At 43.3% G+C, this 69,340-nt stretch overlaps 2 long non-coding RNA genes across 7 annotated transcripts; one reads left to right on the plus strand and one right to left on the minus strand.

The window, feature by feature from the left end:
- The first annotated feature begins 32,164 nt into the window (after nt 1–32,164).
- LOC123754235 (uncharacterized) lies at nt 32,165–55,136 on the plus strand. Of its 6 annotated transcripts, none has more exons than XR_011226277.1 (7): nt 32,333–32,353; nt 32,954–33,108; nt 33,402–33,717; nt 36,638–36,800; nt 38,297–38,460; nt 39,707–39,805; nt 55,038–55,136. It is a non-coding gene; the product is annotated as an uncharacterized lncRNA (long non-coding RNA). The 6 variants fall into 6 exon arrangements; XR_011226278.1 differs by having other exon boundaries at nt 32,339–32,353; nt 32,954–33,070; XR_011226276.1 differs by having other exon boundaries at nt 32,165–33,070.
- Nucleotides 54,962–59,345, minus strand: LOC138360308 (uncharacterized). The gene is made up of 5 exons (XR_011226280.1): nt 59,274–59,345; nt 57,592–57,812; nt 56,372–56,415; nt 55,658–55,729; nt 54,962–55,105 (listed from the first exon to the last, which is right to left on the minus strand). It is a non-coding gene; the product is annotated as an uncharacterized lncRNA (long non-coding RNA).
- Between the last annotated feature and the right edge of the window lie 9,995 nt (nt 59,346–69,340).

Consider the following 69,340-nt stretch of genomic DNA (forward strand, 5'->3'; position numbering starts at 1 on the left):
GTGTCCTGTTACACCACTGTGTCCTGTTACACCACTGTGATCTGTTACACCACTGTGATCTGTTACACCACTGTGATCTGTTACACCACTGTGATCTGTTACACCACTGTGATCTGTTACACCACTGTGATCTGTTACACCACTGTGTCCTGTTACACCACTGTGTCCTGTTACACCACTGTGATCTGTTACACCACTGTGACCTGTTACACCATTGTGTCCTTTTACACCACTGTGTCCTGTTACACCACTGTGACCTGTTACACCACTGTGTCCTGTTACACCACTGTGTCCTGTTACACCACTGTGTCCTGTTACACCACTGTGACCTGTTACACCACTGTGACCTGTTACACCACTGTGTCCTGTTTCACCACTGTGTCCTCTTACACCACTGTGTCCTGTTACACCACTGTGACCTGTTACACCACTGTGTCCTGTTACACCACTGTGTCCTGTTACACCACTGTGACCTGTTACACCACTGTGACCTGTTACACCACTGTGTCCTGTTACACCACTGTGTCCTGTTACACCACTGTGACCTGTTACACCACTGTGTCCTGTTACACCACTGTGTCCTGTTACACCACTGTGTCCTGTTACACCACTGTGACCTGTTACACCACTGTGTCCTGTTACACCACTGTGTCCTGTTACACCACTGTGACCTGTTACACCACTGTGACCTGTTACACCACTGTGTCCTGTTACACCACTGTGTCCTGTTACACCACTGTGACCTGTTACACCACTGTGTCCTGTTACACCACTGTGTCCTGTTACACCACTGTGACCTGTTACACCACTGTGACCTGTTACACCACTGTGTCCTGTTACACCACTGTGTCCTGTTACACCACTGTGATCTGTTACACCACTGTGATCTGTTACACCACTGTGATCTGTTACACCACTGTGATCTGTTACACCACTGTGATCTGTTACACCACTGTGATCTGTTACACCACTGTGTCCTGTTACACCACTGTGTCCTGTTACACCACTGTGATCTGTTACACCACTGTGACCTGTTACACCACTGTGACCTGTTACACCACTGTGATCTGTTACACCACTGTGTCCTGTTACACCACTGTGACCTGTTACACCACTGTGTCCTGTTACACCACTGTGTCCTGTTACACCACTGTGTCCTGTTACACCACTGTGTCCTGTTACACCACTGTGTCCTGTTACACCACTGTGTCCTGTTACACCACTGTGACCTGTTACACCACTGTAACCTGTTACACCACTGTGACCTGTTACACCACTGTGATCTGTTACACCACTGTAACCTATTACACCACTGTAACCTGTTACACCACTGTGATCTGTTACACCGCTGTAACCTGTTACACCACTGTGATCTGTTACACCGCTGTAACCTGGTTTAATCCCGTTACATTTGGCATGTTGATACTGTCCTTAATTGTGGTCGTCAGTTTAATATAATTTTCGTGTATTGGAACTGTATCAACGCCCTGGTGACTGTCCAGCAACATGTAATCCACCTATCTTCCTATATTGTTTCATCTAGATCACTACCATTATATTAGGCTCTATCTCTGTCTCTCACTCTTTCTCGTTTTCTATGTTTTTTCCCTCTTTCTCTCCCTCTGATTTTCTCTCTCTCCTCCCCTCACACACACACACACACACACACACACACACACACACACACACACACACACACACACACACACACACACACACACACACACACACACACACACACACATCCAACAAATGGCTGTTGAAGTTCAACCCGAGTAAATGCAAAGTAATGAAACTAGGTAGTGGAAATAGGAGGCCAGACACAGGATACAGAATAGGAGATGAAGTACTTAATAAAACGGGCAGAGATAAAGATCTAGGAGTTTATATCACACCAAACCTGTCTCCTGAAGCCCACATAAAAAGAATAACGTCTGCGGCATATGTGAGGCTGGCTAACATCAGAACAGCGTTCAGGAACCTGTGTAAGGAATCATTCAGAATCTTGTACACCACATATGTAAGACCAATCCTGGAGTATGCGGCCCCAGCATTGAGCCCGTACATTGTCAAGCACAAGACGAAGCTGGAAAAAGTCCAAAGGTATGCCACTAGACTAGTCCCAGAACTAAGGGGCATGAGTTACGAGGAAAGGCTGCGGGAAATGCACCTTACGACACTGGAAGACAGAAGAGTAAGGGGAGACATGATCACAACCTACAAAATCCTCAGAGGAATCGACCGGGTAAACAAGGATGAACTATTCAACGCTGGTGGGACGCGAACAAGGGGACACAGGTGGAAACTGAGTACCCACATGAGCCACAGAGACGTTAGAAGGAACTTTTTCAGTGTCAGAGTAGTTAACAGATAGAATGCATTAGGCAGTGATGTGGTGGAGGCTGACTCCATACACAGTTTTAAATGTAGATATGATAGAGCCCAGTAGGCTCAGGAATCTGTACACCAGTTGATTGACAGTTGAGAGGCGGGACCAAAGAGCCAAAGCTCAACCCCCGCAAGCACAAATAGGTGAGTACAAATAGGTGAGTACACACACTCACACACACACACACACACACACACACACACACACACACACACACACACACACACACACACACACACACACACACACACACACACACACACTGGGGCATATACTGAAAGTGACAAGGAAATCTGCGAGGCACTGAATGCCAGTTTCCATGGAGTGTTCACTACCGAGCCTGAGCAGCTCCCATTGTTGGAAGGGGTTACCCTAGATGAAAGACTATCAGATATAGAGGTGACAGCAGAGGAGGTAATGAAACAGTTGACAACTCTAGATGCAACTAAAGCAGTTGGACCAGACAAAGTATCACCGTGGATACTAAAAGAAGCAGCACAGGCCCTCAGCGTGCCTCTGGCAATGATCTTTAATGAGTCACTTATGTCAGGAGAATTGCCCAGTTGCTAGAAGAAGGCAAATGTCGTGCCGATCTTCAAGAAAGGTGATAGGGAGGAGGCACTTAACTATAGACCTGTATCACTGACAAGCATCCCCTGTAAAATACTGGAAAGAATAATTAGGCTACGACTGGTTGCACACCTGGAGAACATTAGGTTTGTGAACAAACATCAACATGGGTTCTGGACAGGGAAATCGTGCCTAACAATCCTTCTGGAATTCTATGATAAAATAACGAGGATAAGACAGGACAGAGATGGTTGGGCAGACTGCATATTTCTGGACTGTCAAAAAGCCTTTGATACAGTACCGCACATGAGACTGCTGTTCAAGCTCGAGAGGCAGGCGGGGGTGGGGGGAAAGGTTCTAGCATGGATAAGGAACTACCTAACAGGAAGGAGCCAAAGAGTTACGGTAAGGGGCGAGAAGTCGGACTGGCGAACAGTAACAAGTGGAGTACCACAAGGATCGGTGCTGGGACCAATTCTATTTCTTGTATATGTTAACGACATGTTTACAGGCGTAGAGTCCTACATGTCGATGTTTGCGGATGACGCAAAGTTGATGAGAAGAGTTGTGACAGGTGAGGATTGCAGGGTCCTCCAAGAGGACCTGAACAGTTTGCAGAGATGGTCAGAGAAATGGCTACTGGAATTCAACACGAGCAAATGTAAAGTTATGGAAATGGGACTAGGAGATAGGAGACCAAAGGGACAGTACACAATGAAGGGGAACAGCCTACCTGTAACGACGCGTGAAAGAGACCTGGGGGTGGACGTAACACCTAATCTATCTCCTGAGGCACATATAAATAGGATAACGACAGCAGCGTACTCTACACTGGCAAAAGTTAGAACATCATTCAGAAACCTAAGTAAGGAGGCATTTAGGGCGCTTTACACTGCCTACGTAAGGCCAGTCTTAGAGTATGCCGCCTCATCATGGAGTCCCCATCTGAAGAAGCATATAATGAAACTGGAAAAGGTTCAGAGGTTTGCAACGAGACTCGTCCCAGAGCTACGAGGGATGGGGTATGAGGAGCGCCTGAGGGAACTGTGCCTTACGACACTAGAAAGAAGAAGGGAGAGGGGGGACATGATAGGAACGTATAAGATACTCAGAGGGATTGACAGAGTGGACATAGACGAAATGTTCACACGGAATAGTAACAGAACGAGGGGACATGGATGGAAGCTTGAAACTCAGATGAGTCACAGAGATGTTAGGAAGTTTTCTTTTAGCGTGAGAGTAGTGGGAAAATGGAATGCACTTCAGGAACAGGTTGTGGAAGCAAATACTATTCATAATTTTAAAACCAGGTATGATAGGGAAATGGGACAGGAGTCATTGCTGTAAACAACCGATGCTCGAAAGGCGGGATCCAAGAGTCAATGCTCGATCCTGCAGACACAACTAGGTGAGTACAACTAGGTGAGTACACACACACACACACACACACACACACACACACACACACACACACACACACACACACACACACACACACACACACATAAAGACAGGCTATTTAACACAAGGGGCACACGCACTAGGGGACACAGGTGGAAACTGAGTGCCCAAATGAGCCACAGAGATATTAGAAAGAACTTGTTTAGTGTCAGAGTGGTTGACAAATGGAATGCATTAGGAAGTAATGTGGTGGAGGCTGATTCCATTCACAGTTTCAAGTGTAGATATGATAGAGCCCAATAGGCTCAGGAACCTGTACACCTGTTGATTGACGGTTGAGAGGCGGGACCAAAGAGCCAGAGCTCAACCCCCGCAAGCACAACTAGGTGAGTACACACACACACACACCTGGAGTTCCTGGAGTGAAGGAACTTTGTAACACAGCATCAACATGGGTTCAGGGATGGCAGGTCCTGCCTCACAGGGTTACTTGAATTCTACGACCAGGCAACAAAAATAAGGCAAGAAAGAGAAGGGTGGGCAGACTGCATATTTTTGGATTGTCAGAAAGCCTTTGATACAGTGCCACACAAGAGGCTAGTGAAAAAGCTGGAGATGCTGGCTGGAGTGAAAGGGAAGGTACTCCATTGGATAAAGGAGTACCTAAGCAACAGGAGACAACGAGTCTGTGTGAGGGGTGAGGTCTCGGACTGGCGAGACGTCACAAGTGGAGTCCCGCAGGGGTCAGTCCTTGGTTCTATACTGTTTCTGGTATATGTAAATGATCTCCCAGAGGGTATAGATTCGTTCTTCTCAATGTTTGCCGATGATGCAAAAATTATGAGGAGGATTGAAACTGAGGATGATAGAAGGAGGCTACAAGATGACCTAGACAGACTGAGTGAATGGTCCAACAAATGGTTGTTGAAATTCAACCCCAGTAAATGCAAAGTAATGAAACTAGGCAGTGGAAACAGGAGGCCAGGCACAGGATACAGAATAGGAGATGAAGTACTTAATGAAACAGACAGAGAGAAAGATCTAGGAGTTGATATCACACCAAACCTGTCTCCTGAAGCCCACATAAAAAGAATAACGTCTGCGGCATATGTGAGGCTGGCTAACATCAGAACAGCGTTCAGGAACCTGTGTAAGGAATCATTCAGAATCTTGTACACCACATATGTAAGACCAATCCTGGAGTATGCGGCCCCAGCATGGAGCCCGTACCTTGTCAAGCACAAGACGAAGCTGGAAAAAGTCCAAAGGTATGCTACTAGACTAGTCCCAGAACTAAGGGGCATGAGTTACGAGGAAAGGCTGCGGGAAATGCACCTTACGACACTGGAAGACAGAAGAGTAAGGGGGGACATGATCACAACCTACAAAATCCTCAGGGGAATCGACCGGGTAAACAAGGATAAACTATATTCAACACTGGTGGGACGCGAACAAGGGGACACAGGTGGAAACTGAGTACCCACATGAGCCACAGGGACGTAAGAAGGAACTTTTTCAGTGTCAGAGTAGTTAACAGATGGAATGCATTAGGCAGTGATGTGGTGGAGGCTGACTCCATACACAGTTTTAAATGTAGATATGATAGAGCCCAGTAGGCTCAGGAACCTGTACACCAGTTGATTGACAGTTGAGAGGCGGGACCAAAGAGCCAAAGCTCAACCCCCACAAGCACAAATAGGTGAGTACACACACACACACACACAAACACACACACACACACACACACACACACACACACACACACACACACACACACACACACACACACACACACACACACACACACACACACACACACACACACACACACACTGTGACGGAGTTCCCCCCCTTATATTTCTCCCACGCCAGCTGTAAGTGTCATATCTACTTTACCCGAACGTTCTCTGCCTTCCAGAGAACAATTTGACATATCTGGGAGCATGAGGTGTTCTCGCATAGGAGAGAAATTAACTAAAGAAGAGTGTTTTGGCCAGTGGCTTAGGCCCTTTTGGACGCCAAGATGGCGCCGACTCCTACGTTTCCACGCCAAAATGTTATGACGTCAGTGGCACCAGATTGGCCAAGAACGGTGACGTGGTACAGGGAGCCAATGAGAAACGCCCCTGGCAAGTGTGAAGTCACGGGTGGAGGTAGGTCCGGGCCGTGCGCCCCCGTGGCGCCAGGAGTTATGTACGACACGTCAAGGGCGGACGTGCGATAAGGGGGTTCTGTCAGTCTGACAGTATTCGCCCCTCTCCGGTGAATATATGCATCACCAGTGGTCTGCGAGCATCCTGTGAGGTCTTCCTGAACTCCGTGAGGCGGACAGAAGAAGGAATTGACGGGAAACGAGCAACAAGTCCTCCAGTGACAGGTGCTTAGCAAGAGTGAAGCCTGGGCAGCGACGTCAGGGACGACTGTACAGTTTCACCAGTCGGGTGATGACGTAGCGGCTGGGCCAGTTCACCGTGAGGAAGAAGAAGAACAAACTAGCTGGGAATACGAACGACTACAGCCAGGAGTAAGGACTGCAGACGTAGTTGTGAGAAGGAGGCGACGGCCAGGAGACTGACTCCAACCCTTCAAGAGGTTGTGGAGGAGCACGGAGCCTGCAGAGAGAAGCAGTACGGAGAAGACGCGCTTTTTGGGTGTTGGTTGAGGTCCTGGGAAGAGCATCAGTGTGTGTGTGGGGGCGTTCCCTACGGCAAGTCGTGAGCCGGGACTAGGAGCTTCAATTCAACCCTCAACAGAGGACGAGTCCACATCATTTATGGTGGAAGTAGGTAATTCAGTTTCCCTCCCATTCCCCTTTAGTTAGCGATTAGCCAGAGTATCTTCTATGTCGTGAGCAGGGCTAACCAATGTCTATGTTTCTAGTAAGACACAGTTGCGAAGGGAGATGCTATAGAGCTCTCACGAGATATATATATATATATATATATATATATATATATATATATATATATATGGTGTGTGATTGCACCTGTGGGTTGATAAAGAGATTACTGTGACGAGGACATTTATATTTACATGTCATTTGTATTATAAGTTCGTGCCAGAGGTTATATATATAACTATACAATTTAATAGTGTAAGGCTGTGTGCCTAGAGTTACCTCGTTATTATAAATATTGATAAAGTGAGCTATATATACTGGAGTTATTAAATAATATATTCATATGTCTAGTGGTTAACTGTGATTATGCCAGTGTTGTGATATACTGTGAATACGAGGGAATAATAGGCGCCTCACGCCAATAGTGTGAGTATAGTGAGGAAGTGAGCAGTGTGAGGAACAGTGAAACATCGAAAAGACTTACTACATCCTATTTGGAAGCAAATCATCAAATGCAATTCAGCTACAGATAGACAACATTAACATCAATAATAAAAATGATGGAAAGTTTCTTGGCCTATTCCTAGACAAGAGACTCAACTTCAGCACCCACATTCAACACATAACTAAGAAAGTCTCTAAGACAGTTGGTATACTCTCCAAAATCAGATATTATGTTCCTAACTCTGCTCTCCTCTCACTATATTATGCACTAATCTACCCCTATCCTAATTATGATATCTGTGCATGGGGGTCTACCACTGCAAACCACCTTAAGCCCATCATCATACAGCAAAAATCTGCTATCAGAATAATAACTAACTCTGCTTTCAGACAACACTCAGCTCCCTTGTTTAAATCCCTAAATTTGCTAAATATTAACTCCCTCCACACATTCTCTTGTGTCAACTACATTTACAAAACCCTGTTCTTAAATGCAAACCATGCTCTGAAACTCTCCCTGGACAGATGTAATAGGACCCATTATCACCACACCAGAAATAAATATCTCTTTGATATCCCCTGGGTCAAACTTAATCTGTGTAAACACTCTATGCAAATTAAGGGACCTAGTCTATGGAACTCACTCCCTAGTGAATTGAAAAACTGTAAAACTTTTGCCTTATTTAAAAGCAAAACCAAAAAGTACCTAACTTCATCTTCTTAGTTTCCTACACTGAGCTTTAAATTTGCTCTGTACCTAGTGTTACCCAATCTCCTAATTTTTATGTAGTATCAAACAACCTTATCATTGTGTTCATTGCTGTCTTCTTTTATGTGCTAGCCATATGCTGTATTATGCCTACCAATTTTTGTCAACTACCATTCAAGCTGTCATTGCAACCAATCTTATATTGTTTCTGCTGTATTATGCCTACCAATTTTTGTCAACTACCATTCAAGCTGTCATTGCAATCAATATTAGCTACCTATGTGCTTTAATATACTGTACCTACAATTTCATCTCATCTTTTTTTCATTCCACGTAACTGTTATCATTTTTTTGTCTATAAATTTTGCAAGTATTTACCTCCTTAAAATTTTCTTAGATTAAGGACCTGCCCGAAACGCTGCGCGTACTAGTGGCTTTACAAGACTGTAATTACCATATTTGTATCCTCACATTCCTTATGTACATTCTTGTATATGCATAAATAAATAGTGAGGAGTGTGAGTGGGCGTGGCATCTCGCGAGTTGCCAAACGTTCGATAACACTGCATGTGGAGCGTGGGAACACACGTCAACTGGGAGTGTTGCCATTCCCGGAGTGTTCTAGAATTGTGAAGAGGCGGAGAGAAGGCTGCTCATTTATTCCTTTGCCATGTTGTTGATGCAGAGTTATGATTCTTTGATCTTTTAAGTAAACCACAAAACCACCACCGTGTTTGTGTCAACCCTCCATTACCTTGTTGCTATTGTGACTATCTAAGAGTGAGTGATTTAAACATATACTTACCTGTTACCAAATTACCCTGGGGCCACTACTATATTACTACTATTCCACTGAGGTGTTACTGGACACGGTAAACACCAGTTGGAGACCTATAGTGAGCGGTAGAGCCCTCTGTCGGGGCGGGCACATGATCAAGTGAAGTGATCGTGTTCTCACTCGTCTTTAGGCTACGAGGCCAGCCGGAGATAGACTGAGAGACTCTCCTGGTGAACAGTGGCACCGTGAGGATCGAGTGCAGACCCGTGGGGGCTACAGTAACGTTTATCACTACTAATACTTGGTGGTGACTGGCTAGAGAGACAGACACCCCGACATTGGCGACCTCGCCAGGATTACGATTATGATTGTGGTGCTTGATAGTGGCCAAAGTATTAGGTACAGGTAACAGGTATTCACTCATAGCACAAGTATGGAGGACGAGAAGGTAGCAAGGGTTATTGACACCAGGGATAAACAGGTGCTGGAGGATTGCACCAAGGCGCAGCTGCAGTTAATAGCTGACCACTTTGGAATCCAGTTGAGATCCTCCAAAGTGGGAGAAAGGAGGCTTGAGATTGTGGCACAGCTCAAGGCCCGAGATGAGGCTTCAAGGGAGAAATGGCCACAGACACCTGCCAGTGCAAGGGAGAATTTAAGCATTGGTGGAAGCAGTAGGGGATCCAGCGGCAGCCAGTGTAGCATCAAGCTGGAGATGATGAAGCTGCAGCTGGAGGCACAGCTGCACAGCGAAGAGCGTGAGCACGAAGCACGGCTGAAGCGTGAAGAACGAGAAGCACAGCTGAGGAGAGAAGAAGCACAGCTGAAGCGTGAAGAACGAGAAGCACAGCTGAAGCATGAAGAACGAGAAGCACAGCTGAGACAGGAGGAGCGCGAGCTGGAAGCCAAGCTGAAGCGGCAAGAGATTGAAGCCAACAGAGAGGTTGAGCTGAAGCAGGCTGAACTAGGGCTAGCCCCACCCGCGCCCCCACAGCAGGAGGACCGCCGGGTACGAGAGCGCGATTTACCGGTCTTAATTTGTGCCTAATGAAGTTGAGGGCTTCTTTGACCATTTCGAGAGGGCAGCTACCTTGAAGAAGTGGCCAAGAGCAGAGTGGGCAGAGCTGGTCCAGGGTAGGCTCACAGGTGAAGCTCGCGAGGCTTTCAACATGCTTGACCTCGAGGAATGCACCAATTATGATGCAGTGAAGAGCGCAGTGCTTCACTCGTTTAAGCTGACTCCAGAGTGTTACAGGAAAAGGTTCCGAGAATGTACCCGTTCGCCAGGTAAATCTTATGCAGAGACGGTGAGGGACATGGAAAGAAGATTTCTGAAGAGGTTGAAAGCTGAAGGAGCTAAGTCAGCTGAAGACATTAAACAGCTAATGGTCATGGAAAAATTTATGTCCGTGCCCTCTCCTGAGATCAGGATTAGAGTCAAGGAGGCAGACATAAAAGACCTGAGGGCTGCTGCTGACAGAGCCGACATGTTGGAGGAAGCCTTGCGACCACGCCGAGAGGGACCGCACAGGCCGCCGGTGTACTCTGGGTATGGGAGTGGTTTTAGGAAGACGGACGGATGGAGAACAGGAACGAGTTCCCACCTCTCCCAAGTACCACCTCTCGAGTGGAGACGGTAGGGGACTGAAAACTTCTGTGGAACCAGTCAAGAAGCCCCTAGCTGAGAGTGCCGGATCTGTTGTTGTGCCGAGGGACGCTACGAGGGAGACGACGGAAGGCGCGAGGAAGACCCACGGAGCGTCGGTCTCTGAAGGCGTTGCCAGGGCAAGTGGTGGTGGAAGGTCACCGCCAAGAAGGGTCCGCTGCTACAACTGTGGAGGATATGGACATTTCGCGTGGGATTGCAAACGCCCTAAGCAGCGTGGGAACGTTGCTTTCGTTAGGTTGGAGGACCAAGTGGCCGAGAACGTGCGGGGTGAGTCTGTACCAAGTGTGGAGAAGAAAATTCACCCGTTCGTGTGTGAGGGGATAGTAAGGATGGAGGAGGCAGACCCTGTTCCTGTGAAGATATTGAGGGACACCGGGGCTGATTTTACCCTGGTGAGTAGAACCCTGTTCCCCGAGGGTTATGAGAATACCAGTGTGGGGGTGGCTGTTGTGACCCCTGTGGGAGGCCCAGTGAGGATGCCCCTGCATAAGGTAACATTGGATTCTGATTATGGCTGTCAGACCCTAGTGGTAGGGGTCTGCGCCTCAATGCCCAAGATGGAGGCGCAAGTCATCCTTGGGAATGACGCCTGTGGAGGATGTGTCCTCCCTAACCTCGTGAAGGGCGAGGAGTGCTTGGAGCACTACAGAGAGAAAGGCGGAGTATTAGACGCCTGTGGGAACGGGAAGGGAATCACCGAGGTGGCGTTCCCTGTATGCGCTGTGATCCCAAGGCGGTGCAACGAGCACGGAGTGAGTAGATCTGATGGGGCTGAAGAAGAGACGTCTGACAGCCAGGGGGTCGATCACCTCTTCGTGGAACTCGGAGAACAGGTGGAGGGCGAAGGCAACCCGGATGGTGAGCTACGGGTGACCCTCGCCAGTTCTCTTGGGGTGGACCGCGCTCGTCTGGGGGAGTTACAGCAGGTGGAGTTCCCAGAGTTGATACGGGAGGCCAAAGGAGGACGTGCTGGTCCTGAGAGTGCCACACATTTTTATCTGCAAGATGGGATGCTGATGAGACAATGGAGGCCTGTGAGAATGGAGGCCAGAGAGGAATCACTAGGAATGAGGCAACAGGTAGTGTTGTCGGCCCAGTGCAGAGCGGCAGCGCTGGATCTGTCGCACTCTGTGGATTCTGCAGGTCACCTGGGAGTGACCAAGACTCTATGCAAGATCAGGGACCATTTCTATTGGCCGGGTATGGACGCCGATGTGAGGCGTCACTTCAAGACTTCCTTACCTTGCCAGAGAGCAGGAAAGAGAGTACCAGCGATACCAAAGGCCCCGTTAGTCCCTGTTCCTGCATTTGGGCCAGCGTTTGAACGTCTATTGGTCGACGGGGTAGGACCGTTGCCACGGACAAGAAAGGGAAACACCTACCTGATGACCATCATGTGTGTGGCGACAAGGTTCCCGGAAGCAGTCCCGATGCGATGCTTGACGTCAAAAGGTGTAGCCGGGCAGTTGCAGCGTTTTTTCTCTTGGGTGGGAATGCCCAAGGAAATCCAGACGAACTGTGGGAGTGTATTCCAGTCCAAGTGGTTTAGACAGACCGTGTCGAATTGGGGAGTAACTCAAATTCGGTCGTCGCCCTACCGACCGCAGTCGCAAAGGGCGATCGAAAGGTTTCACTCCACACTGAAAACCATTCTGAGAGTGTTCTGTGTGGAACAAGGAGCCGAGTGGGATGAGGCAGTGTACCCTGCATTGTTTGCTATATGGAACGCTGTAGTGGAGTCACTGGGTTTCTCACCGTTCCAACTGGTATATGGACATGAGGTACGGAGTCCTCTATCCATGCTGAGAGAGCAATGGGCGCCAGGAGTGACCGTGGGAACGGTCAGCGATTATGTGCAGAAATTTAAGGAACGTCTCGCATTGGCGAAAGAGCTAGCAGGAAAGCATTTGAAGGAGGTGCAGTGAAAGATGTCAGAGTTGTACGACAAGAAAGCTACGCCAAGAAAGTTCCAGGTTGGGTCCCAGGTTATGGTGTTACTGCCAGGGAAGAGCCATGTGACCGAGTCACGATTTGAGGGAGTGTATAAGGTGCTAAGACGATTGGGTCCAGTAAGCTGTGAAGTCAGCAAGCCGGACAGACCCCGCAAGACACAGGTGTGTCATATTGACCGTCTGAAGCCTTTCTTCCCTGAAGAAGGAGGAGCGGCCGTGCTGGACGGAACAATGCCACGAGAACTACAGCAGAAAGTGGTCTTATGCGTGCAGGTGAATCAAGAGATTCCAGCAGAAGGAAAATGGTCCAGGGCGGACGGCACCCATCTCTCCAATGCGGAGAGTTTGGAGAATATTGGAGTCAAGCTTCAACACCTGGAAGGAAGACAGAGAGCGGATCTGATGGACCTGTTGAGAGAGAATGCATCTCTTTTTACCGACGTGCCCCGACGCCACAAGAGGGGTAGAGGTGAGGGACGCCAGGCCCATTAAACAGAGTGCTTATAGGGTCAGCCCTGAGAAACGAGAATTGATGAGGAAGGAGGTAGAGTACGTTCTTGAGAATGACCTTACCGAGCCTAGCAACAGCGAGTGGAGTTCCCCGTGTTTGCTGGTTAAGAAAAGCGACGGTACATACCGCTTTTGCACGGACTACAGGAAGGTGAATTCCATCATTGTGGCAGATTCCCACCCCATGCCCAGGGTAAGTGATTGCATCGATCAGGTGGGTAGTGCCAGATATGTGTCCAAGGTCAACCTGCTCAAGGGGTATTACCAAATCTCGTTAACTCCCGAGGCTAGGAAGATATCAGCTTTTGTGACACCAGATGGACTGTATCAGTATAAAGTGTTGCCCTTCGGGATGAACAGCGGGAGTTGTTTTCAACATATGATGAACGAGTTGCTGAGAGGAGCCGAAAACTGCACTGTATACATTGACGATATAGTAGTGTACTCCGACGATTGGGAGGCACACCTAGAGCGACTCAGGGAGCTGTTCAGGAGGTTGGAAGATGCTAACCTGACCGTGAACCTAGCCAGGAGAGAGTTTGGGAAGGCCCATCTAGAATACCTGGGCTTCGTCATCGGTCAAGGAGAGGTTACCCCTGTGGACCACAAGGTATTAGCTACTAGAGAGTACCCAATACCCAGGACACGGAAGGAATTGCTGAGGTATCTTGGGATGATTGGATACTATCGTGTTTTCTGTAAGAACTTTTCCACGATAGCGCATCCTCTGACAGAATTACTCTCTAAGAATACACGATGGAAGTAGGGAGAGGCCTGCCAGGAATCTTTCAAGAAGACGAAGAAGCTGTTGACAGAGGCCCCAGTGTTGATATCCCCAGATTTTACAGCCAGGTTCATTCTGTATGTAGATGCCAGTGATGTAGGGATAGGAGCCATGTTGGCCCAGGAAAGGAGTGAGGTACATAGGCCTGTCGCATTTTACTCCAAGAAATTCGTGAAGTACCAGCATGTCTATAGTACCGTTGAAAAGGAGGCTTTGGCTTTAGTAATGGCCCTAAAGGACTTCGACGTGTACGTGGGAGGAGGGGCGAGGCCTGTTCTCGTTTTTACAGATCACAACCCTCTGACTTTCTTGTACAAGATGAGAAACTCCAACCAGAGGCTGACAAGGTGGGCATTACTACTACAAGAATACTGGTTAGAAATTAAGCACATCAGAGGGAAGGACAACGTGGTAGCGGATGCCCTTTCCCGAGTACACTAAACCGATATGACTCTTATTTTAAGGGGAGGAGTATGTGACGGAGTTCCCCCCCTTATATTTCTCCCACGCCAGCTGTAAGAGTCATATCTACTTTACCCGAACGTTCTCTGCCTTCCAGAGAACAATTTGACATATCTGGGAGCATGAGGTGTTCTCGCATAGGAGAGAAATTAACTAAAGAAGAGTGTTTTGGCCAGTGGCTTAGGCCCTTTTGGACGCCAAGATGGCGCCGACTCCTACGTTTCCACGCCAAAATGTTATGACGTCAGTGGCACCAGATTGGCCAAGAACGGTGACGTGGTACAGGGAGCCAATGAGAAACGCCCCTGGCAAGTGTGAAGTCACGGGTGGAGGTAGGTCCGGGCCGTGCGCCCCCGTGGCGCCAGGAGTTAGGTACGACACGTCGTCAAGGGCGGACGTGCGATAAGGGGGTTCTGTCAGTCTGACAGTATTCGCCCCTCTCCGGTGAATATATGCATCACCAGTGGTCTGCGAGCATCCTGTGAGGTCACTTTTACTAATGTAAAATGTAATAGCCCCATTGTTAGACTTATTCTCTGGAAGTTACACATTATTACATTTACCCTTGTTACACTTACTAAGTTTAATATACAAGGTTATTCTCAGGATGTTAACCTTCAAGCCATGTTAATCAAACCAGTACAGTGCATTGATAACTTACAGCGTTAATGTAAATAAGTTATTTTACGCATGATAAAAGTTTTACCAATGGTTATTACCTTATAGGAATGTATGTACTTTATATGGGAAAGTGATCACTAATTAGCCATTGTAATACCAATCTTTGGACAGCGTTGACTAACTGGCCTTCATTTATTACAGCCAAATCTTCCATCCATAAGGCGGATGGTGTTAGATGGGTTAATATAAAATAGTCATAACTTGTAATTATAGTTATGTAATTATAGTTAATGTTGCAGATGTCATAAGATAAACAAGTAAGAAACTTTCATGCAGTGAGAACTTACATACAATATGTAAACTTTCTATATTTAAATTTTAATTTATAATGAAGAAAATGGAGTTAAATGTAATGAAATAATTAAACAGAGTACGACAATGTTATTTATTAATAAAAAATTAAGGAAAATGAAATAAACTTGTGCTCTAAATATATAATTTTTAACAAATCAAATAAATTGAATATGCAATCTCTGTACCTACTAATTAATATGTATGTCAGCGACCACAGACCTTTCGCATATAAACTGTATGGCTGTGACATGAACCCTCACATTTATATCTCGAGTGTATAGATGTTACTAGTTTCATTTAACATCTAAGTGAACAAAAGGTAAAAAATAGATAATAATCGACAGTTTTAAAAATCCGAAAATATGGTGTTGGATACAATGAGGAACTTAAAAAAAGATTTAACTTTTTTTTTTTTTTTTTTTGCAGGGATAAAGGCCAGCCAGAGGCTTAGGGTCCTGCGCGGGCCCTAAGCCTCTGGCTGGCCCACTAAGTGTTGCTTGTTTCTGTTTTACTTGGGCGGAGTATGAGTATTTATGACTCGTATGGTCGCTTCAGTAAGATTTTGCCATATGTGTTTAACAACTTCTTGTGCTCTGTTGAATCTAAGTTGAAATCTTAATGGGTTTGTAACTGTGCACTGTGTTAGATAATGTTCCAGTGGTCTGTCGGGCATTTCTCCACAGTGTTGACATTTCCTCTCATCTTCCGGAACCTGTAAGCCTATTTCCCATGCACATGGGTATCCAAGCCTGATGCGATGTAAGTGCACTTCTGTTGTTCTACTGCTCCCTTTCATCAAACTAAGTGGTTCGTAGTTGGTTGAATTCTTGTACCAACCCGCAGATCCTGATGTAGCAACTGCTGTGTTGTGGTCACTGTACATCTTTTGCATTGCTCTGTTTCGAATTACTTTCTTCATCTGGGATAGACTCTGTGGTATGTAAATGTCTACATTTCTCCTCTTAGTAGCAAGTTTTGCAGCTTCGTCTGCAATGTCATTTCCTATTATTCCCACATGACTTGGCACCCAGTTGATAAGTACCCGTCGGCCTTGTCGTTTGAGTGTGTGCATGAATGATAAGACATTTGTGATCAGATGGATGTTATCACATATGTGTTCCTGTTGCAAGGTTTCAATGGCGGTTCTCGAATCTGTATGTATGATAACATGTTGTCGGTGTTCAGCAAGAGCATGCTCCAAAGCCTTTTGAATGGCTAGCATCTCTGTTTGTAAAGTCGAACACTCATTTGAGAGCCTCCAACTATTTACAGAGTTTCCTGCTTTAACTGCAGCTCCGGTTTCTTGTCCCTGCTGGTGAAAGATTTAACTAATAATAGTAATATTGAAAGAACTAGAACAAATAGAAGAACAAACAACTGACAGTTAATATTATTGAATATAAATAAACAAGGTCACCATATGTATAATACAATTAAGAATAAAGATAAATGAAATTTTTCTCATCTACATTATCTTTCTCATCTATATTAATGACCTTCCAAATGCCTCCCAACACCTCAAACCAATTCTATTTGCTGACGACACAACCTTCATTTACTCCAGTCCTGATCCCCTTGCTCTAAATGCCACAGTAAATACTGAGCTAAATAAAGTCCATCTGTGGCTAACTGCCAACAAACTCACCCTTAACATTTACAAAACTTTCTATATTCTGTTTGGCAATAAATCCTCTAATCAAATAAATCTCAAAATAAACAATACCCAAATTTGTAACACATTAGATGGCAAATTCCTTGGCATTCTCATTGACCACAAGCTGAATTTCTAGGGACACATTCTAAACATATCAAAAAAAGTTTCAAAAACTGTGGGCATTCTTTCTAAGATCAGATATTATGTACCACGCCCTGCCCTGGAGACTCTCTATTACTCCCTTATCTATCCATATCTCAACTATGGTATTTGTGCTTGGGGCTCTACTACCCAAAATCACTTACGTCCTCTAATTACTCAACACAAAGCTGCTATTAGGACAATATCCAATTCTGGCCCCAGACATCACTCGGTACCCCTACTCAAATCTCTGAATATGTTAGACATTAAGTCACTGCACATTCTCTCATGTGTATTATACATATATAAAACGCTAAACTATAATGCCAATCCTGATCTCAAAAGCTTCATAGAAGGTTGTATCAGAACCCATGAGCACCACACCAGAAATAAATACAGTTTTGATATTCCAAGAGTACGACTTAATCAAACCAGAAATGCTCTACAAATCAAGGGGCCCAGAATGTGGAATGACCTTCCCAACCATGTTAAAGACTGTACCTCTCTCAACCAGTTTAAGTTAAAAACGAAGCTATACCTAATAAATTCCCTGTAACCTACCTTACCCCTCTGTTGTCAACCCATGTATGTTTTTTTTTTGTTTTTTTTTGTTTTTTCAAATCAACGCTGTTTGAATGTAATTTTCTGTAATAATTTGTAATTGTATTTGTGCTGCTTTTTCAACAATGTTCCCCCCTCTTTTACCTCTATTTTTATTTGTACTCAACACATTTTATTCTTTTTACCCATTAGTTTTAAGCTTTAGTCATTAGTGTTTTTTCCTGCCCGAAACGCTTTGCGTAATAGTGGCTTTAGGCATTGTATGTACTAGCTCTATCTATAAAGCCAACAAACTTTGTAAAATCTCTTTATGTATGTACCTTTACCTAAATAAAAAAAATTATTATTATTATAAATTAGATTCAAATAATTAATTAACTAGGATACATATAAATAATAAATTTGCAAACCCAATAACTTCTTATATGAAGATTGTAATACGCTAATAGGATAAAGATAAGCAAAATAAACACACAATGGCCTGGTGGCATTTCCCAAACACTTATACTACTCTACTTTATACTGCCCTCTCACTTCGTGGACGCTTACGCTCATGTGGTTTTCTTGCTATTGCAGAAGTTTTGGGAATTGAAAATCTGTTGCCTTTGGCAAATATTTTTCTGTCCTCAATATATGGTTTTCTTGATATAAAGCACCATAAGCACTTTATCTTTTCGTCTTTAGTTTTTTTATCCCAAACTTCCTTAGGAATAAGGTACCCTTTTAAATTGGATGAAAGTACATAATTACCTTCTCCATGTAACGCCCTCCTCAGATCTAACATTTGGAGTGTTGAAACAGTGCAGATTCTTTCAATCAAATCTGGCAATTTTTGAGGTTTCCAGTCAATAGTTAGTTTAAGAATGTGGTTCAGTGACTCGCAATTGTTGTTAGTCCAAAACTTATCCATTTTAGCCTTTGTGTGAGGAACACACACATAATTCCACAGAGAAGATTTTAAACGGCAATCAAAATATTCTTTGAACTTTGGGTATTTGGAAAAGTACCAAATGAGATTGTTGATACCTGTTTCAAACTTTTCCTCACAGTCACTTCTAACTAGTCGATTTGTACCAAAAATTTTCTTTAGGATAATAATCCTTTCGGTGGTCGTACAACCAATAATATCAGTCAAATAGCGTCTAACATTTTCCTTTAGGTGGTTGCTGCATGTTACGACCCTGGGTTCTCCAGTGGAAACCAGAGGTCAAAATTGAGCTATTAAACTTTCTGGTAGTACAGTGGTGCATCGCGAATAGCAATTGTTTGTATCTTCCCTGCCAGACGTAAGACTATTATTGTTTCTCAAAGAGCATTTAAAGACTGAGCTGGGGGTTGATTATTAAATAATAACATAGGCACCAACTTTGCTTACTAATACTTTCTAATCATTCATAAAGTAACAATACGTTGCATAGGGGAAGATCTTTAATGTGCTTAGCTGCACGATCAATTAGGCTCCTTCCGGCACCACGGCATGAGGGAGGCAGCTGGTCGCTAGCTCTCGGTCTTCTCTGGCTGGTGTCGTGCGGATAAGACCTACTCTGTGGCTGTATCCCTACTCTTCTCCCTTCTCCTCTTACTTATTTCCCTTACCTGAAGTTCCTGTATCCTTACGCTAAGTACGGGGCATTAGTAAGTGTACCTACTCTGGTAGTAACTATTGGTGAGATCTGGGGTTAGTATTTGCCAGTGTTTTGTTTACCCTAAGTGTTGTGTTTTGTATTAGGGTACCACATGGTCTCACTACCCTAAGCTGCATCCAGCTTCAGTGCTTATCCAGTAGTACTTTACCCTAGCTTGTTATTAGTGTAAACCTTGTATCCTGTCTATGTGGACCAAGGCTTTTAACGTAAGATAGTGTGGTAAAGTTATTATTATTATTGTTATTGGTGTGAGTGTATATGGGGGGTTGTTAAGGGGTTAATAAATAAGTACATGAATTACAGAGTATCTCTTCTTCCAAGGTGGGAGCGCAGTGATCAACCCTTAGACTAACATATATGGTCTTGTAGCAAGTTATTACTACTGTGGATAGTTTATTTTGGGGGCCGGGCCTTTTAGCTCTCCCATATTTGATACTCTTGTCTTCTAACTACCTTTACCCCTTAATAGTACCAGTACCCCATAGAAGCCCCACTCATATCAGTTGTAACAAGTGGGGGCCTGTCCGGGATGTAACAAGTGGTTGGCCAGTCCGGGAGGAACATTATAAGTGTAAAAAATTAGATTCTTGAGTGCCAAAATTAAAATTTTTTGTTTCCGCAGAACGGTTGTGTGCTAGCCTAGGGTCCAGCTCATCTAGCAAAGGACATTCTTGCACTGACTGGACACCCAGCTGGATCCCTTCACGATTAAGGTTAGTGTGGCCTTGTGTTAGGGGCCGTGCAAATTTTTGTTTTTTTCCAATTTTTATTTTTTAATTTTTTCTTTGGCTGGGAGCTAAAATTATTAGTGATGTCTTCTGAAATGCAGAACCTGGCAAGGGAGCCTTCAGTGGTAGAGATAAAGAAACTTAAAAAGTCTAATTTAGTATTGTTAGGCCAGGAATTTGGCCTAGAATTAAATGTCGCAGATAAAAAGTGGACTTTGGTGAATGAAATATTACAACATTGTATTGATGAACAACTATTGGCAAGTGATACACCTTTATGCCAGCCTAGCCAAGCAGAAAGTGCAACTCATAGGGAAAGTGAATTAGCTTTAGAGTTAGCAAAAATAAAATTAGAGGAGCAAAGACTCAAAACCGAGGAGGCTAAAATTAGAGCGAATGCCACTGGAACTCCACCTGCCGGGGATTCAAACCCCAGGCATTATGAGAAAAAGCATAATTTGCCTGAATTTTCCGAGTCTGACCCTGAAAGGTTTTTCAACCATTTTCAGAGAGTGGCCACGTCCATGAACTGGCCAAAGGAAGAGTGGGTGAAAATCCTACAGGGAAGACTTAGGGGTAAAGCACAAGATATTTTTATAAACATGCCTGACAACGAGTGTTTCGAATATGATAAAGTCAGGGAATGTATTTTGCGGGCATATGAAATTACTCCTGAAGCTCACCGACAAGTTTATCGTAACCTTAGGCCTACTCACAACCAACCGCTCACTGAATTTGTGAATGATCATATTCGATTATTTGATAGATGGATTCGCTCGGCGAAAGCCGAAACATACGAGGCTCTCAGGAACTTAATTTTAATGGAGCATTTTATAGATGTTATGCCAGAGAACGTATCACAGTACATTAAAGGAAGGATAGAGTTAAATTCTAAAATAGGGGATTTGGCCAAGTTGGCAGAAAACTACCAATTGGCGGGCAAAAGGCCCAATAAAAATAATTATACCCCACAGAGTAGCAAACCTTATACCCACAGCCAGTCCAGACCAGCTCATTCTAACCCTTTACCTAATGCACCTTCTGTTTCAGACATAACTAACCCTGTTAAAGTGTCTAGCCCAACGGCACCTAAAGGTGAACCGAAGGGTAATTCTGTTAGTAATGTCTCTTCTCCCCGACGTTTTTGTGGTCACTGTAATCGTCCAAACCACACTATTAGCCGTTGTTGGCAACTGCACCCTGAAAAAAGACCCAATGCTCTAGTTGTGACACAGGGCTTGAGGCCTTCGGAAGGGTTAGGGAGTAAGACCTCCAACCCACAGTGGTTGGACTTGCTTACCCCATTCTTATCGAAAGGGAGACTACTTTTGTCTGAGGGTTCTCCCTGGAAGGACGTGGTGATCTTCCGAGACACCGGTGCCATCCAGACTTTAATTTTAGAGAGTGCGTTGCAAGGTGCCAACACTCTCGACACTGGAGAGGTGGTACTGGTCGAGGGTGTCACTAGTGATACTCGGGCAGTACCCCTCCATAAGGTTACCCTGGAATCTGATTTCCACAAGGGTGTTTGTACAGTCGGAGTCACTTCATACCTACCTTTCCCTAATGTTGATGTAATAGTTGGTAATGATTTAGCAGGGGATAAGGTAGGGGACTCCAGACTGCCTATTATGTTGCCTACCCCTAAGGTTTGCCTGGATCCACCCGCCGCAGAGGATAATGTTGTGTACCCTGCGTGCGCGGTGACCAGGTCTATGGGACTTAAATGTAAGGGCAGCCCTGTGCTTGCCAAGGTGGTAAATCCCGAGGTCACGAGGAGCTTTCCGAGTGGTGAAAACCAAGTGGACCTCGCGGACACATTCATGGCCCGACTCGATGACGTGGCCGAGGACATTGTGGAGAGCCTGCCACCGCCACCTACAGAGAGTAGTGGGGAGGTGGAGGAGAACACTGTTGAGCCTCGGCCAATGGCATCTGACCAAGGCCTAGATGCCTCCTTGAGTGAGTTACAGAAAGCTGACCCCACTCTTGCATATTGTCATGAAACAGCCTGCATAAAATTTTATGCAGGCTGGCAAATTTTTTTAATGCGTGTATTGTTTGTCAACTGGTTGGGAAACCAAACCAGACTCCACCTAAAGCTCCTCTAAGGCCTATTGTCGTGCCAGAGGAACCATTTTCTCATGTGGTAATGGACTGTGTTGGACCATTACCTAGAACTAAGTCTGGTAATATTTACCTAATCACGATGATGTGTATCACTACTCGTTACCCAGAGGCTTTTGCTGTAAACCTTCTTCTTAAATTACATCATTATGGAGTCAGAGGACACTCCCTACAATACCTCGAGTCCTACCTTACTGACAGGCTCCAATATGTTTCTGTGAATAATACAATTTCTCCCACCCTACCCATCAACATTGGTGTTCCTCAGGGCAGCATACTTGGCCCTCTCCTCTTTCTCATCTACATTAATGACCTTCCAAATGCCTCCCAACACCTCAAACCAATTCTATTTGCTGACGACACAACCTTCATTTACTCCAGTCCTGACCCTCTTGCTCTAAATGCCACAGTAAATACTGAGCTAAATAAAGTCCATCTTTGGCTAACTGCCAACAAACTCACCCTTAACATTGACAAAACCTTCTATATTCTGTTTGGCAATAAATCCTCTAGTCTTATAAATCTCAAAATAAACAATACCCAAATTTGTAACAAATTAGATGGCAAATTCCTTGGCATTCTCATTGACCACAAGCTGAATTTCCAGGGACACATTCTAAATATATCAAAAAAAGTTTCAAAAACTGTGGGCATTCTTTCTAAGATCAGATATTATGTACCACGCCCTGCTCTGGTGACTCTCTATTACTCCCTTATCTATCCTTATCTCAACTATGGTATTTGTGCTTGGGGTTCTACTACCCAAAATCACTTACGTCCTCTAATTACCCAACACAAAGCCGCTATTAGAACAATATCCAACTCTGGCCCCAGACATCACTCGGTACCCCTACTCAAATCTCTTAATATGTTAGATATTAAGTCACTGCACATTCTCTCATGTGTATTATACATATATAAAACGCTAAACTATAATGCCAATCCTGATCTTAAAAGCTTCATAGAAGGTTGTAACAGAACCCATGAGCACCACACCAGAAATAAATACAGTTTTGATATTCCTAGAGTACGTCTTAATCAAACTAGAAATGCTCTGCAAATCAAGGGGCCCAGAATGTGGAATGACCTTCCCAACCATGTTAAAGACTGTACCTCTCTCAACCAGTTTAAGATAAAAACTAAACACTACCTAATAAATTCCCTGTAATCTACCTCACTCCTCTATTGTCAACCCATGTCTGTTATTTTCTTTTTTTTTTCTTTTTTTTTAATCAACACTGTTTGTCAACCTATTGTATTTGTGCTGCTTTTTCAGTCATGTTCCCCCTTTTTTTTTATCTTTATTTGTATTTGTTCTCAACATCTTTTATTCTTTATGCTCAATTAGTATTAAGTTCTTGATATTAATGTTTTTCTTGCCCGAAACGCATTGCGTAATAGTGGCTTTAGGCATTGTATGTACTAGCTCTATCTATATATCAATCCATTAATGTAACATCACTTGTATGTATATACCTTACCCGAATAAACATCTGAATCTGAATCTGAATCTGAATCTAAGGAACATCCGAGCAAAAACTGTTGTTGCTCGTATGTTGCAATTTTTTTCCACTTTTGGACTGCCTCGGGTCGTGCAAACTGACAATGGTACTAATTTTAAGTCTGATGTTTTCGAGCAATTTTGTAAGGAACATGGAATAACTCATAAGGTTTCCAGCCCATACCATCCACAGAGTCAGGGGGTAATTGAACGTTTCCATCTTTTAACGTTGAACGTTTTAACGTTTGAACGTTTTTTTTTAATTTTGAATTAATCTTGTTTAAATTACTAATCAAGCTGTCAATGTAATCAATCAGAGCTTTAATATAACAATGTGCTTTAATATACTTACTTATCTCTCTCATCTCATTTTTCTCTTGTAATGTATCTTTCATTTATCAATTCTGATTGAAATTACCTACTTAAAATTATCTGCTAGATTAAGGACCTGTCCGAAACGCTGTGCGTACTAGTGGCTTTACAAGAATGTAATTACTGTACTATCCAATGTATTCTCACAAACCCATTGTACCTTCTTGTATATATATAAATAAATAAATAAATAAAAAAACTGGCATACGTGTGTTGCTCTTAGTACTTCCAACACGTCTAATAATTTCTGCAGCTGTAATGTCCTTCGAAAATTCGACATTTTCAGGAATCTTAATAGAATCAAAAGAACATGCAGTCCGCATAAGTATTTTCTCACGACTGACTGCTATTTTCAGTTTCTCTATGCCTAAAGAAGCCGATTTCGCCAGGCGGGCTTGAGCCTGCTCAAAACAAAATTTGCCATGTGACTGGCAGCACCTGATACATCTTAATTTGTTTTTTGTGCGGTTAAGCTCAATCATGTGTTCAGTTGACAACTTCTGGCAATGTAAATGGTAGCGCAGATGACAAGTGCCGCACTGGACACTATGTGGGCCACAAGCATCTTGACAAACACCACATGAAGTAGCCTGAAACAAAAAATAATCCTAAGAGTCAGTAATGGTAAATGTTTATGTCCATCCATAGGCCATCCAGCTGTCCCTGGTTTTATTCAGGGTGGCAGTACGGGTTGGCCCACTAGGGTAATGTATCTTTGCACGCTATCTCATAGATAAAGCTGTTATCTAAACCGTGAACACATCGAGAGGACGAGCCGTCGTTGCCTGGAAGGAAGTGTGTGCCAGTTTGCCTGGGTGTTGCCTTGGATGGAAGATGGCTGTGGCCCCAGATAGGGTTACCACGATAAGAATGTGGCCCCAGGTAGGGTTACCACGATAAGAATGTGGCCCCAGGTAGGGTTACCACGAGAGTATGCTCGTCTGGGCCGACCAACCGGCCCTGACCTTGCAAGTTAGCAACAGGTGCTACTAGCGCTCTGCATCTCTAGCTGTTGTTGAATCCATGCTGTTGGATCACTGTGGTGGTTGTGATATCAGATGCCTCAAAACGGTGGTCCCATGTAGCTGCAATAATGCAGAGGCAGGTGGTTGCTGGTGCGGGGGCGCTCAAACAGCGTATCGCCTAGATCTCACTGTGAGCGCGACGTGCTACTGCTTCCTGTGCCTATGTGATGTGAGGACAGGACCCCCTCTTCCAAAGCTATTTATATGCTACCCAGTACTGCCCACACTGCGCCTGCAGATTGCGCTGTGCAATTGTCTCTTTTCCCCCATCAGAAACACCGCTTTCCTGCGCAAAGCAATGGCCATTTCCTCCAAGGAGTGCCGGACCAACCGGGCTGCGGTGGGTATGTGAGCCTGCGGGCCGCTCCAAGCAACATCCTAGTGGACCAAACTCTCACAAGTCAAGCCTGGCCTCGGGCCGGGTTTGGGGAGTAGAAGAACTCCCAAAACCCCATCAATCTGGTATCAACCCGGTACCATCTCCACAACTACCATTATCCTCACTATCACCTGTATTAACATACCACCATCTAAACAACTACCAGCATCCTCACTATCACCCATATTAACATCCCACCATCTTCACTACTACCAACATCCTCACTATCACCCATATTAACATACCACCATCTTCACAACTACCAACATCCTCACTATCACCCATATTAACATACCACCATCTTCACTACTACCAACATCCTCACTATCACTCATATTAACATACCACCATCTTCACAACTACCAACACCCTCACTATCACCCATATTAACATCCCACCACCTTCACAACTACCACCATCCTCACTATCACCAATATTAACATACCATCATCTTCACAACTACCAACATCCTCACTATCACCCATAGTAACATCCCACCATCTTCACAACTACCAACATCCTCACTATCACCCATATTAACATCCCACCATCTTCACAACTACCAACATCCTCACTATCACCCATATTAACATACCACCATCTTCACTACTACCATCATCCTCACTATCACCCATATTAACATACCACCATCTTCACAACTACCAACATCCTCACTATCACCTGTATTAACATACCACCATCCTCACTATCACCCATATTAACATCCCACCATCTTCACAACTACCACCATCCTCACTATCACCCATATTAACATACCACCATCTTCACTACTACCAACATCCTCACTATCACCCATATTAACATACCACCATCTTCACAACTACCAACATCCTCACTATCACCCATATTAACATACCATCATCTTCACAACTACCACCATCCTCACTATCACCCATATTAACATACCACCATCTTCACTACTACCATCATCCTCACTATCACCCATATTAACATACCACCATCTTCACAACTACCAACATCCTCACTATCACCTGTATTAACATACCACCATCCTCACTATCACCCATATTAACATCCCACCATCTTCACAACTACCACCATCCTCACTATCACCCATATTAACATACCACCATCTTCACTACTACCAACATCCTCACTATCACCCATATTAACATACCACCATCTTCACAACTACCAACATCCTCACTATCACCCATATTAACATACCATCATCTTCACAACTACCACCATCCTCACTATCACCCATATTAACATACCACCATCTTCACAACTACCAGCATCCTCACTATCACCCATATTAACATACCACCATCTTCACAACTACCAGCATCCTCACTATCACCCATATTAACATACCACCATCTTCACAACTACCACCATCCTATCACCCATATTAACATACCACCATCTTCACAACTACTAACACCCTCACTATCACCCATATTAACATACCACCATCTTCACTACTACCAACATCCTCACTATCACCCATATTAACATACCACCATCTTCACAACTACCAACACCCTCACTATCACCCATATTAACATACCATCATCTTCACAACTACCACCATCCTCACTATCACCCATATTAACATACCACCATCTTCACAACTACCAGCATCCTCACTATCACCCATATTAACATACCACCATCTTCACAACTACCACCATCCTCACTATCACCCATATTAACATACCACCATCTTCACTACTACCACCATCCTCACTATCACCCATATTAACATACCACCATCTTCACTACTACCACCATCCTCACTATCACCCATATTAACATACCACCATCTTCACTACTACCAACATCCTCATTGTCACCCCATATTAACATACCACCATCTTCACAACTACCACCATCCTCACTATCACCCATATTAACATACCGCCATTTTCACTACTACCAACACCATCACTATCACCCATATTAACATACCACCATCTTCACTACTACCATCATCCTCACTATCACCCATATTAACATACCACCATCTTCACTACTACCATCATCCTCACTATCACCCATATTAACATACCACCATCTTCACTACTACCATCATCCTCACTATCACCCATATTAACATACCACCATCTTCACTACTACCACCATCCTCACTATCACCCATATTAACATACCACCATCTTCACTACTACCACCATCCTCACCAACACCAATTATTACAATTATCATTATTATTATATACCCCCTCGACGTGAGGTGTGGGATCCTGATGTGTACACACACACACACACACACACACACACACACACACACACACACACACACACACACACACACACACACACACACACACACACACACACAAATTGCAGGAAAAAGATAATATTCAGAGGTTGAAAATGGGAAATAGATTCACGGAAAATGAAAAGGAAATGTGTGAAACATTAAACGAAAAGTTCCAAAGTGTGTTTGTACAAAATGAAATCTTCAGGGAACCAGATACAATAAGAATTCCAGAGAACAACATAGAGCACATAGAGGTGTCTAGAGACGAAGTGGAAAAAATGCTCAAGGAGCTAAATAAGAACAAAGCAGCTGGTCCAGATGGAGTTTCACCATGGGTTCTGAGAGAATGTGCACCTGAGCTCAGCATTCCACTTCAATTGATTTTTCAGGCATCACTGTTTACAGGAGTTGTACCTGATGTGTGGAAAAAGGCTAACATAGTTCCAATCTACAAAAGCAGGGAAGACCCCCTTAATTATAGACCGGTATCATTGACAAGTGTAATAGTCAAAATATTGGAAAAAATAATTAAAACTAAATGGGGTAGAACACCTGGAGAGAAATGATATAATATCAGACAGACAGTATGGTTTTCGATCTGGAATATCCTGTGTTTCGAATTTACTCAGTTTCTATGATCGAGCAACAGAGATATTACAGGAAAGAGATAGTTGGGTTGACTGCATCTATCTGGACCTAAAAAAGGCTTTCGACAGAGTTCCACATAAGAGGTTGTTCTGGAAACTGGAAAATATTGGAGGGGTGACAGGTAAGCTTCTAACATGGATGAAAAGTTTTCTGACTGATAGAAAAATAAGGGCAGTGATCAGAGCCAATGTATCGGACTGGAGAAATGTCACAAGTGGAGTACCACAGGGTTCAGTTCTTGCACCAGTGATGTTTATTGTCTATATAAATGATCTACCAGTTGGTATACAGAATTATATTTGTATACCACCATCGGATGTAGTCAAGGGCAAGGCCTCAGATTCCATAATGCTGGAGTTTAAGTAAGAGGTAGTTGTGATTAACAGTATCAAAGGCTTTTCTTAGGTCAATGAAGAGTCCAATCGGAAACTCATTTTTGTCAAGGGCTGAGTAGATTACGTCAAGGAGACTAATGATTGCATCGTTGGTGCTCTTTTGGGACCGGAAGCCAAACTGGCAGGGGCTGAGTATGTCGAATTTTACGAGGTTGGAATAGAGCTATTTTGTTGATAATTTTTTCAAATATTTTTGATAGAATGGGTAGGTTTGATATTGGTCTATAATTGTTTATGTCCGCCGGATTGCCTCCTTTATGGACTGGCGTTACTCTTGCTTTTTTAAGGATATCTGGGAAGGTGTGACACTCTATAGATTTGTTGAACAGTAGAGCTATGGGTGGGCAAGGGCATGGGAGGCGCTCTTGTATACAATGGACGGAATTTCACTGGTGTTCCCTGCCTTGGTTTTTAGAGAGTGTATGATAGACACAACATCTGCCGGGCTGATTGGCGAAAGGAGAAGAGAGATTGAAAAGGAGTTTGAAAGGAGAAGAGAGATAGAAGACTATATCACCTGAGGACCACATAAAGAATATTGTGCAAGGAGCCTATGCCACGCTTTCTAACTTCAGAATTGCTTTTAAATACATGGAAGGCGATATACTAAAGAAATTGTTCACGACTTTTGTTAGGCCAAAGCTAGAATATGCAGCGGTTGTGTGATGCCCATATCTTAAGAAGCACATCAACAAACTGGAAAAGGTGCAAAGACATGCTACTAAGTGGCTCCCAGAACTGAAGGGCAAAAGCTACGAGGAGAGGTTAGATGCATTAAATATGCCAAAACTGGAAGACAGAAGAAAAAGAGGTGATATGATCACTGCATACAAAATAGTAACAGGAATTGATAAAATCGACAGGGAAGATTTCCTGAGACCTGGAACTTTAAAAACTAGAGGTCATAGATTTAAACTAGCTAAACACAGATGCCGAAGAAATATAAGAAAATTCACTTTCGCAAACAGTGGTAGACGATTGGAAGAAGTTAGGTGAGAAAGTGGTGGAGGCCAAGACCGTCAGTAGTTTCAAAGCGTTATATGACAAAGAGTGCTAGGAAGACGGGACACCACGAGCGTAGCTCTCATCCTGTAACTACACTTAGGTAATTACACACACGGGCGGGCGCGCGCACAGCATGGAGCCTGTACCGAGTGAAGCACAAGACGAAGCTGGAAAATGTTCAGAGGTATGCCACTACGCCAGTCCCAGAACTAAGAGGCATGAGTTACGAGCAAAGGCTGCGTTACCTGCACCTCACGACACTGGAAGACTGATGAGTAAGGAGAGACATGATCATTACCTACAAAATTCTCACAGGAATTGACAGGGTAGATAAAGATAACTATTTAACACGGGTGGAACACGAACAAGGGGAGACAGGTGGAAACTGAGTACTCAAATGAGCCACAGGGACGTTAGAAAGAACTTTTTCAGTGGCAGCTAGAGTAGTTAACAGGTGGAATGCATTAGGCAGTGATGTGGTAGAGGCTGACTCCATACACAGTTTCAAACGTAGATATGATAGAGCCCAATAGGCTCAGGAATCTGTACACTAGTTGGTTGACGGTTGAGAGGCGAGACCAAAGAGCCAGAGCTCAACCCTCGCAAGCACAACTAGGTGAGTATACACACACACACATTTTTTTATTTTTTTTATACAAAACAATGAAACACTACTTTATTGAAGTCCAATTAGGCCATCAGGTTAATAGGGACTTATAAGTATTATTGTTAACGTTAAAGAACAATTGGAAGGCGGAGGCGTCGAGTATACATTCATACTTCTCAAATACGTCCGTGCCTATGGTGAAGGGATATATCTCATCCGGGTTTGGATGGACACTTAACTCATCCTGCAGATATACGTCACCCCCCATGTGTATCCGGAGTGTTTGTGGAGGACGTTTCTCTAGACCGAGTCTCTTTAGGTATAACCTTGAGACGAACGTCTTGTCAGCTCCCGAATCAATGACTATTTTGTTTGTGCAGCGGTCAGGTTGTGATGATGGCGGCATCTTGATCCTAATGCAACATTTATGAAACCTAAACTTATTATTCTGAGACCTTGGAAGGTTCTTGAAATATATATAAGAATTATCCCGTTTAAACTGCTGTATTACATGGTACTCGACCATTAGTGGGAAACTGAAGAAAATCATTGGATATTTGTTTAAGCCGAATAAATTATCAATTTCTGTCGGGAAAATGTCTACTTTGGTAACCAGCTCTATGCGGTGTTCTAGGAGGATTTTAACATTTTCAACAATCCTTATGCTGACGTTTCTGTCTTTGTCAAAGAAGGCGACTTTACTATATTGGCTGGCCGAAACCTTCTTATCCAATCCCAGTATTCTTGCATCTTTGTCTTTGATCATATTGCCTGAAGCGCCGGTGTCCACAAACATGGTACAAAACTTATAGTTTACCAGAGCCTTGAGGTAATTGTGGCCCTTCAGGGCAATATTCTTCAATCCCTTCAGGGATGGGGGCTCGGTGCATACGGGAGGGTGAAGTAGGAACAGTGTTAGGACCTGTCCATCTGGGCTGACTTCATATCCAGTATTTTCATCGGTGTATTTTGGTCTTTTTCCGGGACTATTGATGGTCTGGCAGTCGTCCGCCTTCCTCTTGCAGCCAGGCCCTTCCACTTTGTTCTGCGTGTCCATAACTAGACGGGTGAAGGGAGAGGAGGAGGAGGAGCAGGAGGACAGGAGCTAAAGCACGATTCTAGTCCTCGCTTATCTTACAGTGAGTCGCGCTTACAGAGCACCAAATTATATCCTACTTACATTATATTTAGTCAAGCTACATTACCATCTTTAACTTTCAATTTATCTTTTATATTTGTAAACAAATATACAATTTTATGTATTACCAAATACTCTTTGGTAAATATATAAGCACATTATATTTTGTCTTACAAATATTTAAATAGTTGAGAAGAGCCGCAAAATCTTAATATTTAGCGCCGTTTTGGAGAGTAAACAAAGTACGAAAAGGTGCAGCCCCGCTGGAGGAGTTCCAATAACGCGCGCCCATATTGGTAAACAAACATTTAAGTTCAATTAATGCGTCTTTCCTTATAATAAAAAATGTAACTTTGAAATATATGGTGTGACGCTATATTTGAATTACAAATGCAAATACAAATAATTTAGGAGGCTCCTACTGAGGATAATGATGTGTGGCGTTTGGAAGACTGTAACCTGTTACACCACTGTGACCTTTTACACCGCTGTGTCCTGTTACACCACTGTGACCTATTACACCACTGTCACCTGTTACACCGCTGTGATCTGTTACACCGCTGTGTCCAGTTACACCACTGTGACCTGTTACACCACTGTGTCCTGTTACACCACTGTGACCTGTTACACCACTGTGACCTGTTACACCACTAACCTGTTACACCACTGTGATCGGGTCCGTCTAATTATCCTTGCATTATATAAGTAATGAAAAAATACGTCATATTTATCTATTATAATGATAGTATGTAATGTAGAATTTGGAAAAACATGGTTTCACTCTGAACTAATCTCTGGATACGTAAGTGCATAGTAGTTCAAGTAGCGAACGCATACCAGCGAATAATCATCAGCATCTACATAACAAAACTATTGTCCCATGGAGTTAATTTCGCTTCCAGATACCTATTTTTCAATACAATTTCAATATTTTCTGGCTATTTATGCTAAATATTATTGTAACTATACATTATTGTAGTTTACACCATTATTTCAATTTGTGACAATTTGAGCAGAGAAGTGCGACGTGTGTACAAGAGGCTGATATGCCAGCAAACACTCTCCAGGCAACAATCTGTCTTGGATAAGTCGCTCCACAACATTGACGCTTGGATCGTCGACTTGATTTGGCGTCACCAGCTCTTTATTTTCGTCTAATTTCTTTATAAAAAGATACTTTTTCAGATTAAAATTATGTTTTTTCGATTTGTACGTTCAGCACCAACATTATAATGAGTAAATATATCATATTTATTCATTACTAACGTATTGCCAGGAAGCTTTCTGAAGCTTGTGTAGCTTGTGTTAGCTTGTGGTAATTAGACGGGGGACTGGTCAAGTCGTATACTGCAATTTCGGATACCGGGCTAGAAACAACTTCGTTCACTGAGAAGTTTGTACATATAAACCATTCCGTTCGTATATGCGCTGGTTTGTGTTCGCTGTTGTTCTCGTCTGAATAAATACATGGCACTTGTTCATATAATTAGCGCTTCCATTATTAGAATTATTTATCCATTATTAGAATAACAAGGTGCAAACCATATCCCCTTACAGTTGAAATCTATTTATTTATATACAAGAAGGTACATTGGGTTGCGAGAGTACATAACATTTATTAAGAGGTACATTGTAGCAAGATTAACATGGGCGACCCTTTTGGAAACGCATGGAAATGCAACACTTGGGTTGACCCGATTGACAGACTGGTTATATTCCAACAGGGTCTGAGACATTTGCACTGGCGAGCGGCGTTCTTGCCAACTATATGGCTGTTAAGTTGAAAATTGTAACTGTTAAGAGCATTCTATTGTGGTTTTAATATTGAACAATTATACATATACGAAACAGACAAATCTGGTATCCGAAATAGTAAAAATATTAGTGTGCGATGTGATCAATGTAAGGGGGATATTTGGTGTGCCTCGTATCCCCTACAACAACAAGAAGTTCGAGAGCGATGAGGCCGCCACCTACTAGCTTCAGGATGTCGTCGAATCTAAATCAACAATATACTACCGCCGCTACTTTCTCGGAAACGTAAGTACCTGCCGCTTTACTTCTCTCACCCTGCCTAGCCTGGCCTGGCCTGACCTAGCCTAGCCAGACCTGACCAGACCTGACCTGGCCTAGCCTTACCTAGCCTAGTCTGACCTGGCCTAGTCTGACCTGGCCTAGCCAGACCTGACCAGACCTGACCTGGCCTAGCCTTACCCAACACTAATCACCACACGTGACAGCCCAAACGAATCGCAAATAAGTACACGTAACAAGTCATATGCCCGGACACTTTCACCTTGGGGACTGAGTGGTAACTATTGTATAGAAGAGCCGGCTCCCTGAGAGTGGTAAGAGGGCGTGATAAGAGGCTAACATGTGGTCTTGAAGGAAGTCGAGAAAGCAGACAATTTTCAAAAGGAAGGGCAGCATAACGAGCAGACAGGAATGGACAGACAGTCGGTTATCCCATAATGTGTAATACGCCCCGCACAGCATGGGTGGAGTGGGGGGGGGGGGATTGGTGTTGTAGCAGGGCACAGTATGGTGATGGTGCGGGTGAAGTACACACCCACTAAATTCCTGCCATCAATAATTGTTTTCATAACCATTAGAACAATGGCATCCCTCCAGCCACCATCCTTCCACTGACCCCCTCCTCTGGTCCTCCACCTCAGACAATAACCCCCCACACCCCCTCTCCCTTCCAGACATCAGCATGTCAAAATCAGTACCATAGTGTGTTTAAACTATTTAAACTAAGTCATTGTGTATCTCAAGGTATCTTAATTCATTTGAAAGTGTACATGTGCATTCGTTCATATACTTGCCTAATTGTGCTTGCTGGGGTTGAGCTCTGGCTCTTTAGTTCCACCTCTCAACCGTCAATCAACAGGTGTACAGGTTTCTGAGCCTATTGGGCTCTATCATATCTACACTTGAACCTGTGTATGGAGTCAGCCTCCACCACATCACTTACTAATGCATTCCATTAGATATAATCATATATGATTACACATAATCATAATCATTCCATACACATAATCATATATGTACGTCAACGTATACATACATGCGTATATATACCTCATATTAAAATACTGATAAACGAATGACCATGAACAAATTAATTTATAATTGTAGCATTATATATAATTTTAATAGACTAATTACGTGTTTATACATTTGAATGGTCCAGACAGGTGGCCAGCCTTGGACATATACACTTCTGGTAGGCACAATGACCTCATGTTAGACCCTTGATAGATTATGTGAGAGAGAGAGAGAGCTGGGGCAGGGAGGTGCGTGCCCCAGGGAGATAATCCATGCCCATGCCCCGCCTCGAGGTCAGTTCTCGAGTCACACCAAGAATAACAATTGAGCAAGTTGTCCTGACCAGGATGTGGCATATTAGGGAGGGCTGAGGAATAGGAAGCCTGTCTGATAGGGCTCTTGGCAAGCAGCTCTCCCTCAGTCTACCTATCTATATGGAAGAAATGTATCTAGGCCCTCCTCCCCCCTGCCTATTCTCTCTCCCCCACCTTTCTTCCTTCATTTCCTCCCTCCTTCCCTCTCCGTCACTGGTGAGAGAGTAGGAGTGTGAGAGTGGTTAGAGAACTCGTAGTTCTCACGCTCGTGAAATTGTCTGCGACCCTGGAGGAGTAGAGTGGAGGGGGGGTGAAAGTAGGTGACGATGGAGGAGTAGAGGGGAGCATTATATGCAGTGAACGTAGGTGTCTATGGAAGAGTACATCATAGAGGAGGGTGAAAGGAAGGTGACGATGGAGGAGGAGAAGGGAGGGGGTGTGAAGGTAGGTGATGATGGAGGAGTAGAGGGGAGGAGGGGGGCAAAGGTAGGTGTCTATGGAAGAGTACATCATAGAGGGGGGTGAAGGTAGGTGGCAATGGAGTAGAGCAAAAGGGGTGGGGGTTGAAAGTAATCCTGAGTTTAATTTTTTAGTTATATATAGTGACACCTCGGCTTACGAATGAATATTTATGAACTTTTCGGGTTACGAGCCTAATTTCTTCGAAAAATTTGAATCGGGTTACAGACTTTGCCTCGGGAAAGGAGTTTGTTGATATACGTATGGGCTGACCTAGCGCGTGGTGGCATGGTGATCGCGCCTCAGTTTACCAGTGTCTCCTGCCTAGTAAGTATCGCGCCTGAATTCTTTGTAAAGCATTACATTTGTTTTGGGATTTTTGGCTATTTGAACATAAAATTTGTTATGATATATCTTGCCATGAGTCCCAAGAAAGCCAGTGGTAAGGTTCAAGCCAAGAAAACACATGTGAGAATGACCATAGAGGAAAAACAAGAGAGCATTCATAAACATCAAAATGGTGCACAGGTTGTTGAACTAGCTAGACAGTACAACAAATCTGTCAACAATATGCACTATACTTGCTAAGAAAAAGGACATTATGAGCATTAAAGTGGCAAAAGGCATATCAACAATCCCGAAACAAAGAACACGAACACTTGAGGATGTTAAAAAGTTTTTATTAATTTGGATACACAACAAGGAGTTAGCAGGTGATAGCATTTCAGAGGCCATCATTTGTGAGAAACCAAGGCATTTGCATGAAGACCTTTTAAAGAAAACCCCTGGAACGAGGGGGGGGGGGGGAAAGATGAATCAAGTTTGAAAATGTGAAAAGTTTGTGTGACAATAGAGCCTCGTGGAAAACTTTTGCTGTGGTCATTACCTGGTGGAATGCACCCAGGATGGAGTATTAGGGCTATACATCTTTTAAATCATAAAAGTAATAAACATTTCCCATCAACCTTACAAACAATATTAACCTATTTTCATGTATTTCCCCCATGTGCATTTTAACAAAGTTGCTAAATTGCCTTTATCATTCTGTAAAATTTCAATTACAGTACTGTATGTATAATTTTGTTAGTATAAATGGACTGAATATTCTGAAATTGCTATTAATTTTACAATTTCAGATTCAAAGGTGGTCTGTACACCCAATTTGGTCAGACAGGTGAAGAGAGCATTTAGGATAGTTCGAAGAGATGAAGATGGTCGCAATTGTGTTCGAAGAGGCAAACGCCCCCCTTTGCTCCTGACATTATGTTCAACCATTGACCTCTGCACACCTAACACAAGGTAGGTTGAAAACTCCTTCTTCATGTCATTGGTACATTAGCCAGAAACTCAGGGCTTATGTAGGAATATCCCTAAAAAAAAAAAAAGTGGCCCCAACAATGCATCCTCCAAGTCTGGAGGATGAGCAGGAGCATTGTCGAGAAGCAGGACCTTGAGTGTCAAACTTTTCTCTTGCAGATATTTTTTGATGGCAGGGCAAACCACTCCACATCACAGTTTTTCTGCACGTTATATATTTTTTAAAACTCTTGGATTTTCGGAATGATACACGAGCAAGGGTTTAATTTTCAAATCGCCACACAGCACAAGAGTTAGCCTATCCTGACACAAGTTAGCCCAAGTTAGCTTGTGTCCGGGCAGTGACGTCTCCTCTTGGGTAATGTATGTCCTCTTCGGCAATTTTTTCCAGAATAGCTATGTCTCCTCACAATTAAACACTTGTTGTGGAATGTATTCATATATACAGCACAGTGTATCTACAAAATTTTAATTTTTTACTTATATATAGTGTCACCTCGGCTTACGAATGAATATTTATGAACTTTTCGGGTTACGAGCCTAATTTCTTCGAAAAATTTGAATCGGGTTACAAACTTTGCCTTGGGAAATGAGTTTGTTGATATGCGTATGGGCTGACCTAGCGCGTGGTGGCATGGTGATCGCACCTCAGTTTACCAGTGTCTCCTGCCTAGTAACTATCGCGCCTGAATTCTTTATAAAGCATTACATTTGTTTTGGGATTTTTGGCTATTTGAACATAAAATTTGTTATTATATATCTTGCCATGAGTCCCAAGAAAGCCAGTGGTAAGGTTCAAGCCAAGAAAACACATGTGAGAATGACCATAGAGGAAAAACAAGAGAGCATTCATAAACGTCAAAACGGTGCACAGGTTGTTGAACTAGCTAGGCAGTACAACAAATCTATGTCAACAATATGCACTATACTTGCTAAGAAAAAGGACATTATGAGCGTTAAAGTGGCAAAAGGCATATCAACAATCCCGAAACAAAGAACACAAACACTTGAGGATGTTGAAAAGTTTTTATTAATTTGGATACACAACAAAGAGTTAGCAGGTGATAGCATTTCAGAGGCCATCATTTGTGAGAAACCAAGGCATTTGCATGAAGACCTTTTAAAGAAAACCCCTGGAACGAGGGGGAAAAAGATGAATCAAGTTTGAAAATGTGAAAAGTTTGTGTGACAATAGAGCCTCGTGGAAAACTTTTGCTGTGGTCATTACCTGGTGGAATGCACCCAGGATGGAGTATTAGGGCTATACATCTTTTAAATCATAAAAGTAATAAACATTTCCCATCAACCTTACAAACCATATTAACCTATTTTCATGTATTTCCCCCATGTGCATTTTAACAAAGTTGCTAAATTGCCTTTATCATTCTGTAAAATTTCAATTACAGTATACTGTATATAATTTTGTTAATATAAATGGACTGAATATTCTGAAATCACTATTAATTTTACAATTTCAGATTCAAAGGTGGTCTGGACACCCAATTTGGTCAGACAGGTGAAGAGAGCATTTAGGATAGTTCGAAGAGATGAAGATGGTCGCAATTGTGTTCGAAGAGGCAAACGCCCCCCTTTGCTCCTGACATTATGTTCAGCCTATTGACCCCTGCACACCTAACACAAGGTAGGTTGAAAACTCCTCCTTCATGTCATTGGTTCATTAGCCAGAAACTTAGGGCCCATGCAGGAATATCCCTAAAAAAAAAAAAGTGGCCCCAACAATGCATCCTCCAAGTCTAGAGGATGAGCAGGAGCATTGTCGAGAAGCAGGCCCTTTAGTGTCAAACTTTTCTCTTGCAGATATTTTTTGATGGCAGGGCAAATCACTCTACATCACAGTTTTTCTGCACGTTATATATTTTTTCAAACTCTTGGATTTTCGGAATGATACACGAGCAAGGGTTTAATTTTCAAATCGCCACACAGCACAAGAGTTAGCCTATCCTGACACAAGTTAGCCCAAGTTAGCTTGTGTCCGGGCAGTGACGTCTCCTCTTGGGTAATGTATGTTCTCTTCGGCAATTTTTTCCAGAATAGCCATGTCTCCTCACAATTAAACACTTGTTGTGGAATATATCCATCAATACAGTATCTACAAAATCTTTAAAATCACGAACAAATCTTTCAGCCCCTACTTTGTCTGAGCTGGCACCCTCACCATGCCTCACAACACTATGAATACCACGTCTTTTTTCAAAATTTCTCAAACCATCGCCTACTCACCTTAAACTCTTTCGTATCTGCAAAACTCGTTCTAGGGGTTTTCTTTATAAGATCTTGCATGAAGATTTCAGTGTTGACCAAACCACACACTGGAAATTGAATAGACGACGACGTTTCGATCCGTCCTGGACCATTATAAAGTCGATTGTGATGAGATGAGGGAAGCAAGAGCATTAAGTAGGCAAGAGAGAGAGGTGAGGAGATGGCAAGTATGTACGTATGTACATGAATAAAACATGTACATACTTATACATAACGTGTGTAAATAGTGTAATAAATACAATAACAGTATTTTGGGAGGAGGAATGTTGGCGAGTAATGTGTTGGAGGAGGGAGGGAGTACTGGCAGGGTGTGGCAGCTCGCTCATGTTTTTTGGGCTCACCATACCAACATAGTGGATCGTTATGGTGAATACATACGTAGATGGGTATATACAATGTATGTATATAGTGTAATAACAGCAAAAACACTGTTTGATTGTAGAATATGTCGCATATATGAAGCCCATAATTTTGAGCATAGCGATGTTCTGTACTTTGAATTATATAAATTCCACAAATTACACACTTTTAAATAATATTACAGCCAAAAAAAGGAAGAAATGAATGAGAAACTTCAAAATAATTGCGCAACATTTTATTCGCAGCAACTGCCGTCGCACGGGGTGGCGGGGCCGACAGACCCCCATCGCTCCAACGCTCAGCACCCATAATTTGCTCAACTTCCCAGCTCCATCGCAGCTAAAGTAAGTCACATACAATATTTTTTGTTTAGTTTCCCCGTGATCAGACTCTGCATCTTAACAATATAAGAAGAGAAAAAAAATTTTTGGAAAGAATTTATTTCTTGTGCACCAGGGTGTTATTTGGAGACAGAGCAGTTCAGTGGTTAACTACTAAATTTTTTTTTCTCCCACACACGCACCCCCCTAGGAAGCAGCCTGTAACAGCTATATAATAATAATAATAATAATTTTTATTTAGGCAAAGGTACATACATAAAGAGATTTTACAAAGTTTGTTGGCTTTATAGATAGAGCTAGTACATACAATGCTAACGCAATGCTGGGAGTAAGCTAACTCCCAGATACCTATTTACTGTTAGGTAACAGGGGTCATCCCCTTTTGTACAAAGAATCTGCTAAAGATTTTAGGGCTAATCTTTGACACTCGTTTGTCTTTGTCGCCCCATATTTTTTACGTCCGAGTTGAATGCTCTAAGGCCCTTAACTAACTTTAGGTCATGTCCCATACTTCTTGGGGAGCTAATCGACACTGCTCCTCTCTTTACATTCCTCTCTCATTCTGTCTAAACTCGATTATGGCCCTGTTTACTCGTCTGCTTCTCCTTCTACCCTTCACCATCTGGACACACTGCATCATACTGGGTTACGGCTCAGCTCTGGTACCTTTCCTTCGACACCTACCCTAAGCCTGTATTTTGAAACTGGCGTCCTGTTTCTACAGGATCGCCATGATCGCTACTGTCTTCTCCACCTTGCACAGTCCTTACAGCACCCTCACTCTTGCTTATGTCATGCCTTGACCTTTACCCATCCTGTGGTTCCTGTTCCCCTTCACCACCTATCTCTTTCTGTATGGTTGTCTCTCGTACAAAATGCTCTTTCAGTTTGTGTTACCAATATTTCCCCTCGTGTCATTCCGTCTTTGCCCCTATGGAGGGGTCCCCGTTCCTAAATTCTGTAAGCCTTGACCCACATGACTAAAACTTTTACCCCTCCTACAGTTCTAAATCACCTTTTCCTTGAACACTTTTCTTCACACTTCCACTCTATTTCCGTCTTCACCAATGGGTCTTAAGTCTGCAGACGGTGTAGGCTACTCTGTTGTTTTTCCTGACTGCACCTTTGTGTCTCCTGCCTCCGGAGACTAGCATCTTCATGGCAGAACTTTATGCTATTTTCTGTGCTCTTCATCAACTCTTTTCTCGCTGTCAATCCTCCTCTGTGTTTGTAGTTGACACTTGCAGTGCCCTCATGGCTCTAGAATCGTTTAATCCAGTCCATCCTTTGGTAGTTGAAATTCAACATTGGCTGTTTCTTATCTCCAGTAGATTTAAGACAGTGGAATTTCGCTGGATTCCCACCCATATTGGTGGGTTCTTAAATGAGCGTGCGGACACTGCCGCTAAGGAAGCTATCCGTACCTGTCCCATCTCCCGTAAAGGTATTCCTTATTATGACTTTTACCCAGTTATTCATTTCCCCATTCTTGCCCGTTGTCAGGGTTGTTGGTCTTCTGTTACTGGTAACAAACTGCGTGCTCTTAAGAGTAGTGTGTTCCCGTGGCCTTCCTCCTACCACCGTAACCGGTGGTGGGAAACGGCTCTGGCGAGGTTGTATATTGGTCATACACGTTTAACTCGCGGGCACTTAATGGAGCGCTGCCCTGCTTCTTATTGTCCAAACCGTTGTCTCTACATGTCCTGACTTCCAGGACTTACGTGTCTTGCTTCCCGACCATCCCTCACTGTCAATTGTCCCTCGATAAAATTCTTGGTAAATTCAATACCTTTGATATTGTTTGCCGTATGCGTTTTTGTTCTTGTATTGGCGACGTTAGTGATATTTAGCGCACTATGATTATCCCACACATTTGATGGTTTGATAATTACTGTACTGTACAGTACTTTGGTTTGGAATGTATCAAATAAAGTTGTTTCATGTATTCAAATGTGTGAGAAAATCCACTGGGGCTGTGAGATGAAGCAAACCTGTAACAAAGGCATTGCCAGTTGCATACTCTACCACCACTGATGGTAAAAGTCTTACAACTGGATATCTTGTGTGACGGGTTATGGTATCACAGCTATACTGAACCAAGATGGTATGGCTCTCCCTCACATAAATGAAAGAAATGCTGCTATTGGCCTTGCAGTGTGTAAGTTGCACGTGGAAACAAATGAAAATTATCAAATAAATAATTAAACAATTTACTGAAATAGTAATGAACAAAAATAACACATGACAATACTTGACTATCATGTAATGCAAAGGTGAACAAGTTAGTATGACCTTAAATGCAAAAAATAAACTATAAGCAATGAATAAAAGTATGAAGATATACTGGTGTTCTGAAGACAGCTACCATACCACCATGGCATCAGTCACACGACGTTGGCTGGAAGCGGACGACGGGTTAGAGACACGAAGGTGATCCTAGAGCACTGAGGGAGAGATTGCCTCTCCAGGGAGGCAGCGCTCTTTATATAGTCCGGCGGTGATGACTCATCCAGTGTCAACACGAGGTGGACATCTGGTCAACTAGCAAACTGCTCGTTGTGGCTGGCGGTGCCTTTGTGTTGAGCTGTACCACTGTCAGTTGAAGGCGGCTAACTGCTTGTTTGTGGGGACAAACTGCCAGTTAGCAGTGGCGCCCGGCTTGCCTCTGAGTCGTACCAGGCCGTGCCAGGCCCTGGGGGTATGGAGAGGTGGCAGGACTGATGACTCTTCTGGGCTGGTGTAGATGTATACTTCCAGTGCAGAGGCATTGAAGGTGAAGGGAAAAGGCAGTTCCACTGCTATGCAGGGGATTCACGTGACACTTGTGAAGCCACAGAAAGTCTGGAGGCCCTACTGAAGCCAGTCCAAGTATTAAATAAAACCCCTGAAGTACGCCGGTGAAGGGTAAAGTGAAGGGTGAAGCAAGACCGTATGCCCCAACTTCAGGCACACACACAAAATCACGTTTTGGTCCCGCCTCTCAACTGTGTATTTGAAGTTGGGGCGTATGGTGTTGAACTGCTTCAGCCTTCACCTGAGTGCTTGTAGGTCTTACGTAAGACGTTGACTCAAGGAGTGGCCTCAAAACTTGCTGTGATTTATGGGGAAATCCGGTTGTAAGACTTTTACAAAGTATTATAGACTGTGGGTTGGTTGGTGTTGTCGTCGTTGATCCTTCTCTACGGACAACCCAACCCATAACTCGGCAGAGTGCTTATACTAGGAGATAACCCTTGGCGCTTCTGGCTCTTGGAGAGGGGCTCAACGTCACACGTTTAGGGGATGCGGCTCCAACACTTAGCCTCGTTGTCACGTGCACACACCCACTCGAGCCGCTGTGACTCCCCACTCTCTCCTTATGAGATATGATCTCCTCAATCCCCTATGACTTACTAGTATTACCTCCTACCCTGTCCACGGCAGTGGTTCTTGGTACTTTCTCTCTCTCTCTCCTTCTTTACTACCTCCTGGGAAGCCTCACTAGGACAAGGGCAAACACCAGCAAATTGGGATACATTTACTGGACGAAGCACATGCACAATACATACACACATATGATAATAATGAATCCTATACTCTATAATATTACAATCAGGTTGCACTCCAACACCATCAGAACTCTATTATCAGCTTATCAAGTGGTATCCTATCTCCTGGTTCACCACCTGATACTATCAACCACCTCAAGTTGATCAAGTCTACATACACTGTTGCACCATCAGCAAGATAATATATATATAGAAAATCAGCATTTGAATGCAATCACATATATCAGTATAAATGTTCATTGATACACAACAACGATCCATCGATCACTGTCAGTCCTGGAACGCATACATCTGTAGGTAATCCAGCCTACGACTGTAACTCTAAACTTCAGTATAAAACACTCCTTGACATCAGAATACCAACAATCACTCACCTCTCACTGTGTCTTGCACGCTAATGACAACCAAACACTATCAACTCCCTATAAGTAATCCACCAGAACTTCCCTTTCCACCTCTGGAAGTTCACTACCCTAATATCCTTAGGTTCTTCCGGGCTTCACTACCAGGTTGCTATCATGAAGTTTCCTTGAGCAACTACGGTGCTTCACCCTTCTGCTAGGGTCCTCCACAGCTCTCTTGGCTGCTACACCATGAAGTTTCCCCGAGCAACTATGGTGCTTCTCCACCTCTACAGAAGCACGTGACACTCCTCTTCACTGCTGCTTCTCCTCACAGCTCGAGGTCCTCTGCTCCACTACCTTGGAGTCTCATCAGCTACTTCATCTGCTGGCTTCGAAGTTCTCAGCAACTTCTTCCCCAAAGACAAACCTGCAACCCATCGACACTCCAATAAAATGTTCCCCTTTAACACACAAACAAAAATAACCACACAATATGCTTGCCTCAAACCTCTATCTGTCCTCTACATACAGTGAGAGTGGACTCCCCGCTTTGGGCGGGTCCATACTCCACCTCGCCTGGCGGCGGTCCTCACTCGCTGGGAGGGTCTTCCTCCATCAGGAGCCAGGCTCCCTCAGTCGTCCGCCAGCGCTCAGAGGGGGCGGACGTCGCTCCGTGTTCCTCCCTCTCCACTCTCTTATTTCAGGCCTTCTGCCTTATTAAAACATGTCTAACTTATAAATAAACATCGCTACTGTCATTGGGCACACGACCAACTACAAGCAATCACTATGAACTGGCGTATATCGTGCTTACCACAGGTCAAAAGGTCGAGGGCGCTTTCCCTCTGACGGCGTCTGGTCAGGGCGCTCCACACAGCCCACGAAAATGCCTCTGAGCAGCTTATTAAACTCTCCTCGCCGTCCAAGACTTGACACCACAACGTTCTCAGCTCAATTCCACAGCTGGCACGTCTGCACACTTCTCTTCTCTTAGAGATATATCACTAGGGGTTCCCTTCTGGCCGGAGCTCAAACGGAGCGCGGCTTCCCCCTGCGATGTCTGGCACTCAAGTGAGGTCAAGGTCCTCCGGAAGCGAGCCTCACGCCTCCAGCAAAATGTCCACATCTCCTAGCCAGTCATTTATCTGTTTTCTCCTTCTTTGCCCATAATCTCAAACTGTTATACATATCCAAGCAACTATTTTACATATGGGTTATCACCTCAATATTTGCTAGACCTTCTAGTTAGGTCAGGCTTGCTGAATAACTCTCAAGAAGGGAGACTCGTTTCTCCTGCAGGCTGAGATCATAACACTCCCCTCCCCTTATTTTTGAGAGTTATTCCAGTGGCAAAGCTCGGGATAATACATCCGCCACCACACTGTCTCTTTCTTCACCCCATATACTCTCTTAGGAGTCTACAATTAGTTCGTTGCTCCTTGCAACATCTGGCTCGCCTCTCTCCAGAAACATGATCTTCTCATAAACGATTTGACCTCTCTGACACCTCTTAGCTAGGCTGTCCTCCTTGGACGCCTGCACTCCATCGGTCCACTCTACTTACTGTCTCCACCCTCCGTTTCCTCGTCTTCTTCTCTTCACGTCCAGAGTCAGACATCTGCTGTCTGTACCTCCTCTGTCGTCTTCACACTTCCATCTACTGCCATTATACTTTCGTCTCCTGTCATCATACTTCACTCCATCGTCTTCACCGACGCTCCTCCTTTTCGTCTCCTTATTTATCTGAGACCTCATCCTGTTCGACTCCCACCGAGTCCTCGGCTTTCCTCTATTCCTCCATGCTTGTATCATCTTCCTCTTCCCACACTTTTCACCTCTATACAACTCCATTTCTTCTCCTTCAACTCTTCTTCGTTCCCTAAAAGTTTCTTCGGGAACTGTATTACATCCAACAGCACTCGACCGTACACGTCGCCTTGCCTCTCCCAGAGTGCTCGTAAGCATCTCTCCACACATACTGTCTCTTCTCCTTTCATTTTCTCGGCTATTACTCTTCTTCATTATCTCTACTCTACGTTTTCTGTGAAACATGTCAACTCCTGACATCTCAAACAACTTAACTCTACTACCCAAATGCCTCTGTGCTCGTGGACAACTTGACGCTCTACTCTCGTCCTCTGTATGTCCACATCCTTCCTCATTCCTACTCAGCACAGTTGCATTCGCCTTCCGACTCTTAATTTCAGCAGTCTGGGCTCTACTCAGGTCCGCTCTCTTCACATGATTCTTCTTCGGCTGGGCCATCTTCACTTTTGACCTCACCGAGACTTCATTTTCCTGGGCTGGACCTTCATCAAATAGCCGTGCTATATCTACATCGATCTCTTCCACTGGCTGAATCGACACTGTCTCACCTTCTCCAGTGTCTTCCTCGTCGGCCACCTCTGTCTTCATCACTACCGAGACAGGGTACTCAATGGCTTGGCGGTCTCCTGACTCATCTCCTCGGATGTCAGTCAGGTTCACACTCTCAGGTGTCCCACCCGTGCCGTGGCCTTCTGGGCTCTCCTCTGGCACAGTCTCCGCTATGACTCTTGGCAACACCTTTGTCCCACACAAGTCATTTCCCAGGATCACTCGGACTCCTGGAATAGGTATGTCGGGGCATACTCCCAACATCACCTCCGCCGACACATATTCCGACCTTAGCTGGACAGTACATACGGGCATGTCACTCTCAGACAATAACCCATATACTCTCATCTTACTCCTGCCAGCTAACCGTCGATCATTCCCAATCAGGCTTCTCGTAATCAAGCTCTGATTAGCTCCGGTATCTCTTAAGATACCAACTTCTACCTCAGGTTGGCCTCCTACACTGATCCAACCTTTGCTCATGAACGGCCTATACCTCTCGTTCACTAAGTTTGATCTCTGTGGTTTGTCTCGGAACACATTAGTATATTTACCTCGGGGGTCACACATGGCCAGGGTCACAACTCTCTTGCCCTGCCTACAGTCTCGCATCACGTGACCCAATCCGTTACAATTGTAACATCTCATCTGGGAAAAGTCTCTTCTATATGTACCAGAGTAGCTCTGACTCTGCCCACTCGTATTGGAGTTCCTCGGGCCAGACGTACTACTCGTACTCTGTGGGGCTTTACTGGACTCTTGATTCCCTGGATAACGATTAGTTTCTCGTTTTGCTCCTCCATCTTCACTTTCAGATGAAGTGCGCGACCTACTCTTCTGAGTTTTAGGGTACTTACTTTTATCTGCCCATTTATCAAAATTTTTCTCACCCCAGACTCTTCTGGGTCTTTCATAATTTCTTCCTCCCCAGACTCCATTGGGTCTGCCATTGCTGCGTCTCGCCTCGCTTCTCACTCTGTTCTCCCTCAAGCTCTTGTATGCTTCAGTAATCATATCCGCCCTATCTGCGGCATCTTTCACCTCCTTTATCCCTGCTTCTTGGATCTTGAACTTTGTTTCGGGATGCATCATCTCCAAGAACTTCTCCATGACCATCAGTTGCTTTAGGTCAGCGTAAGATCCAACTCCAGCAGCCTCAATCCACTTCTGGAATCGTCTTTCCAGATCTCTTGCTGTCTCAGCAAACGTACATGCTCCAACTTTGCTCATCTCTCTGAAGCGCTTTCTATAAGCTTCTGGGGTTAACTGAAACGAGCGCAATATGCTGCTCTTTACTGTGGCATAATCCTGGCACTCTTCCAGTGACAATTGGGTGTATGCCTCCCTGGCTGCACCGGTCAATCTTAACTGGACCAGCTGGGCCCATTCCTCCTGTGGCCACTCCTTGATACTGGCTACTTTCTCAAAATGCTCGAAGAAGCTCTCTGCCTCTTCGGGCACAAACAAGGGAATGTCCTTCTCCCTAACCCTAACATCTGGTGGGTGTGATACCTGGGTGGTGCTCTCTGGCAACCCATGTTCAATCCTTTGTTCAGCCAAGGTTCTATTCGCTTCTATCTGCATTTGTTTTGTTCTCTCTTTTTCTTTTTCCACCTCTAGCCTTGCTTTCTCTTTTTCTTTCTCCTGTTCCAACTCCAGTTCTCTTACTCTGGTTTTCTCTTTTTCTTTCTCCACCTCTAGTCTTGCTTTCTCTTTTTCTATTTACAGTCTGGTTTTCTCTTTTTCCTTCTCGGCTTCATTTTTCATCTGGAGTTCCAATTTCATGTTTTCCAGCTGGAACTGTCTCTCCTCACGCTGTTGTTGGATCTGGAGCTCTAACTGGAATCTCTCCAAGCTCCTATTTCGGCTACTCCTACTACTGCGGCTACTCTTGCTGCTCCTACTCGATCCCTGGGATCTCACTTCATCCTGTCCATCATCCTCCTTTCCACTTTCAGCTCCTTTCTGGGCTCCTTGCTCTGCCGCTTCACTTTTGGCTCTTAACTGCCTCAGGATCTCATCCTTCATCCCAGCTACTTTAGATGCTTTCAACCTAATGCCACATTTTTCTGCAATTTGTTTCAATTGATCCCTCGTGCAACCTTCTAAGTCCTCAGGCTTGCCTGACTCCACAAACGCTTGCACCTTATCCATCTTTGTCCTGTGAGTCTTCCCAAAAGAGAGAATATACACCTTCGGTCACGCAGTTTATTTCAGCAAGGGTGTACAAATCCACTCTTGGACAGGGTGTGGGTGTGTCAGTTCGCTCTCCCGGACAGGCCCCCAATTTATTATAGACTGTGGGTTGGTTGGTGTTGTCGTCGTTGATCCTTCTCTACGGACAACCCAACCCATAACTCGGCAGAGTGCTTATACTAGGAGATCACCCTTGGCGCTTCTGGCTCTTGGAGAGGGGCTCAACGTCACACGTTTAGGGGATGCGGCTCCAACACTTAGCCTCGTTGTCACGTGCACACACTCACTCGAGCCGCTGTGACTCCCCACTCTCTCCTTATGAGATATGATCTCCTCAATCCCCTATGACTTACTAGTATTACCTCCTACCCTGTCCACAGCAGTGGTTCTTGGTTCTTTCTCTCTCTCCTTCTTTACTACCTCCTGGGAAGCCTCACTAGGACAAGGGCAAACACCAGCAAATTGGGATACATTTACTGGACGAAGCACATGCACAATACATACACACATATGATAATAATGAATCCTATACTCTATAATATTACAATCAGGTTGCACTCCAACACCATCAGAACTCTATTATCAGCTTATCAAGTGGTATCCTATCTCCTGGTTCACCACCTGATACTATCAACCACCTCAAGTTGATCAAGTCTACATACACTGTTGCACCATCAGCAAGATAATATATATATAGAAAATCAGCATTTGAATGCAATCACATATATCAGTATAAATGTTCATTGATACACAACAACGATCCATCGATCACTGTCAGTCCTGGAACGCATGCATCTGTAGGTAATCCAGCCTACGACTGTAACTCTAAACTTCAGTATAAAACACTCCTTGACATCAGAATACCAACAATCACTCACCTCTCACTGCGTCTTGCACGCTAATGACAACCAAACACTATCAACTCCCTATAAGTAATCCACCAGAACTTCCCTTTCCACCTCTGGAAGTTCACTACCCTAATATCCTTAGGTTCTTCCGGGCTTCACTACCAGGATCCTCTGCAGCTCCTCCAGGCTGCTATCATGAAGTTTCCTTGAGCAACTACGGTGCTTCACCCTTCTGCTAGGGTCCTCCACAGCTCTCTTGGCTGCTACACCATGAAGTTTCCCCGAGCAACTATGGTGCTTCTCCACCTCTACAGAAGCACGTGACACTCCTCTTCACTGCTGCTTCTCCTCACAGCTCGAGGTCCTCTGCTCCACTACCTTGGAGTCTCATCAGCTACTTCATCTGCTGGCTTCGAAGTTCTCAGCAACTTCTTCCCCAAAGACAAACCTGCAACCCATCGACACTCCAATAAAATGTTCCCCTTTAACACACAAACAAAAATAACCACACAATATGCTTGCCTCAAACCTCTATCTGTCCTCTACATACAGTGAGAGTGGACTCCCCGCTTTGGGCGGGTCCATACTCCACCTCGCCTGGCGGCGGTCCTCACTCGCTGGGAGGGTCTTCCTCCATCAGGAGCCAGGCTCCCTCAGTCGTCCGCCAGCGCTCAGAGGGGGCGGACGTCGCTCCGTGTTCCTCCCTCTCCACTCTCTTATTTCAGGCCTTCTGCCTTATTAAAACATGTCTAACTTATAAATAAACATCGCTACTGTCGCTGGGCACACGACCAACTACAAGCAATCACTATGAACTGGCGTATATCGTGCTTACCACAGGTCAAAAGGTCGAGGGCGCTTTCCCTCTGACGGCGTCTGGTCAGGGCGCTCCACACAGCCCACGAAAATGCCTCTGAGCAGCTTATTAAACTCTCCTCGCCGTCCAAGACTTGACACCACAATGTTCTCAGCTCAATTCCACAGCTGGCACGTCTGCACACTTCTCTTCTCTTAGAGATATATCACTAGGGGTTCCCTTCTGGCCGGAGCTCAAACGGAGCGCGGCTTCCCCCTGCGATGTCTGGCACTCAAGTGAGGTCAAGGTCCTCCGGAAGCGAGCCTCACGCCTCCAGCAAAATGTCCACATCTCCTAGCCAGTCATTTATCTGTTTTCTCCTTCATTGCCCATAATCTCAAACTGTTATACATATCCAAGCAACTGTTTTACATATGGGTTATCACCTCAATATTTGCTAGACCTTCTAGTTAGGTCAGGCTTGCTGAATAACTCTCAAGAAGGGAGACTCGTTTCTCCTGCAGGCTGAGATCATAACAAAAGTCAGTAATATACTGTGGTAGAGTATGCAGCTGCCAGTGCGTTGGGCAAGGGTTTACGTCGCCTCACAGCTCCAGTGGATTTTCTGCTTGGTGTATATCAGGTTGTGATTTTGTGTGTGTACCGTATTGTTATGATCGCCGTCTGATAAGTCCTTTCTGGCCTCAAGAGTCATTGTTACCCACCTAGAAAGATTGCAGATGGCCAAAGCAGTTATTTAAGTTAAGAAGGGACAAGTCTTAAACAGAATTTTGCATAATATTTGACTGTAAAGGGGTAAATTGAGGTAGATTGAAAAACAAAATGGTGAACCGGGCAGGCGGTACTCACAATTAGGCGAGTACACTCGGGAACTTTTAAAGTGCAACCAAACATGCTTTAGGCTCTCACAACAAGAGGTGAGTGGTGGTGGCTTAGGTGCTCAGCCAATCAGAGCACCTAAGGAGGGAGGGCAGGAGTGAGAGGGGGTGGTATGTGGAAGTTTGGTGACAGTTGTGTGTAGTTTGTTCATCTTCATTGTAAGTTTCATGGCTTGGTGTGCATTTATTTCCCTAGTAAATTTAATTAGGGAAAAATTGAGGTGTTTGATTTTTTAAATCAACTTTTTAAATGTTGAGTTGTTAAAGCCTCAAAGTGCAAGGAGTTGGTTTGGGAGTATGGCATCCTCATGCTGTTGCGTGCTCGCGTGAGGTAGCAAAGGTAATGTAAAGTTGTGGGGTGTACATGCTTGGGACGTCCTCTTTCGGGATGGCTGGTGTTAGACCTGCGTGTTTGTCGGTTGTTGAAAAGCCGTCATCCTTTGCTGTTGTGGTATTGATTTTACATTGTTCATCTTGTAATTAATACTGTAGTGCGATATCTAGGGCTACCATTTGTAGGTTTAAATTGTCTAATACAAACAGTTGTCCAATGAGTTTTAATAGGAAATATCATCCACCAAGCACCATTGTACAATTATATTAATTGATAGTATATGGATTGTGCAGAACTGCTTAGAATGATCTTTAACACTTGGCTATATTGGTCATGTCAAATACCTGCACGGTGAATGCTCAAAGACCCTTTCTTTATTCAGTGTTGTCACATACCTCATGGGGGTATGGATAGGCAAACACTCATTCGGTTAAACTTGCCTTGTAGTACTTTCAGAGCTCAGTAATTTGGAATCTGGTTAGCACTTTCCAAATAAATTGACCTTAAAAGTGAATTCCTATTTAGGTTTAAAACATTATACTGAATGAGAAACTCGGATTATATAGCCGAACACCAGAAATGTTGTTATTCAATTTGGTTGCCTAAAGCACATTAAAGAACTACCTGTACACATTACATGGCATTCCAGGATTCCTCTATACCTTGCCTTATGCTGTAAACATTGCCACAACCCTGTGTTTTATTGATTTAAATGGCCACAGGGAGGCATACAACACTGCAGATTATGATGTCATTAGTTATCCACTGTGCTGACAAGTGGGCTGACTGATGTTCGTTGACACCTGTATCGTGCTTCAATTTAATCGCCAGGAGATCACCCTCTCACTAGACTCGTCTGTAGGAAGTACAGTATAGTATCTCAAATTACCTTGGATCATAAATAGCATAAGACTTGGGGGTAGGAGAGGGTTGCAGTGTTTGTCATGGCTGTCAGTTGTTCCTGGTATTAAGCAATTTAGTTCTGGAATCATTTTTGTTGGCCAATGTTAAACTTTTTCGAAAGTAGATGTTTTTCTGAAAGGGATGGGGGGGGGGGACCTCTATGCTTGGATACAGTTATCTAAGTGAATACTTAGATTTATACAGTACAATAACTACCTTCTTTTCCTTAGTCAAAAAGGTTGCTTGTTTATTTCTAGGGACTTGTATTTTCTTTTATTTTTAACTGCAGCAACTTTCAGTGAATGATAGATTCTTACTGAAAGGACCTTTACTTCATTGTTGTTGCTTTATGGTCATCTCATTGTGTACAGGGATTCCGCGAAGCTTTTGGGGTTAGTCTTTGACACTCGTTTGTCTTGGTCAGCCCATATCTCTTGCCTCCGAGTTGAATGCTCTAAGGCCCTTAACCTCCTTAAGGTTTTGTCCCATACTTCTTGGGGAGAGGATAGGCGCACACTCCTCTATTTGCACTCCTCTCTCGTCCTGTCTAAACTCGATTATGGTTGCCCTGCATACTCTTCTGCTTCTCCTACTCTTCGCCGTCTTGATGCTTTGCACCATACTGGGTTGCGTCTCGGCTCTGGTGCCTTTCGTTCGACTCCCGCCCTTAGTTTGTATGTTGACACTGGCTTTCTCTCTCTTCAGGACTGCCGTGATCGCTACAGTCTTCGCTATCTTGTGCGGTCCTTCCAACATCCTTCCTCTCGCCTCTGTCGTGCATTGACTTTTCCTCCTCCTGTGGTTCCTGTTCCTCTTCATTGTCTCCCACTTTCTGTCCAGTTATCTCGCTTACAGGATTCTCTTTCTGTTCATATTTCTAATGTTTCTCCTCGTATTGTTCCTTCATTACCTCCGTGGAGAGTCCCCCTTCCCAAGTTTTCTACGTCCTTGACTTGTATTACTAAAGCCTTTACCCCTCCTACAATTCTGAAAAGCCTCTTCCTTGAGCACTTTTCTTCGCACTCCCACTCTATTTCCATCTTCCCTGATGGGTCTAAGTCTGCGGATGGTGTGGGCTACTCTGTTGTTTTTCCTGACCGTACTTGTGTCGCCTCCCTTCGGAGGCTAGCGTCTTTACGGCAGAACTTTATGCTATTCTCTATGCTCTTCGTCTCTTGCTTTCTCATTCCTCCTTTGTGGTTGTATTTGATTCTCGTAGTGCCCTCATGGCTCTAGGGTCCTTTAATCCTGTCCATCCGGTGGTCATTGAGATTCAACATTGGCTGTTTCTTATTTCTAGTAAATTTAAATCAGTAGAGTTTTGCTGGGTTCCCAGCCATATTGGTGTTTCAATGAGCGTGCGGATGCTGCCGCTAAGGAAGCTATCCGTTCTTGTCCCATCTCCCGTAAAGGTATTCCTTATTCCGACTTTTATCCTGTTATTCATTCTTCCCCGTTGGCAGGGTTGTTGGTCCTCTGTGGTTGGTAACAAGCTGCGTACTCTCAAACTTAGTGTGTCCCCGTGGCCTTCCTCCTACCACCGTAACCGGCGGTGGGGACACTGCTTTGGCACGGCTGTGGGTTGGTCATACCCGCTTAACCCACGGTCACTTAATGGAGCGCCGCCCTGCTCCTTATTGTCCCTCTTACAATTGTGCATATCCTTGTTGAATGTCCTGACTTCCAGGACGAGCGTGTGTCTTGCTTTCCGAACGTCCCTCGATAGACTTCTAGGTGAATCGGATACTTTTGATATCGTTCGCCTTATGCGTTTTTGTTCTCGTATTGGCATTCTTGGTGATATTTAGCGCCCTCTGATTGTGCTACATGGCCTTCCCGGTTTGGTGCCTTCTTTTGGTAATTACCTTACCTTCATTGTCGTTTCATTTTAATGTGGTAGTTGTGATATGGATTGTTCTGGCTCACGTGCAAGGTCTTGGATTTTTTTCTGTTTTATATTAAGAAATTGCCAGTCTTGTTACTATTTGTAGAGTTAGAGATCTGCATTAAGGCCTCAATATTATATTCTTTATTTTTTTTATAACATGTTATCAGCAATTTTTGTGGTTGGTAATATTTAGATTAATGTCAGTGATGTATATGACAAGGGTTAAGACCCCTTGTGGTATGACAGCATTTTTCCCAGTCATTTCTTTAACAAATGAAAGGGTCCTCATAACCATTCTTTTGTCCTTTCTACCATGTACCTGTTTGTTGCTTCTTGGTCTTTCATTTGGTACTTTGGCTATTAAAACAATGGCCTTTGGTAATGTTGCAATTATCATTTCTAAAAAAACATGAGCAGGTTCATTAGGCAGGGTTTGTTTTTAGCAAACAAAGTTTTACAAAAAAAATTCCATTCCTTCAGGACCTTGCAGATGTTAGGTCAAACTAATTGACAGTAATCTGTTTTGCCCTTTCAAACAATGATGGTTTTAATCTAGGTAAAATATTTCAGAATATCTGAAGAGTTTGGCAGACAAATCATTTAAGAGCTTTGATTAAATTTAAGTTACCAAAGACTTTGAAGCATCTATAACATGGTTTTCAGTGTCACTTTTCTAATGTTTTGTAAATTTAACAATGATCTTTAGTTAATTATAATTTGTACAAAGCTTAGGTGTTGCATAGCTTTAAATTTACTTTCAAATATGAAAACTAAAATATTGATTAAAGTTTCTGCCACTTAAATATTGCAAATTAGTCTGAAATATTAGTTTATGTAAATTGAATAGGTAGTCCACTCACATCTTTTCAATGCATTTTGCATGCACCTATGTAACAAGTTACAAATAGGTGTAAATTTTACCAAGTATTTATTTTCAAAGCAAAAAAATTTCAGATGTTTAAACATTGCATCAATAGTAGTAAACAATAATTTCCAGCATAATTTCAGGATAAGGTATATAAAGTAGTTTCATTAAAATTGTTTTATTTAATAAGTTTTACATATAGTATTTATAATACATCTAATATTTATTAGTGTTTCAGGTTGTGGGACAGATGCTCCTAGATGAACAGAAGATCCAAAAGGCCAAGACAACTCCAGAGACAATCACCTGTAAAAGAAAAATAAACATTAAGCAGGGACACTACTTTTATTATCACCAATGCCTAATAAGCCCAAAAAATCCTAACAGCCTATCTTTTAAGATAGCAAGGCCTATCCCTTCCTCTGATTTCAGTGCAGAGCTTGTTCCCTGAATGGTTACATCCACCACTTTAGTGCCATCAACACATTGTACATATGCTTTACTGAAAGCACTGTACAATACATGCCAGGCACTAAAGTTTTAGATGCATCCACCCATTCAGCAAACAAGCCCTGTGAGAATTAACAATGGTTACCATTGTTAAGGGTCCCTAAACCTATGCAAATCTAGTCCATCTATTAGATGGGTAGTAGAGCAAAGCTCTGAAAAAGCCAAGCCAGGGAAGTCTGCAGGACTGCCTGGTCCCCTTTTATGAAATGGGGTAGGATCAGTACAAACTGCATCATCCCCTGTGTGTTGTAACAGTAGGACATGGTTACACACCTATAAATGGACTAGATAAGAGAATTAAGATTAGGTCATTGATATAGCTAAAACATCAAATTCAAACTCGCCCACTTTTGTAGATTTCATTTTGCAGAGTAAAGGAGCCTCACTCCAAGCCAGTCCATGCATCATAATCACTTTCACCTGAAAAAATATTTCAAATTAATTTCAGATTTAAAGCCAATCTTGCTTTACTTTACAAATTCAGATGGAAAACATTTCTTTAAGGATTTTACCTTTCCTACATATTCTAGTAGCAGTAGTAAAGATCTAATTTAGCAATATAAATATATATGGCATCAATTTGATTAACCTTTACTACAACTCACCTGATTCTGTTTAAGCAATTAACTAACAACTGACAGAGGGACTTCTGGAAAACTATATAAATTTACAATCAAGCTAAAGTAAACATTGAATATTTTTTTTACTTTCAAGGGAAAAATACCATCACTTACAACAAAACTTCCTGCCATTAACTTTGACTCTTGATTACCCTTAACAGTGTTATACATTTATAGATTAAAGCTTATTTAACAAACATTTAATGTTAACTAAACAAGATTTATATTTCATTAAAATTATTAATAAAACACCCTCAACTATGCTGTTTAAGATCTAATGCCCCACATTACAATTTTCACAATTTCATTACATTCCTGAAAGGACTAAACTTGCACATATGGTACCCACTAGCCTAAGCCTAGACTTCCATACCCTAATATTTAATAGGTTTTTAGCAATTAACTTCTACCCTCTAATTCCAATGTACACAACACTACTTACTGTAGATCTGCAAGTATTTTCCTGCAGCTCTTTGTTGCCAGGACCTGTCATGTGAACAGTAAATATTACTAAAAAGTTATTTGCATACCAATGTTATTTTGTTCATACCTGTACCACCAGTTTAACAGTTGCCGTTTTAAATGGCACACCAAGTATCTTGTCCCATCTTTATTAATTACAAACAAACCTATAGTCATTTCAAGTCAACATCCTATACAAATTTTATTTTCCAACAAATTTAGTCATGAACATTTTTCTGGAACATTGCAAACAAACTTTAATTTAACAACCATGTATAACATTTGAATAAAAGCAATACAAAATTTATATATACAAATTCTTATTCTTTTGCAACCACTGCTTACTACTAGGGGGACAAATTTATTTTGTTGAATTATGTACCAAGCTTTTTTGTCTGAAAATTCATAATTAACCCAACTATACTACCAAGACAATGTGATTTTACTAAATTTAGTAATATTTTTACACTAGCAACTATACAAGGCCATATTCTCTCCAGTTATCATCACACTTCTGCAGGTGTAAGGTTCTATCTCCCCCATCTGCAGCACTTATGACCACACTTGGTCTTTATTATAATTTTTTTTATGAACCTGATACAGTACTGTTAATGGAGTAAATGTTTTGTGGGAACAATTTGGCTACAGTTCTGCCAAAGGAATGATTAACACCATGCAAGCCAACTAATATTAAAGTTATTAATATTTATTAAAAGCAGAAGTTTTTATCATATGGGATGTTATTTTAGAAGAATGGGTAGTGTGGTGGTTATGTTATGGTTGAGTAACATGGTACAAGAGGGCAAGTATGCCAATTTCAATTTCTAGCAAACTGGCAGATACAGCAGAAGTGCACACTTTCGGCATAGATTCTAATGGCAGTAAGTTCCTACTAGAGAGTTACTGGCCACCATTCACTAATGACTAGGGGAAGTTACCTCAGAGCATCTTTGATGTGCTTTGATGGCAACGAAAATGTTGCCCCCTTCAAAAGTTAAGCTCGTCTACAGCATTCAGTTTTTAATTAACTATGTAAGGGGGAGATTCTGAATAGCAAGTGCCAATAGGCACTACCACTGGCTTATGGCAAAAGATTCTGTAGCAATAGAACTATAAGCCACACTTCCCCCCCCCCCCCCTTCCTCCCAACTGTTCAGTGTCAAGAGGGGGGGGAGGGTGTCCATTTACTGTACCACTTACATTTTAGTGTGGGCTTCATCCACTATTCTGATGTTAGCTGGAACATTTGTGCCAGCTGCTGGTTTGAAAGGGAGGCATACCATGTGCCAATTCAGGAAGCTTTCCACGTTCCTCACTGCATGTCAGCTCAGGACCTCACTACCATGTTGGGAGGCAGTTGAAGACTAACCAATCAACATCCCAGGCTGGAGAGCAGTGCCAGCTCGGGGAAAATTTACCACCTGCAAAAAATTTAATACTCTTAACAATCTACACCATCTATCTCATCTTTACCTAGCCCCCAAACCTTACATTTGTCAGCATTAAACTGCATCTGGTAGTCTTAACCATTTCAAAACTATAGGGCATCGGTATTTTTTATTTGCCAATTCGGCAACTATTGCAGTCTAAACCATAATCTTGCGAATAACCGAGGTCCTAGGAGAGCTTTTAGGCACTACTTACAACACTTCTCCCAACTTAACCCCATTTATACTAATTTCCTTTGGTATAGCCATGACCTAATCAACTTCAGTCAGCATTCCCAATGATCCGAGCCCCTATCAATTTTGCGCCACTATCAAAATCTCTGCTGAAGTCAAGGTACACAAAATCACAAACCTTATCACTATTTCCTCAACTATGCAACCTAATCCATGAACATTTAGTAATAAAACTACGCGATTTATGTTTTCTGATCAGGGGAAGGAAGACACCAAGCCTTGGGGGCGTAATTTTATTGACATGATAAATAATTCTGCAGAAGTAAAACAGGCTTTTAAATAGGACTTAACAAATGTATAACATAGCCGTGGCTAACGCAAAGTACACGAAACATCTTAAATTGTACACCCGTAGTAAAACGTAATCTTATAGCCTAGTAACAAACTCTGCAGAAACCTAATATCCTAATGTGAATCTTGGACCTGGTCGGGAGAGGGAGTGAGAGCGGGACCTGACTTCCCGCGCCTTTTATGCCACCCAGGCTGGCCGCACCACGCCTGCGGGACGCGATGCGCAATTGTCTCTTCCTTCCCCCGTCAGAAACTCCACCGCCTTTCGTCAAAAGGCAGTGGGCCATATCTAGTCATGTTTCTCAAAAAGAGTAGAGAAATGGCACTTGCAATGTTAGATTCTAGTAACTTTCCTCACAATAGACTAAGCTAATTGGTCACTAACTTAAGCGTTAAAGTCAACTCAAACTTTTCCTTTAAAACTTGCTATATTAGGAACTTTCCACGACCGGCCTTTACCCGACATAATTAAATAGGGTAAAAACGGTATATTAAATGCAGTAAAACTACGGTAAATTCAATATGATAAACTTGCATTCTTTAAGCATGGGCTGCATAGTAAGCGAACTAAACTAAATGTTAAGCACCCTGGCAAACCACTTCGTTCTATTCAATTTCTTTATTTAATCACTTTGTCCGGCTAGAATTTTTAGATTAGATTAAAGGAACACCCTCCCTGGTAACGGCTGAACTAGTTAACAAAATACAAATATTTAGGTAAAATACTTCCATAAAACCCGTCTATTTCCCCCACCAGTCGACTTGTTCAGCTAAAGGCATAATGTAATGTTCCACTTTAGTAAATAAAGACTTAAAAAAACACTACCCCATCTGTGTAGTTACCGTTTACCTGACATTCTACGCTTAAAATAACCCATCTATTCCCCATAATTGTTCGATATAACTTACCTCTCACCCGCTGGTCGAGTACACAGCAGTATATATCCTCCTCCATCACTCACCGCGTGGATACTATTTCACTCTGGCCGCAAATTGCCTCAAATCCCCTACGTTGTCCATAAACATATATAGAAGAGCAACTGACCATAACACCTGTATAGCGATGTTCACATAACGTGGGAACATTAGTAGTACCGCTGTCAAAACATAGATGGCGCCAGGACAAACGGTAATTCCTATGGACTCGCCCAGTTATGCGTAGGGAATTGAGCTTCAGCTGTTTGGTCCCGCCCCTCAGCTGTATTCACCTAGTTGTACTCACCTAATTTGTGCTTGCAGGGGTTGAGCTTTGGTTCTTTGGTCCCGACTCTCAACCGTCAATCAACAGGTGTACAGGTTCCTGAGCCTATTGGGCTCTATCACATCTACATTTGAAATTGTGTATGGAGTCAGCCTCCACCACATCACTGCTTAATAGATTCCATTTGTTAACTACTCTGACACTGAAAAAATTCTTTCTAATATCTCTGTGGCTCATTTGGGTACTAAGTTCCCCTTGTTCGTGTTCCACCCGTGTTAAAGAGCTGTCTTTGTAACTATCAAAATGCATATATCTTTGCTTTCACTTCAGTTATATTTATGACACGGGATTTAAAATTTGCCTATATTTCTGCTTCTCTGATGACATTAAAAACTTTCGTTTATTACAGTATCTACATAAAATTAACATTTATCTTCATTAGGTTGTAGTTCTCATCAATAGGGAGAGCGTCGGTAAAAAAAAAAATTGTTTAAATATAAATATCTTTCCTCTCTTAATAATATGCCCGAAACGCTATGCGTACTAGTGGCTTTAGGTATTGTATGTACTAGCTCTATCTATAAATCCAATATTATGTTTGTAAATCGACTAATGGCCACTGCTTGTTCACAAGCGGGGATGTTTCTGATGGGGGAGAAAGAAACATTTGCGCAGCGCGTCCCGCGGCGTTGCGCGGGCAGTCTGGGGCGCGTATAAATACGGGGGCACAGAGGGGCTCTGCGCAGCAGTCACACAGGGTGCAGTCGCACCTCCACAGATCTCCAGTATCATCTATTGATACTGGTAATTCACCATTTGGTCACCACTTGGTCCGGGAGACATCTCCCGTCACGCAGGGTGCAGTCGCGCCTCCACAGATCTCCAGTATCAGCTCTTGATACTGGTAATGGCTCAAAAGGGCCACCACTTACGAGCTATTCATGCCCGTGCCACCTTTTAGGTGGCTTCATCTTCATCAATCAATACAATCTGTTTAAATCACGGAAGACATCTTCCGTCACGCAGGGTGCAGTCGCACCTCCACAGATCTCCAGTATCAGCTATTGATACTGGTGATGGCTCAAAAGGGCCACCACTTACGGGCTATTCATGCCCGTGCCACCTTTTGGGTGGCTTCATCTTCATCGTAACACATTCACAAGGGAGACATCTCCCGTCATGCAGGGTGCATTCGCACCTCCACAGATCTCCAGTATCAGCTCTTGATACTGGTAATGGCTTAAAAGAGCCACCACTTACGGGCTATTCATGCCCGTGCCACCTTTTGGGTGGCTTAATCTTCATCAATCAATCGGGGCTCTGCGGAGAGAGACCATTTGGTCACCATTTGGTCCGGGAGACATCTCCTGTCACGCAGGGTGCAGTCGCGCCTCCACAGATCTCCAGTATCATCTCTTCGGGGTCCGGGGTGGCGGGGCTGCCCTCCCCTCCACCCCCATTGAGCAAGGGAGCAGAGTCCTCTCAACCCTCTCCTATGACCATGCTAGCATCCCAGTATAATCAACTCAAGCGAGCTTCCGGTCCCTCACCGGAATTCACTAACTGGACCGAGAATCAGTGGTTCAAAAAGTTGTGCCTAGTCCTCGAGTCACAAAATACTATCATCTTGAGTCTTCTCAACGAGAATTTAGCGAACCGCGCTAATCTCCAACAACAACAACAAGAAATAACCCTCCTCCGCGAGGATATTAGAAACTATAAGGCTAGCCAAGACCAACTACAGCATGATTTGAATGATCTCCATGAGGAAAACAACCTTCGGAAAACTGATGAAGCCTTAAAAAAACAGGAGGAAGCTCTCAGCAAAATGACTGCATGTATCAGTACATTTTCAGCCCAACGTTCCGTCTCCCAGGAGGAACAAGACCAGCAAAAGCTGCTAGACTCTGTTATCGTGTCGTCCCAAGATATACCTGTGGAACATGAAGGTGAAAATTGTGTCGAAATAGCTCAGGATCTCTTAAAAAACAAATTGCAGCTCAGTCTAAACAAAACTGACGTTATTGCTGCCTACAGAGTAGGCAAAAAGAATCCATCAGGTCTAAATCAACGGAAAATTCTCCTGAAGCTGTCTTCCCAGTTCACGAAATCCAATCTAGTCCGGACAGCTGCATCCCAACGGAAGGGATTATACATCAACGAGTGCTTGACCAGGAACAGACAACAAATCCTCTACCGCCTGCGTCAAATCCGTCAACAAAACCCAGATGCGATTCATCAGTGCTTTGTTAGAGATGGTCTGATAAAGGTGAGAAAAACCGCAGAGGGCAAAATGTTTACAATTACTAGAGAAGAAAACCTCAACACTTTCCTCTCCCAATGTGGTTTGTCTCACCTTATCACTCCCAGTGAATTAACTTAATTAACCCCCTGTCAACTAGTGGGGCTAGGTATCCTAAGTCTCCTAGCTTGGTTCATTTTCTGACGTAATTTTTAACTTACTCTTACCTAGTCATTTACCGAAATTATTTAATTGAGTGTATTAAGTAGTTCTTCAGGTCTTTTTAATTATACAGTCATTACTGAACTATCTATAGTTATTAATCATTAGCTTAAATTTGCCTATGTTATTATTCAACTTTTCTTTGATTTCATTTATTACCTAGGTTGCCTAGCCTCGCCATGCTCCCTTACTCCATTGTACCCCTGGCTTTGCCTGCATCTCAAATTGCAAATTGTTACTTACAGTGTACCTGAGAGTACTCGTAAACAATCTACCTCATTTTTTCTTTTTTTTTCAGTTTTGCTCAATTTGTTTTTTTTTTGTATTGCTTAGTCTTGCTTATATTTTTTGTTTTGTATTTCTATATCTTGTGTTTTGTATAGTCCATGTTTACATGTTTTTTCTTTAATCTCATTAATTGCCTAGGTTGCCTAGCCTAGCCATACTCCCTTACTCCATTGTACCCCTGTAAGCCCCTTTTGTGTTTGTTTTGTACAGTATTGTGTATATATTTTTCCCAATTTTATAGCTTATTTCTACTTATTTCTGATTCTACAATCAGCTTTTTTTATGCAGACAAGTATAGACCCAGAACTTAACCTCTTATCCACTATCTATGACAATAATCACTTTAATGATCTAAATTGCAGATATTTTGCAGCACATGATGTAAACAATGTATTAACTCATAATCACAATATCTCTGTAATCAATTTGAACGTTAGATCCCTAGGTAAACACTTCGATGATGTTAGTGCCTTGATTGAAACTATTGGCAACAAATTCTCTTTTATTATACTTACTGAAACATGGTTGAAAGAGGATACTACTCAACTCTTTAACATGCCTAACTACTCAGCAATTCACAACTGTCGCCAACTTCAGAGAGGTGGTGGCACTGCTCTTTACTACCACCAAGAACTAACATGCTTAAAAGAAATTAGAACTAGAGACTGCTATGGGGAGTATATCTTCGCCAGCTTCAGAGTCAAGGGTGCCGAGTCTGTCCTGTCTGTGGGTGCAGTCTATAGAATTCCCAACACTGATGTGTCTGAATTCAACTCAAACCTTAGAAATCTAATACTTGATAACAGACTGAACAAAAACCACCTAATTATCGCAGGGGACTTTAATATTGACCTCTGCGAGCCAGAACACCCTACTGCTGTTATCTTCCTCAACTGTATGAATTCCTGCTTCCTCATACCCTTAATCACTAGACCTACTAGAATCACTGATAGCACTGCCACGACTCTAGATCACATCTGGACCAACATAACCTCTACGCTTACTTCAGGTATAATCACCGATAGCACTACAGACCACTACCCCACATTTCTCTTAACTAACATTAGCAAACCACCTCTAGAGACAAGGGAGTTAAGCTTTAGGCTGCACAATGAAACTGCTATAAACAATTTTATAACTGCTGCTGATAATGTCAACTGGGAGTCTGAGTTAGGTAACATAGGGGACATCAACCTAGCAGTGCAATCTTTTCTACAAACAACTCTTAGCCTTTATAACACCCACTGTCCTAGGCTTACAAAACAAGTCACAAGCAAAAGGCTTAACAATCCTTGGCTTACAAAGGGAATACTGAAATCCATTAACAAAAAACACGACCTTGAGAAGAAGTATAGGTTAGGAATGGTCTCCAAAGAATTCTCAAAGAATTACTCATTATTGCTATCTAAGATAATTAGACGAGCCAAAACTAAATACTACGAAGATAAATTTACTCAAATAAAGAGCAACATTAAACAAACTTGGAGCACAATTTCACAAATATTGGGATCAAAGAAATCTTTAAATAACAAACCGACTCTCCTGTCTAATAATGATGGTCAGCTTTCAGCCTCTGATTCTGCTATTGAGTTCAATAGGTTCTTCTCTTCCATTGGTTCATCCCTTGCAAATGATATTCCATCTTCCAGTACTGACATTAAGGACTATCTTACAGGTAACTATCCACAGTCTCTGTACCTAAAGCCTATTAACTCCACTGACGTCAATGAGATAATCCTTTCCCTTACAACCAAGTCTGGTGCCCTTGAGGAGATACCAACTTTAATTTACAAAAAAAACTCCAGATCTTTAGCCCCTGCTATTGCTTTGCTCTTCAACAAGTCACTTGAACTCCAAACCTTTCCAGATATTCTAAAAAAAGCGAGAGTAACGCCTGTCCACAAATGTGGTGACCCCACAGATGTTAACAACTACAGACCTATATCAATCCTGCCAAACTTGTCAAAAATTTTTGAAAAACTTATATATAAGCAGCTTTACTCATATCTAGCCAAACTCAATATACTTAGCCCTTGCCAATATGGCTTCAGACCCAAAAAAAGCACTAACGATGCACTTATTAGTATGCTTAACTCGATTCATACAGCTCTTGATAAAAAGGAGTTCCCTGTTGGGTTATTTGTGGACCTGCGTAAAGCTTTTGATACTGTCAACCACCATAACCTTCTTCTTAAATTACATCATTATGGAGTCAGAGGACACTCCCTACAATACCTCGAGTCCTACCTTACTGACAGGCTCCAATATGTTTCTGTGAATAATACAATTTCTCCCACCCTACCCATCAACATTGGTGTTCCTCAGGGCAGCATACTTGGCCCTCTCCTCTTTCTCATCTACATTAATGACCTTCCAAATGCCTCCCAACACCTCAAACCAATTCTATTTGCTGACGACACAACCTTCATTTACTCCAGTCCTGACCCTCTTGCTCTAAATGCCACAGTAAATACTGAGCTAAATAAAGTCCATCTTTGGCTAACTGCCAACAAACTCACCCTTAACATTGACAAAACTTTCTATATTCTGTTTGGCAATAAATCCTCTAGTCATATAAATCTCAAAATAAACAATACCCAAATTTGTAACAAATTAGATGGCAAATTCCTTGGCATTCTCATTGACCACAAGCTGAATTTCCAGGGACACATTCTAAATATATCAAAAAAAGTTTCAAAAACTGTTGGCATTCTTTCTAAGATCAGATATTATGTACCACGCCCTGCCCTGGTGACTCTCTATTACTCCCTTATCTATCCTTATCTCAACTATGGTATTTGTGCTTGGGGTTCTACTACCCAAAATCACTTACGTCCTCTAATTACCCAACACAAAGCTGCTATTAGAACAATATCCAACTCTGGCCCCAGACATCACTCGGTACCCCTACTCAAATCTCTGAATATGTTAGATATTAAGTCACTGCACATTCTCTCATGTGTATTATACATATATAAAACGCTAAACTATAATGCCAATCCTGATCTTAAAAGCTTCATAGAAGGTTGTAACAGAACCCATGAGCACCACACCAGAAATAAATACAGTTTTGATATTCCTAGAGTACGTCTTAATCAAACTAGAAATGCTCTGCAAATCAAGGGGCCCAGAATGTGGAATGACCTTCCCAACCATGTTAAAGACTGTACCTCTCTCAACCAGTTTAAGATAAAAACTAAACACTACCTAATAAATTCCCTGTAATCTACCTCACTCCTCTATTGTCAACCCATGTCTGTTATTTTCTTTTTTTTTTTTTTTAATCAACACTGTTTGTCAACCTATTGTATTTGTGCTGCTTTTTCAGTCAAGTTCCCCCTTTTTTATCTTTATTTGTATTTGTTCTCAACACTTTTTATTCTTTATGCTCAATTAGTATTAAGTTCTAGATATTTATGTTTTTCTTGCCCGAAACGCATTGCGTAATAGTGGCTTTAGGCATTGTATGTACTAGCTCTATCTATATATCAATCCATTAATGTAACATCACTTGTATGTATATACCTTACCTGAATAAACATCTGATCTTGATACTCACACGGGAGGCATCTCCCGTCACGCAGGGTGCAGTCGCACCTCCACAGATCTCCAGTATCATCTATTGATACTGGTGATGGCTCAAAAGGGCCACCACTTACGAGCTATTTATGCCCGTGCCACCTTTTGGGTGGCTTCATCTTCATCTTAACACATTCACAAGGGAGACATCTCCCGTCATGCAGAGTGCATTCGCACCTCCACAGATCTCCAGTATCAGCTCTTGATATTGGTAATGGCTTAAAAGGGCCACCACTTACGGGCTATTTATGCCCGTGCCACCTTTTGGGTTGCTTCATCTTCATCTTAACACATTCATAAGGGAGACATCTCCCGTCATGCAGGGTGCATTCGCACCTCCACAGATCTCCAGTATCAGCTCTTGATACTGGTAATGGCTTAAAAAGGCCACCACTTACGGGCTATTCATGCCCGTGCCACCTTTTGGGTGGCTTAATCTTTATCAATCAATCAAATCGGGGCTCTGCCCTCACTCCGCCTGCCCCCGCCGCTGCCCTCGCAAAGCCCACCCACCTCCCCTTTGCAAGCGGCTGTCTTTGTACCCCCGTCATGCTTTGCACAGTTGTCCCCTTTTCTCCCCACTGCATGTGGGAAGGGGGGTGCAGCGCCGGTCCCCAAGTGTCCGCAGCTAATACTTTGCCCAGTCTAGGTGCTAGTAAGCCCTGTAACGGTTCTATTGTTACGTAAAGTATGGTGACAAATAAACACAGACACTAAGATACTATATATATATTTGGTCGAATATACAGAAGTACACAGGTGATACTTTGGTGTGAGTTGAGCGCACTGAGCGTCGGTACAGTATCTCGCAAGTGTCTGCTCTAGACCACACTTGAAAGTAGACTAGCCAATGTTCGCTACACCGCTGCTTATATTGCTCGGGCAACACCTCACCGTGTTGCGGTGGTGCGGCTGGTAACTGGGGTCGAAAAGTGAACTGCGTAGTCGGCGGATGTGTCTCTGGATTTAGCAGTGTCGCAGACGTTGAGACGAAGCCTGGAGCAGAGCAGAGAGCTGAGTGAGGCCGGAGTCGTGGAGCTCTATGTGGGAGAGCGTGGCGGCTCGATTGAGAATTGTGAGTGTCTAAACTCGGGGAGCGAGAGCGTGGCGGCTCGATTGAGAATTGTGAGTGTCTAAACTCGGGGAGCGAGAGCGTGGCGGCTCGATGCGGTCGTAGTCTGCTGTCTGCTCTGTGTCGAAGCTGTAGTGTCTTGGGTTGATTAGGACTGTACACGCCGAGTACTACATTGTTGACTGTGGAAATTGTAGTCTGGTACTAAAAGATGTAGGCAGTGTGCGGACAAGCTCGGTGTAGCAGGAGAGAAGAAGGTGCATAATTGTTGCGTCCTTGGGTCGCTGGTGGAGCATTTAGATCCGGGGCGGATGGGCTCGGGCACCAGGACATTAGGAGGTAATGTAGGCACGTAGTTAGGACAACGAGGTAATCACTGCTAGAGCTGAATTGTCCTGGAGGCGACGAAGAGTCGGAAACACAAGCTGTAAGTCCTGTACTGCGCAAAGTGCTTGAGTCGGCAGAGTATCAGAATGCAGTGAACGTGTAGATGAATCTGACGAAAGAGCAGCTTTCGTGGGCGCCCCTGTAGAACAAGCAGTGCCCTGGCAGCGACGGAGAGTCGGCAGGACAGGCTGTAGATCACACATTATGTAGTTACTGATGAAGCTGCCAGATGAGTGAGTAGTGATCGTGGAGCAGCAAGCCGTAGTAGATGAAAATGCAGAGACGATCGCGATGAAAATCATAGCTATGGCAAGGGTGTTGGCAACGTTCCATGACAGGTGGCTGCGGTCCACAGCAAGCAGCAGCAGTGGAGGTCCAGTGAAAGTCCATGTTGTAGTCCATCGTGGCTGGGTATCGTCGAAACTCTCTGGGGTCACCAATGTAACGGTTCTATTGTTACGTAAAGTATGGTGACAAATAAACACAGACACTAAGATACTATATATATATTTGGTCGAATATACAGAAGTACACCGGTGATACTTTGGTGTGAGTTGAGCGCACTGAGCGTTGGTACACTATCTCGCAAGTGTCTGCTCGAGACCACACTTGAAAGTAGACTAGCCAATGTTCGCTACACAGCTGCTTATATTGCTCGGGCAACACCTCACCGTGTTGCCCGGGCAACGCCTCACCTCATTCATCTCCAAAGGTTGACAGGAATATTAACACTATATTTGGAGCGAGTATATTATTGGGATAATCTACTCGCTACAGCCCTACTTGTAGTCACCCCCTTCTCCTTATTCATTAGGTCTTTTACGGCCTCTTGGTCGGGTCCATTACGTGTTATGTGGTCTCTCACTTATTAGTTATTCTTTGTGTCCTGCCTGTTATATCCTAGTGTTATATAATTACTACACATTTGCACTCGGCCTTAATTCTAGTACCAGTTAACCTTTAGGTTTCTGCAGAATTAGTTTCCATGTCACTATAGGCTAAGGTCTCATACTTACTACGGGTGTACCTTTTAAGTTAAATCTAGTCCTCGGACTTGGAATTGTTACTGTTAATTCTTACTTTATATATTTACTTTATATATTTTAATATAAACTTTATATATTTACTTACTTTATATATTTGAAACTTTATATATTTACATGTTCAATATTAAGTTTAATATAATATAAACTTTGTTTATATGTCTATAATATAAACCGTGTTTAATATAAACTTTATATATTTACTTACTTTATATATTTGAAACTTTATATATTTACATGTTCTGCAGAATTTAATCTTCAATAAATTTAAAGCCCCATACTGCCAGTATCTTTCTCCCCCTGATCAGAAATTTATGTACTTTCCTGAATAAAATGAACTTTACTTTACTAATATCTAATCTCTGTGACTAAAACGTAAGAACGACTTTATCTATGCGTTTTTGATAACATATACAATTATAAGCTTTATTAGTGAATCTCTATTAATTAAACAATATATCAGAGAGTGTGTAAGGTTCGGTGTTCCATGTGCGTGTCTGTGTCTGTCCCTGTCCCTCTGCTCCTGTCCCTGTCCCTCTGCTCCTGTCCCTGTCCCTCTGCTCCTGTCCCTGTCCCTCTGCTCCTGTCCCTGTCCCTCTGCTCCTGTCTCTGTCCCTCTGCTCCTGTCCCTGTCCCTCTGCTCCTGTCCCTGTCCCTCTGCTCCTGTCCCTGTCCCTCTGCTCCTGTCCCTGTCCCTCTGCTCCTGTCCCTGTCCCTCTGCTCCTGTCCCTGTCCCTCTGCTCCTGTCCCTGTCCCTCTGCTCCTGTCCCTGTCCCTCTGCTCCTGTCCCTGTCCCTCTGCTCCTGTCCCTGTCCCTCTGCTCCTGTCCCTGTCCCTCTGCTCCTGTCCCTGTCCCTCTGCTCCTGTCCCTGTCCCTCTGCTCCTGTCCCTGTCCCTCTGCTCCTGTCCCTGTCCCTCTGCTCCTGTCCCTGTCCCTCTGCT

Source organism: Procambarus clarkii, unplaced genomic scaffold, assembly GCF_040958095.1.
Source record: "Procambarus clarkii isolate CNS0578487 unplaced genomic scaffold, FALCON_Pclarkii_2.0 HiC_scaffold_107, whole genome shotgun sequence".
NCBI lineage: Eukaryota > Metazoa > Arthropoda > Malacostraca > Decapoda > Cambaridae > Procambarus > Procambarus clarkii.